General features: G+C 36.1%; 1 protein-coding gene across 2 annotated transcripts; it reads right to left on the bottom strand.

Moving 5' to 3' along the window:
* Positions 1-30632: 30632 nt before the first annotated feature.
* Positions 30633-50345, bottom strand: Manea (mannosidase endo-alpha). 2 transcript variants are annotated; one of them, XM_041667600.1, is made up of 5 exons: positions 50223-50345; positions 44996-45577; positions 41739-41848; positions 32663-32739; positions 30633-31938 (listed from the first exon to the last, which is right to left on the bottom strand). In XM_041667600.1, the coding sequence occupies exons 2-5, from the start codon at positions 45537-45539 to the stop codon at positions 31281-31283; spliced, it is 1389 nt and encodes a 462-aa protein (XP_041523534.1). In that variant the 5' UTR covers positions 45540-45577; positions 50223-50345; the 3' UTR covers positions 30633-31280. The 2 variants fall into 2 exon arrangements, with proteins under 2 accessions (XP_041523534.1, XP_041523535.1); XM_041667601.1 differs by lacking the exon at positions 50223-50345 and adding an exon at positions 48546-48627.
* Between the last annotated feature and the right edge of the window lie 21744 nt (positions 50346-72089).

The following is a 72089-nucleotide window of genomic DNA, read 5'->3' as shown; positions in this document are numbered from 1 at the left end:
GCTTTATCTAAGTAAAATCTGTATATGGAAAGATATCCCTATCTTTCCTGTAGTATAACAAACAGAATGAATTTGTTTTTCCAATTTTGCTTTATATTTCACTATCAGAAGAAAGAGAAAGAGTGTGCTTTGAAGTATAAAATGTAAGCAAAGACTAGGGAATACTGGCACACATACCTTGGCAATAACCAACAATCTTTTAATTGGATTTAAGACCCACTCAACAAGAATGAAACTGTTCTTGTACTGGAAAAACTAGCCTAATAACCAGAGCTAGTGATGTCATCGATCTCGGAGGAAAACCTACAAGTTCCACTTTACTAAACCAGCATACTCTCTAACCACATTCTAAATATTTGCACAAATCAGTGTAGTTCTGACCCCTCATCAAGGATATTTCATTTTACAAAGATGGAGACCATTACAGAAAATGCTTAGTTATAGAGCCTAATACCAGTGGATACATCCACAATATAACCCCTGCTACTAAGTCTTAAAGACCATTGCAGATAAAGGGGTGTAAAGATTATAATAAACCTGAGCTAAATGCAGAAAACACTAATATGTCAATATGCTAATATAGATAAGGGAAAGCACACTATGCCTCAGGTCTCAACCATATACAAAAAAATCAAATGAACAAACAATAACAAGCAACAGAAAAGCAAGAAAACAAAGAAATCAGTAAAGTAGGAGCTGAAACAACATCATACAGAACAAATCTAAATGTTGCTTCTTTTTGAAGAAATAAATATGACGAAAACTCCTAGTGAAACTACCAAAACAAAGAGAAGATCCAACTAATAAAGCTTGTGGTGAAAAGGGAAATTTACAACAAAATACAATGAAATCCAAACAAGTATTAGGAAATATATTGAAGACTTACATTCCATAAAACTGAAAAACCTAGGACCAATAAGATTCCCAAACACATATCAAGTTAGTTCATAATAATATGAACAGTTTGAAAGACCCATAACATGCAATGTCTGAAACAGTAATTAAAAATATCATCACACAAAAAAGTCAGGACCTAAAGATCTACTAAATAATTCTACCAAATTTTAATGAAGAGCTAACAACAATACATAGTCCACAAACTACAAAGAGAAGGAATACAACCAAACTCAGTCCACGAAACCAATAACTACCATAAAATCAAAAGTAGATAAGGCTCCAACAAGGATTAAGTTCCTTGATGAACATAGATCCAACATATATCCCAAATGCTCAAAAACAAAAAGGAAAGAAAAACCTTGCCAGCCTAATTTTAAAAACACATTAAGATTATATGTCACATCAACTTATTCAGAAACACAAATAAATAAAAGTGACACCACTATGATGCTAATTATAGCTATGTTGCTAATTATAGCTATGTTGCTAATTACCAACTTGATAGAATCTGAAATTTCCAACGATTTTGAATTTGGCATGTCAGTGGCAGATTTACTTAGTTTAGTTCATTGATATGGGAAGAAATATCTTGATGATGAATAAATGAAATTAGATCCTTATCACTCACTCTGCACACAATTCTAAAGAGATCAACGACCTCAATAGACTATCTGAAATATTGAACGTTCTAGAAAAGAAACTCTGGGAAGTACTTCAATATATGGCATAAACAAGAGCTTTCTGAAAAGTGCTCCTATAGCACAGAACTAACTGCCCCCAATAGAATAATAGAATCCTATTAGTCTATGAAATTAAAAATCTTGGAAAAGCAAAGGAAATCATCACCAAGGAAAAGAACTACTTATAAAATAGAAGACCATCTTTGTCAACTATACTTTAGAAGATTGATTAATATCTGAAATATAAAAGAACTACAAAAATTAAATATCAAACCCCACACATGTCTAATCACTGAATGGGATGATAATCCAAATAGATCCTTAGTAAAGAAACATAAGGAGCCAATGACTGAAAAAGTGTTCCACAACCTTGTTCATCAGAAAAAATACTGTCTCTCCCCAGTCAGAACGTTTACCTTTGAAAAACTAACAACAAATAACAACAAACAGGGTCTACAATGAGGGGAAAGAGATTTTACAAACTGCTGGTATAATGTAAACTAGTATGTTGTTTTAACTTCAGCTCATTGGTTACACCTTAATCTGCTGCTATTTTAGCCAGAAATTGCAACTCCGCAGCTACTGGCCCTCTTCTCTAGCAGCAGCATGGCTGCTCAGATGATATTCTGAAGAGACTTCTGCTCCTGCAGGCACCAGCACTGTCAATGCCACTAAAGATAGCTTTCCCTAAATCTCTATCATTCTAGTTATGTATAAGACTCGAGAATCAAAGGCTGGGGTGAAAGCCTGCAAGCTCAGAGAAACCAAGTAGCAGTTAGCTAACTCTGTGTCCTTTCTCAGCCCAGGGAAAACCTGTTTTCCCACTTTGCCAAAACAGAAAAACCTGTACCACTACAAACCCCACTCTACTACTTCCTGTGTCTCTCTCTCTTCCATATGCCATCCTGAGGGTTTATGATTATTGTCAACTAGTTGCTAACAGAGCCTCCTAACCCAAGTTTAATTTACTTAACTAATGCGAATGCAAACTCAAGGTCCACAGTGTAATCAAAATCCCCCAACATTAGTATACTTGCCATGAAATCACAAGCTCTACAATAAATTAAAAATATAATTATATATGTTTATACACAAATATATCACTTTGGTAACTACTATTCAACATTTCCCACTTTTTTTCTAAATAAAAAGAAAATGTTTTAATTCTAATAAAATAAAACTATAAACAATAAGAACAATTATCAGGTAAGAATTAAATTCACAATGTCCAGTTCATTTGTATTTGCCTAGTCAGAGACACTATTCTATTATTTGTCCTATCTTGGTGAGTCCAAATTTTGTACCTAATTCCTTTTGCATTCTAACTTGTATTACCAACACAAAATTAATATTTTTTAGACCTCAAAACATTTTATTTGATAAATAATTTAAGCTTTTGTGTCTCCCAACTTTATATATTTTACACCTCTTTTGCGAGTACCTTTAGGGTACCTGAGAAAATTAAAATAATAGTAAAGTCATGGAAAAACTAGCCATTATATTTGTTGTCCAGTCTCTGTGTAATGGGAAAACATGAGATTTATAGGTAAAGGCTGCTAGATTAGTCTGCGAGGCTAGACTATGTCAGCCAACAGCAACAACTTGAATTTGTTCTGGGTATAGAATTCTGAGGAAACTGCAACAGAAGCACTCTGAGAAGCTGGATCACCTGGGTCACCCATTTTCATTGAAGTCTGGTTTCCTTGCTCTGAAAACACAAAACCATTTGAAGGTAACATAAATATCTGAATTAACTCACATCTGTGTTGTACATACACCAGCCATAGATGATATTTTTTGTTTTATGTTTGAGCAGGTAAAATATATTTCACAGGTTTATTTCTTTATGCCTATAGCCAGAATTCTCAGAGGTCTCCCCAATCAAACCTTATCTCTATCAACCTTCAATAAATCCACAGACTTTTGTTTCTCTGGAAACAAAGGCATAACCTCTTCCCCCAAAGAAATACATTTTCTGACTTCCATTTTAAGCACTCCTAAATAATTTTTAGGCTGGCTTAATTCGGTAGTCCCTCTTACAATTCCATGTTTCTCAACAGCTGTCATTGAAATGTTCATCAGCAATAAAAAATTCTAACTCAATAAGACAACATATAAGTTCCAGATTTTCTACTTTCCAACTTTATGTGGCTTATGCTTCTTTATATTATTTTATCCCTCTTTAAATACTTCATTTTATTATTTATATACTATTTTCTATGACTATGCTCATTTTCTTTTTCTTTTTAAGCCTATGCCTATTTTTTTCAAACCTCACTGTAATCTGTTCAGAGGTTTTTTTTTTTTTTCATTGTAGATCTGTCTTTACTGAATATACGCAGCATTTTCTTACCATGTGAGACAAATCTTAAACTGCAATATCAGCTGCTACATGACTCAGCTAAAAACATGGTACTGGGAGCTAAGTCAAGCACCCATCTGAGACCATAGGTATAGAAAGTCACATCTGGTTCCTTGTTCAGAATATTTCTAAGCTTTCGCAAGGTCTGTGTTTGGATATTCAAGGCACCATATTGGATGCCACATATAACAGATTTTCTTGGACAGCCCCTAATCATGACATAGACTTATCGATGTCTCTTATTATTAACTTATGAAAGTTCTCCTGATTGCTTAAGCTTGACCCACTGTTTCTCATAACTGAAATTAACCCATCTAAATTAATTTTTATCTTGCCTCATGGTTTTTAACTGCTCTTCCATTTTGCAGAGAGTATTAAGGCACATGGAAGCAGAATGGTATTGACTGGGTGGAGAAGGAGATCAACCAGAACTGGGATAGAAAAGAGAGCTGGCAAAGTCAAGGAATAATGAATCATATAAGAAAAAATGATAATGAAGCAAGTCCATTGCTCTGCATGATAATCTTAAAATTTGATTATTCAAAAAAGTGATGTCTGGACAATGATCTCTCTTCAAAGACCAGAACTAGCTACCTGTGGAAATTTTAGAGTTTGCCATATCAAGGGCTTGTTTCAGGTGCCCTGTGCAGGACGCCTAAGAGGTTTCCCATTGCTGAAGATGTCAGCCATCATTCTAACAAACAGGTGCAAATCCTCTCCCATTGTTACCTAGTGCTGCTAATGAGAAAAACAATGTTGCTAAAAAGATGATCTCCATTTAAGGATATAATAAAATTGTAAGTGATTCATTTTATTTTGCAACCCATGGATCATTTTTACATGTCCTAGGGTTTGGAGTTAAGCACAGTGATGAAATTTTTACATATTAGTAAGCTATAACCCTTTTTTATGTTTCACCAAAGCAAATTTCAACCAATATGTATTCTTTCAGTGTCTCAGTACAGTAGATTATCAACTTGGGACACCTTGAAGCTACACTGGCATAATTATATATTTTTAATTTGTTTGCACTAACTATATAGATTTTTACCAGTGAATCTTAGCCTGTCTTTTATATAATAATAGCATATAGCCATATGCTTTACATGTTAATTTTGAATCTTTTACTCTCTTTGCTATAATTAAGGTTAGAACTTCATTATAAAAATCCCATTCCCTAAGTTTTACAGCATTACAGAAATTATTCCCTAAAGTCACAGTAAACTACTAGTCATTCAAGTTTCTATATTAAAATATTCATGTGCTTTTTTACACACATATGTGTGCTTTATCCAAACATGAACATGATTAAGAAATTCAGAAAGTTTTATATTATTTTTATTGCTTAGTATCATTTAGAAATTTATTCCAAGTCTACAATTTCTAACCATGTCCAGTTACTTTATCTTTGCTGCAAGTAGCTTAGGTCATTTATAGCCAAAACAATGCTGTCTATGACAGAGACATGTTGAATTATATCTCCCAACTTTTGCATTGTGTGATTTGTATGTATTTTCACTAATTTGATCTTCTCACAGTAGAAGAACTCACCAGAACTATGCTCAAGGTCTATGTTTGGTAAATCAATCAGAAACTTTAAAGACTTAAGGAGGTAGCTTCAAAATATTAAAAGTAATTTTCATTAAAAGTGTAAACCATATGTTCCCTTTTTTTCAACATTTATTTCTTTTTTTTCTTTTTTCTATGTAGGAGTGTGTCTGTGAATTCACATGCATTCAGTGTCTGCAGAGGCCAGATAAGGTATTAGATCCCTTGGAAGTGGAGATGAAGACAGCTGGGAGACAACACATGAGTGCTCAGAATTGAACGACAGATCTTCTGGAAGAGTAGCCAATGCTCTTAACCGCTGAGCCATCTTTCTAGCCCAGCATCCTTGTGCATTTCTTCCATTTTTTTTCTTAATGTTGATGGAAATAGTCCAAAAAATTCATGGTTATTTGAATTTGTTGTCAAGAGACATAACTCCTAACTGGCATTCTGATCATGAACAGTCTAGTCTATTTATTTCTTTTAAATTCAGTTCAAAATATGAGAGTTCAGTGAAATGACTTCCAGGATGTTATATTATCTTAAACTTCTGAAATTCTTGGAATTAAAATTTCAGTATCACAATGCCATTATCTAAATCCCGAATACATTCAGATTAGTACTCTCAAATAACCAATTACATCTTTAGAGTTAGACTTTTTTCATGTAAGAAATGAAAGGTTATTTGACCTTTATCAGTATTTCTTGTATAACCCAGAGGAATTATAAATGGCAAGATTTGTATATCGCCCTGAACAAAATGAAGAATAACACCTACAGTGATGATGTTGTGAAAAATAACTATAATGTGTGCATGTATGTATGCGTAATGTTTTGAGATCTTCTAGAAACTCAATACATGATGCATAATATGACGTTATGAGGGTGAAGGATGAAAGCAGCAGATAAAAATAAAATTCGAAAGCTGAAAAGTAAAAGTACAGGTGTTAATAATTTGATACGTTAAAGGAAAAAACTCTAATCAACAATAGGTAAAGCAGACAAACACTATTTATACAACAAGCCCTGCCATATTGTCTGTTAACAGCTATTCTTGGAGATGTGGATCAACATCAAACTGCATGGTCCTAGTGAAAGTCATAGGTGGCTTCCTGCACATATACTTTTTCTACTTTTGCAGCTGGCTGAAAGTTCTATCTCAAGCTAGACAATGAATAAGATTCTAAATTTCTGGATTAGCTAAAACTATAGTGTCTGCTCTAGGGTAAAACAGGACGAGGTCAATGATAGATGAAAAATCAATAATAAAAGCTTTTGCACTGATTGACGACTCACCAAACCTTCTCACCTGGCATTAAGGAATTCTTAGTTCTTTCCAGGATACCCTGATATCTGAAAGATGTATTTAAAATGAGAAACAGAGTAAGAATTAACTTATAGGAAATAGATTCCAGATGGAAAAAAGTCAAAATGGCTAGGATGAACTTTGTCAACTTTGTCAAAACTCTCTGGAGACAGAGAGAGAGAGAGAGAGAGAGAGAGAGAGAGAGAGAGAGAGAGAGAATAAAGTGAAAAAACAACATCCAATGTCCTGTGGACTCTGGGCATATGTACAGTACACACAACAGCAAAGTGACTAAGTTACCAAAAAGATTAAAAATATGAGGGGAAATGGAGCAATTGAGGAGTGTGAAGGGTGAAGGGTGGTAGATAATAAAGTATCATTGCAAGGGAAGGAGGCTTTGTGGCCATTCTTCTGGTAAATAATAAATAATCTGGGGCCCATTTCCAGCAATTAATGGCCTCACAAAAGAAAATTGTTCTATATTTTTTTGAGTTCTGGAAGCTATTTCATTTGTTTAATGTGGAGAAATCAATTGATGCATGTAATGGAAGTGGTAAATTTCAGATGTAAGGGAGATGCAGTGAAATCCTAACCAAAGACTTTGCCTTTTACTGGAAAGACCTTTCTGCTTTGACCTTTTTGGCTCTACAGCCTCATTTGGTTGCTCAAAATTCCAATTATAGGAACTCAAATATACTGAAATCTTTCATCTTTTCTTGTTTGGTGACTAATGCCATTAAAATTCTTTCTAATATTATCTTTTTGTTTTTCTTTTTTAATTTTTATTTTATGTGCATGGTTGGTTACCTTGTAGGCATGTATGTGTGTCTTGTTGTGTCATGCCAATAGAGGCCAGAAGAGGGAGTCAAATCCCACAGATAAAGTTACAGGCAGTCATGTCATGAGCTGATGTGTGCGCGCGTGTGTGTGTGTGTGTGTGTGTGTGTGTGTGTGTGTGTGTGTGAATCAAGGTGTCTGGAAGAGTAGCCAATACTGCACACTACTGGGCCATCTCCCCAGCCCCTTGCAAAAAATTTAAGCAAGTTTGTATCAAGAATATTCCAGAAGGCTTTGCAGACTGTTCCCCAAGGGATGGTTCACATCTATATTTAGGGACACCTTATTTATTCCTTGTCATTCACCAATTCTATGGTGAGGAGAAAAGCTGAGTGTTGGAAATGTGAAGTTAGTAGTGATCATACTATATGAGTGGTAATACCACAATTCTCAGTTGGCAACATTGAGTTCAGCCCATTCTGTCAGTGCTCTGGTACCCAAGCAGAAAGCAATTAACGAAGTTCATGAAAAGGAGCACATACACACAGCATGGAAGGCTCTCTTCCAGGTTTTACAAAACAGCCCTAAGCTTGAGCGCATGTATCATGGATGTGTAGAGCCATGAAAACAAGACACAGGTCCAACTTATTACTTTCCATCCTTCCTCCAACAGGAGCCTTGGCTAAGTTAAGACATGTAGTCACAAATCTGATGGTCAATATTCCTATTTATTTACATAATGCTACTTCCCAACTTCACTTAAGGTCTTATGGAGGTGCTAGAATACACCTCACTGGCTATGGTGTGGGGAGGCTCACAGAAGAGGGAAGTGACACATATTAAAATATTCTAAAGAACATTGTGGAAAGGGAACCACTTTGTGTTCTTCTTAAGTCTCCCTGACACCGCATTTTTATTCATACATAGGAGGGTGATGAATCTGCTGTAATCAATGGGCTTCTTGTTTCCCAGTTTTAAAGGGAGAAATATGATTTAACCATACAGTTAGCTATGATGATGTTTCTCCTTGCTCTAAAATTTTCTACTTTGCAGTGGTTGAGATGATTGTCACAGTTCAGTGAAGGATCCTTCATAAATTGCAAGAGCTCGTTTGAGAAAGCTGGCATTTGAGGATCCATGCTGTGTTTCCATGGAAACCACTTGCAGTTATAAGAACAAATCTTAGTGCCAGATTTTAATCTGAGATGCAGGAAGCACAGAACTTCACTTTCTAAATGAAGACTAGGAATGGGGTACTGGAGCACATGCTAAGAGGAAGGCAGAGAGTAGGTTTCTAAAGTTCTGTGTATTTTCATATAGGTGTGCACATCTGAGGCATAACATTCATGTTTGATTTTGTTATGTGCCCAGGTGTTTTGGAAAAGCCATTCATAATGACTTACTGACTTTCATTTCTTAGAGGGAATCCAACAAAGCCATTTACAAGCAGGACAATTTTGTTTTCAGTACAAATTGTGAGGTTATGATAGATTGTATTAGACTCAAAGATTCATTCTTTTGAAAGCATGACAACATTTCCAAAATAAAATGAAGTACTGGCTGTGTTTAAGATTCTGTGCAGGCCGGGCGGTGGTGGCACACGCCTTTAATCCCAGCACTCGGGAGGCAGAGGCAGGCGGATCTCTGTGAGTTCGAGACCAGCCTGGTCTACAGAGGTAGTTCCAGGACAGGCTCCAAAGCCATAGAGAAACCCTGTCTTGAAAAACCAAAAAAAAAAAAAAAAAAAAAAAAAAAAAAGATTATGTGCAAACCGCAGGAATTTGAGAAATATGTTAAAGACTCAGAGTAAATACATAGAATTATTGTATGTAACATATAATTAATATGCAATTATTTATAAAAAACAGTGGAAGACAAAGGGAAACTTTTTTGATCGTCTCAAAATCAAACATGGTAGGGTCAAATGAAGTAGAAGGCATTGCCAATTCGACAAAGCCAAGTGCTTTTAAAAAGGTATGAAAAATCTTTTCTATGTATTCCAATCTTGTAAATATTAAAACTAATCAAAGGATTACTGATGAGGTAACAAATTTTACAAAATTTTCTAACAAATTATTTTTTTCTTCTAGAAAGTCCTGGAATACAAAAGAATCAATTGATAATTTGAGACAGACAGAGAGTGGGGGATGAGGGAATCTAGGGCATAGACCATTGCGAAAGATCTAATAGATAGAGGATGAATTATTTTAAGCAAGTAGTGACATTTAGAAATAAACTATTTGAATAGGAAAAAGCACCAAAATTCTATTTTTACATTCTATAATCTTTGGTGCTATAGATAGAGCTGGAGGCCTCATGCATGATGGGCAAGTGCTCTATCATTGAACCATTACAATGTTCAGCTCACTTAATTGCAAAACAAGGTCCCTTTAATTATATGGAATGGCCTTGAACTCACTTAGAAGCCAAGGCAAGTTTTTAACTCATAATTTTTCTGCCTCAAATGCATGAGACATATCGGTTACAGTCAAAATTATTCTAAATAATAATGTGAGAAAGTTTTACATTTGAGCACAATTGGGAGGTAGAATTATAAAATTTTGAACATAAGAATGGAAGTGGGATATGAAATCAAGATGAATTCTAAGGATTTTGTCACAAGGAACAGAAAGTATACAAATCTACTCCTTTGTGGGGAGGTGGTGAAGAAATGTAGCTGGTTATTTTTCTCCTATTAACGGGTTCCCAAAATAACCACTCAGAGGCTTAATATTAATTACAAACTGTTTAGACTCTTAGCTCAGGCTTATTATTAGCTGGTTCTTACAATTTAAATTTAGCTCATTTCTCTTATTCTATATTTAATAGGAGGCTTCTATTTTTTTTACCCCACATCTTACTTTTATGGCAGTTGCTAATATCTCCCAGATTCTGCCTTCTTTTCCCTTGTATCTTTGCTTAGATTATCCAACTGGCTCGATTCTGCCCCATTATTGGTGAAATCAGCTTCTTTGATAACCAATGGTGATAGACTATATTAACAACATACAGATGGGAAAGCCACATCATCTTGCCTTTTCTATCTAATTAAAAAGAAAGTTTTTAACTTCAACATAGTAAAATTACATATAACAAAACAGTTATAAAATAAGAAATTCATTTGCAAACATTAGTCTACTTGTGTTTGACAAGAGTAAAGAAATATTCCATCATCGATTTTATCTTTGTGAGTCTAAGGTTTCATATCTAATTTATTTGTTTTTTAATCACTAAGGAAAGCTATAACTATCTATTCTTCAACTCCATCAAAGACCCCAGAGGATATAGTATTACCTAAGTCACCGGGAGGTCCATTGTAAGCGACTTCCAAGACTCTAAAATCACAGAGATATGTGGCTGCCTGGACAGTCTCCCCAAGTTCTTCTGTAATGTTGGAGCATCCATCTTCAGCCTATAGGTCCATAGTATCTAACAGATATTTCAGTGAAGCAGGAAATTTGAAGAATTGTCTCATCCTTTTTGGCAAAATTCATCACTTGCTTTTTTCTGTGTACTGAAGAATGTCTGGCAGATTCTTTCATGAAGTAGTAACCTAAAGGATGGTCTCACCTTGTTTTATAAAGTTCAGCAGTCATTTTCCTGTCAATCTTGCATGTCCAGTTTTTAACAGCATATTGTCAAGAAGCAAGAGTAGTTTCTTGCCCAAATGGCTAGATTTGCCACACTAAAAGCAAACTCAATAAGGAACTTCTTTGATACCCATCATCCTCTTGAAGAAATTGGTGCTGCCAGGAGCAGACAAGTCTCACTGTTGAGAAAAGTCTAAGTTCTTAAAACATTTTAAATGCCATATTCTGTAGGTCGTAGAAATATCTGAAGATTACCTATCCATCTGAAATGTGTCTTTCTTTGCATTTCTATAAAACCTAACTAACATGGCTATAAGTTTGACTATTATAAATAACTATTAATTTGTATTTCTTAACTATATATTACATTACATTTTTAAATGAGTTGCATAAACATAATACCTTAAACAAGAGTAGAAGCATAAAAGACTTAACCTTAAGTTTGTATCAATATACAAAAATCCTTTAAAAAGGAATAGAAAAATATACAGCATAATAAAAGTAAATTTGTATCACCATACCAAAATCCATGTAATGTGAAATATCTGAGATTAATAGTTGTCTTTTTATCCTATATTCCTATATTTTCCTAAATATAACAAACATTCATAACCTATCAAATACCCAAAGACCATCCATACCCCCCAAAACTCTTGGAAATATGGATATCATTTTCTTCATTCTGCTTCCTGCTGTTTGTGGGCTAAGTATCTTTAGGGTCCCTGAAAAAATTTTGATATAATGACCACATCCTGTGAGGGCCAATGGTAACCTTTATTGATAGATATCACCTGTCGAGTTTCAGAAATTGTCCCTTGATCAATGCTTGGTCCATAGTAACCTGGAATGAATCCCTATGACACTTGAAGAAGAACACTTAAAAGAAATCCCACATGAGCTCAGAATTGAGTATAATAAAAGGTTATTTATTTAGGGGTAGACTCACAGATTGCAATCCTCTGCTAGAATGTAGAACAGCAACCAAATCCCACAGCAGGAAAAGAGAGACTGGATATGCTCATAGCATACAGAGGGAAATCCCACTCACTTTCTCTTTTCTATTTAAATAAAAAGGAATGTTTTAATTTAGCATAGTAAAATTACATATAACAAAACAGTTATCAAGCAAGAATTACACTTATAACATTTATATCTACTTTATCTTTTATCATAACAAAGGAAAACTATAATAATAACTATCTATTCTTCAACTCCATCAAAGACTCCAGAAGGATATAATACTACCTAAGTAAACAGGAAGTGCATTGTAAGCTGTCTTCAACTTCTTCAGGATTACTGGAACTTGGTCCAGTTCTTGGCTATGTACCTCCTCATCTGCTTTCATCAGTTACTGGATATAGGCTCTCTGATGACAATTAGGGCAATTACCAATCTGATTGCAGGAGATGGTAAGTTCAGGCACCCTCTCCACTATTGCTAGAAGTCTTAGCTGGGATCATCCTGTAGATTCCTGGGGGTTTCCTTGGTACCCTGAGATGCCCCCCTCGTCAAGACAGCTTTTTCATTACTCTCCCACTTTGTACTGCTGCCAACCCATCCAACCTTCATTGATTTATGATTGAAATGTTACTCATGCTTTAAACAAATGAGATTTATCCCACAGAAAAATAGGAATGGTGGTGGGAATGAATCTGAGTGACATTAATTCCAGAAACAAAGCCTTTGAGGAGACATGGAAGAGAATCAAATCACAAGCACTTTGTTAGTCTTAAGTATATAGAATGCTAATTTATAGAAATAGACAGAAGAAGCATAGTTAAGAAAATTAAAGCTACAAGTTTGGAATACTTATTAATGGAACATTATAATGATTCTCTTCTAGTGAACTCTGTTCTCTCAATGAGTTCAAGAAAACAAAATTCTGAGGATTCAGAAACACATGAGTTTTATATTACTGGATAACCATAATATCACCAATTTTATTCATTAAAATAATACATTTTATATCCCAATTTTATAAGACATTAGTCCATGTTGTGCTTACATTACCCTCTAGAATTCTGAAATCAAGATGCCATACAAACTGTGTTCTCAAGACTTAACTCAGCAAGTATTAATTTCTAAACCTATAGGGCTATAACAAGACTCAGGTCTTTGGGTAGTGATACACTAAGGGCAGTAGCCTCCTGTTGTCTGTTAATTCCAAATTAGTAGGAGTTCTTTGTTACTGAAGTATCCCCAATAAAACTGTCCATCGCATTAAGAACAGCAAAGGAGTGGTTCTGTACATCTATAACCTCTGCATTAAGTAGAATGAGGAAGGAATATATAATCTAGAGTTCAAGTTCAGTCTGGGCCATAGAAGGCAATTCTGTTTCCAAATAAACAAGCAAACAACTCAAAGGCTAAATATTTTAGGAAAACAAATGCTATGAATTTAATTTTTATAATCACAAAGGTGATAAGCATCCACATTCCCAGCATTATATTAGAAACAAGTCACGGGTCCCATGACCCCTGGAAACACAGAAAGGTAAGTGATAATAGAGCTGTAATTCACAGGATTGGAGAGATAGGCCATCAATACAGGGAAGAACGTGACATCTAGGATAGGGAGGTATGCAGTACCACGCCTATAATCTCATCATTATGTAAAGGCAGGTAGGAGAATCTAGAGTATGAGAACAGCTTGGATTACTTAGCAAAAGTCTTTTACAAGACAAATCAAAACAAAATGAAAGGGGGGATGGGTTGTTCAATATCCTTAAAGATAGTTGAGGAAAGCAGTAGGAATTCAGGTATCATTTAAGGGGACAGAGACAAACAGGATGATAGGAGCTCTTCCCATCAGCACCTGGCTTTTATTACATCATCACCCACAGCAGATAATATCAACATTCAGGCAAAGTATATATGGAGATCCTGAGTAAGCTAGCTCTGCAGCTTTAAATGGGTTACCATAGAGCTTTTAATTCAATGAATATCAAATAATCCCATTTTTATTTCCCCTTAACAGATAAAAGAATAAAAATAATCTTAAAGATAATTCCCCAGCTCTGCAAGGAGAGTTTGAAGGCATAGTTGGCAGGCAGTCAACACATACTAGCTATGCCTTCATCTTCATCCATGGTTAGTAACCAATCCACGTGTAACCAAAGTCAAATGAGCTCTTATTTTATTGATGTTTTCTAATTTGTGAGAACAGGGTAATGCATTTCAGCTCAAGTCAATTTTCAAAATTCACAGCTCAGGACAGACTAAAATGACAGTGTGTATAAGAATTGAGCAGAAAATTTGAAAGATATGACATGCTTCTTGTATTTTACTTGTTCCCCCGGTAATATAAATTTGGTCTGGAGAAAGATTGCAATGGACTCTTTTTGGAAAAAGAGGAAGGGACTTAAAAGAAAGAAATACAGGGAAAGGGAAGAATGGGAAAGTAAATTCCATGAATGAGGGGGAAAATAAAGAAAACGTATAAAAAATATTAGAATTTATAATTAAAAAATAAAAACCTGAAATAAAATGCATATAAACAAAGATACATACTAAATTCTTAGCAAATTGCCACTCAAAAATGATCAGCTCCCATGCAGCTAGTTGTATCTGTAAGTTCCTTCAATTTATGGTTGGAAAGATTCTAGCCTTGAACATCAATTACCTGTCAGGGTACACAATGTTTCCAAATGGTAAATGCGGACTTTAGAATTGTTAGAAAACAGGGTGCAATAAAGAAGAAATGTTTCAGTTGATATATGATTGGATTTGTGGTTATACAAGTAAAAGTTGGTAAAATAAAATTTTGCAGGGCATCATTAGAGATGATCAATGCTTTCTGTGTTATGTTAATAATGTATGATGTTAGAATGCGGAACACAAAGGAGAATCTGCCAATTAATGAAAGATGCCTTAATTAAAGAAAAAAGGTCTCCAGGCATTTCTTTAATGATAAAAGGATGACTGAGCAGCCTATGGAATTATAACCACATTGTAGAAATCAGATATTTGAATAAAATAAATGGCTTACTCTATAGGCAGAGTATTTACTGCAGTAAAAAATATTTAGCATATTGAAAAAATCTACATCAACTGGTATGAGGTGCTATTGGTGATTGAAAGCAATTAAACATGCTCGAAAATTCTCTCAATGTTGTCAGCCTTTACAAAAGTACCCCAACATTTGCTGTATGTCCTTATAAAAATTAACATAGCATTTGTAAAAAAAAAGCCCCTTATTATGCAAAGTCAAACTACTGAAGAAACATCACTTAAAATGTTTCTCCATTATTTTTCCTTGTTTAAGCTGAAATTATGAAAATATCCAAGTTCTGACTCCATATTTCAAAAACTACAAAAGAAATACTGCTTCCCATAAGTATTTGTACATTCTTTTACTGCTCCACTCAGGAGTAACAAGCCCACTGAATCCAGTTAGAATTTTCCATATATATATTTAGATCTGACTTCTTGGGACTGGATAACAAGTCAGGTGGTTTGTCCATGGAGAAAACTAATTCTTCCTTTCAGCAGCTGTGGACAAAATCCTATTTAATATTGACTATGTCTCTTACGTATGTATCCTAATCTCCATCCACAGGGTCTATGATGAAATCCATGACACAATATTATTGTGTCTATAATAACTCAATAATTTCATATTACCTACATTATTGCCTAATTCCAAGTGATCTCTAACTCAGAATCAATGTCAAGATCCTTTAGTGACTGTGGTAGTACACATATACCAATCTTCTTCCTCTTTAACCTTTACACAACAATAGTATCTGATTCTGCATGACTCACCAACATGTTCCTGTCACAACACTAGGAAGATCTTATGTGTAGCCTCATTGTATCTGTCCCACTGCTCACTGCTTTATTTCTGTTACAAAGATAAAATCTGTGAGATATAAGCCAAGGGAAGAAATGAAATAAGAATTTTAACACATACGTTTAATATATATCCAACAGTCCACTAGGTGTCTGTTATACATATTGTTTCACTATAAAGGCTTTTCTGTTTGTTTTACAGCCACTGAAACTATACATAGTTACCATACAAAGTACCATGGCCAGGAAATATTCAAGCAAACTATATTCTTCCACCACAGGATTAGTTTATAAAGAACTGCATTTCTATAGGTTCCCTCTTCTGATGCCCTTCCAGACAAGCAGAGTAAACCATGTTCTAAAGCTCAGTACTTTGCGGTGAGATGGGCATTATTTATGGACATAGCTACCTCAACTCTAAACAATAAGATCATTCATTTTGGCCCATACTTCTTGGGTTAGGGGAGGGTTAAAATGTGTGTGTGTGTGTGTGTGTGTGTGTGTGTGTGTGTGTGTGTGAAGGCACAAAGGTATGGCAGTGCTCTTGTGCAAGTCAGAAGACAACTTGCGGAAGTTAGTTCTCTCCTCTCTACAAAATGGGTCCCAGTAATCAAACTCAGGTCATTTGGCTGGTAAGCAAGTGGTTTTACCCACTGCACCATCTTCTGATCTTATACATTTATAAAAAGATATGTACTCAACAAAAATTTGAATGGACGACACTTTGAAAACCTGTCTCCAACCAGTGACTATGTCCTCCACCTGGTATTCTCAGTGCATGAGGCAAAAGAAATTATAGATTAAATAAAGTTGAACTGAAGAAGGAATCATAAGATACTTTACCTATATAAAAATATGTCACACAAAAGATTATCAATATTTTTCTGTTATCTATTTAAATTTTTAGCTAATTTTAAGTGTATTAAAATTCTGTATTCTGTATGCATTCCATGATGTAATAGTTCTAGTTAGCTATTACACTGTCTAGACATCTTATTTTTATATCTGTTTAGTAAAATATTAAAAATAAAACAATCCTATTTCATAAATTTTCTTAATGAGCCTTTTACATAAAGTCAATACCAAGAAAGTAAGGTTCTGTAAATGAAATAAACAGACAAATGAAAAGCACAAATGTCATTGAACACTGAAAAAATAAGTCAATTATGTTGATTTAAGATAAAGTAATATAAATTCTGGAAGCAGTCCATTATTTAAGCCACTTTCATGAGTCATACATTCTGAGTTCCTTACATAGCTCCTGTGTTCTCTGACACACTCTTTTGGTAACTTTAATAAAACTATTGAAATATCACATGCCAGAAACCTTTTTAAAAAGACTATTACAGTTATTTTGTGTGTATGGGTATTTTTCCTCCATACATTCTGTGTGCCATGTATGTGTCTGGTGCTCAGGGAGCCCAAAAGAGGGGATCAGATTTCCTCAAATTGAAGCTATACAGATATTCGTTGCCATGTAGGTATTGGTAATGAAGTTGGGGCCCTTCGGAAGCAGAGCCAGTGCTCTTAATTGCTGAGTCACCCCTCCAGTCAACCAGAAACTTTTAAAGTCAATATATATGTTTTAGTCAACTTTTTGTTGAATATTAGCTTCATTTCTCCATAATTAGGATCTTTTGTAATCAATACAATAATCAATATCAATCCTTTTTTGTTGATGGCAGATTCCATAAACACCACACAGAATATTTGTAATTGACAAAAGGATGGAAGTGGGTTGGGTCAGCCATTACCTTCAGTGCTTAGGAACCACACCAATTTTAAGAACTTACTTAATGTAAAAACGTGTATTTTTTTCTTATCTGTCTTGAGCCCTTTCCCATTTGCTGAAATCTGAACATCTTTGTTCCTCCATCCTCTCGCTCCGCTGGCAATCTTGCTGCCAATTTAACTGAGAACCATGAAGTATCAGGAGTGGGCACACTTCAAGCCCACTCCTATACCATGCTAGGCAAGATAATTAATTTTTAACAAGGAGTTAAGTTGAAGAGAGTTTTGAGTATGTCACTGAAAACTTTAAGCAAAAGTGAGTAAATCAGGAAGGTGAGCTCTGTAAAGGCATCGTAGGCATTAAAGATTGACAATAAGTCTATCCTTCTGACTTTAAAGGAGTGGGCTACCAATACTGCTGCAGTTTTAGGGGAAAGGGTTCTATGAGCACCAGCATAGGCTTGGAAGATGACTGCACCAGTCACTGTGAACCAAAAACTACCTGAGAAAAGCAATTCAGAAAATAGAAAACTATTAATTTTGTTCATTGTTTTTGAGCAACTGGTTCCACTAATTGTAAAAAAAGGGTATCACGACAGAATTATGCGATATAGCAAAGCTTATTATCATATTACAGCCAGGAAGCAGAAAGGGGCTACAGACAAAATACGTCTTTTCAGGACATTCCCTCAGTGACTTACTTCCTCCATCCAGGCTTGACCTACTAATTTCTAACACTTAATAATTACATTAAGTCATAAATGCATATATGGATGAATTTGTTGTTTAAATAAGACCTCTTCTCGCTCGCATGATCTAATCCCTTCCCTCAAACCCCACCTATCGCTCATGAATCTTGCTGCATAGGGAACTCACGCCTTCCATGTATGTAATCTTTGGGGTATATAATCTTTGGGGGAGAATTCATATGGAAATTATGCACTTCTCAGAAGTCCTTAGTACTTGCTGACATCAAGAAGTATTGACATGTAAGATCTCCGCAGAAGATTCAGTTAAGCCACACCTGGTTACCTGAAAACCCCAGAAAGATAAACATACATTGCTAAAAGCTGTTTAAACTGTAATAATTTGTTACTCATATGTAAAACAAGAAAAAAAAAAGGCACTCAAAGCTCTCCTTAGGCTTTCTCTCCCACAGTGTATTCATGTGCACTGGCAGCCTTCCTTCTCTGTGAATGAACAGTCTATTTTCACCAAGAAGCAAGATTTCCCCCTGGGTTCTAAATCCTATTTCCTCTTTTCTGCTTGAAAGCATTCTGTCCTTTCTCGCTCCATCATTAATTACTCGTTCTCTGGTGAGCAGTTATTACCTGCAAACAAGATTTGTTTTCTCCTGACTTTATATAGCCTAGCCAAGTTTCCTTTTCTTTCTCTGTTCTTCTTTTCTTTTTCTTTTTTAAAGAATTCCTGCTGTAATACTCCTTCCCCAAACAAATAAAACCAAAGCAAATGAAAACTTTAGGCTGGTTACATTAAAAAATAAATAGAAAATTCAAAATGTTGAATGTCTCAGAATCCATGTAAAAGATGTGCACAGAAATATCCAGATCATGAGAGAGAGAGCAGGGGAGAGAGAGAGAGAGAGAGAGAGAGAGAGAGAGAGAGAGAGAGAGTTGAGAAATAGACTAACTTTAAGCCATAAAGGGTCTCCTGACTTAGCGCATGGTGTAATAAGGTTCCTGCATATTGAGTATAATTAGCAAAGAGACAATGAAAGAAAGAAGCTGGTATCTGAATAAAATTTTAGTGATTAATATTGGCTTATTAGTCTTAATAATCTATTGTGATAAATCTTCACTTTCCCCAGATATTTGTTCAATTTCCTAAAACCTTTTGTGGTCACTGGATTTGCATTAGTTAGTGTTTCTGTTTCTGGGAATAAAACATCATTGACCAAGAAAACTTGGGAAGGAAATGGCGTGTTATATATATTACAGCTTGTAGTCCATCATCCAAGGGAGTCAGGACAGGGTTTAAGACAGGAATCTGAAGACCATGGATGAGAAGGGTGCTGTTTACTGCTTTGCACCCCGATTTAATAAGCCTGCTTTCTTATACTGTCCAGTACTATCATTACCCTTGATGGGCTGTGCCCACCCACATCAATCATCAATTAAGAAAATTCCCTGAGGGGTTGCCTACTGGGCAGTCTAGAAGGGGTATTTTCTCAATTAACATTTTCTCTTCCCAAGTGGTTGTACCTTGGGCCATGTTTACATGAAACTAAGAAGCACAATTGATGCCTTGTCAACTTGACACACAAACACATTACTATTCAACTACAACCTTACCTTTCTCAGTTGTTTCCACTGTGACATGTTTATATTTATATCACAATAAAAGAGATTTTAATTTTCAGAAGTCATAGATTAATAAAAATTTAAACATATGTAAAATTCAGTCTTTTTAATATATTCAAATTCTCTTTAAAGTTTATAATTGTCTCTAAATCAGTCAAATTCTCTCTAAAAAAAAAAAATTACCAAAAATTTTAAAGACTTTTTTAAAGCTCAAAGTCTTTCAACTGTGGGCATCTATTGTCCTGGGGATGTTTGCAGAGAGCCCCACACCCCAACTGTATTGAGAACTATTTGTTGGCAGAGCCCACCCCACACCCAACTATCTTGAGAGCTATCTGTTAGCGGAACTGCCCCACATTCCAACTATCTAGAGAACTGTTTGTGGTTGGAATAACAAAAGGAACAATTCCTCTTGCATAGAGAACACTAGGTTTGTCTACTAGTGACCAAGTGTCGACTCGTGACCATTGCTGCCCTGGCAAGATCCCATGCCCCTGCCCCTTGCCCCCATCCCAAGCCAAATTCCTCATCCAAGGGCTATATAAGCTGCTGCCATTACGCTAATAAATGGAGGCTTTGACAAGAAAAAAAATAAAAAAATAAAAATAAATTAATTAGATACTTTCTTATTCTAAGAGGGAATAACTAGGGCACCGTCAAAATCAAATGACAGAAATAACAAAGTTCAATGGTGTAAATAACTTAGTGTCCAGCATCTGGTATTCACTCATGAAAGGACTTGAACATCTTAGTTCTCAGACTTTGCCATTTATAGCATAAAAAACATGGCTTATTCCACAGACTCAGGCCATCTCCACTCCACAGTGGCATCTGTACTTGGTGGTCATTTTATGGTACTGGCATCTCCAAAATGCTGAAATCTCTACTGCAACTGAGTGGCAACTTCACCAATGGCCTCTCCTGGGCTCTCTCTGAAAGTCTAATCCTGCCACATGGTGCCAGGCTTCAATATCTTTCCATCACCCCTTCAATGTGGGGCTTGCACTGCAACCGAAGTTTCCCCTTCACCAGTGAACTCTCCTGGTCTCTCATGCTGCCAAGCCTCATCTGGCTTCCATCAGCCCTTCATGCCTTCAAAATGAGTACCATCTGGAAAACTCTTACACATTACCAAGTTGGTGTGCTAGTATGATGTACAGTCTTAGCTGCTTGTGAAAGAAAGTTGGGTGTTGATTCTCAATAAACTCTTGCCAAAAATTCGATGCTACTCTCATCTAACTCACAAGTGATTATTCAGTCCCAGCTGTCAAGAAATTCAGATTACTCAAAATATTAAATGGTCCTAACAGAACCTTTATGGAACTCTCAAAACTTTTTCCTGAAGTTATGTTCAAGCCATGTCTCCATCTTTGTTGCTCCTGTTATTATCTTCCAAGTTCCCACAAAAGCTCATTAATCTCTGACCACACAACGGCTTTTCTAGCCAATAGTTCCAAATTCCTCCCACAATCACCCCCCCAACATAACAAGGCACCTTTATTTTCATTTAACCAATAAACTGAACATAATGTGTTCATTTCTAAGGGTTTTAAGTTTAAACACATTATTTTCTCTGGAAGGTATCTATTGGTGGTGTTTACCAAATGTTTCCTAACACTTTTATACACACACACACACACACACACACACACATCTCTTTTAACTTTTGAGGATTCACATTTCCCAATTCAGTGAGATGGTTAGATTTGTTCAACCTGTGTCTTTGGGCTTGGTGCACAGCTCTCTGGCAAATTGACCCACTCCCTTTGCTGTGAAATGGAATCATGGTTCTGCCTTTAAATCAAGCGTCACTTGAAGCATTTCACAGACACATTCATCTGACATAGAGAACAGAACTCCGATGGAGACAAAAGAATGATGAGAAGAGGTAAAGCTTTGATCACATATTTTGAACAGTGAAATTCTTCCTTGAATGTGTGTATCTTTGGGAATTTCTATTCAACTGTAAACTTTTCCTTTGTTGAAACTAATAGTAGTTGGATTTGTGTCCTGGAACTCAGACAGTGGTGATATAACTAAGTGTCTGTGAGGACACATGACAAGCAAAGGAACCTAACAGAGTTAAAGAAATACTCTGAGTGCCAGACACTATCTTAATTCTACATACATGGTGGAATAGACTGTAATAATTGCTTCCAGTGTCCTACTTGAGAGGAAGCAGTTAAGATCCAGGTCAAGACAACCCCGGAGAATTCCAGCCTTGTCAACTTTACCCATTAAGCACTTTCCAGAGAAGCTCATTTTCTGATTTATCATTTGTGAACTACTTGCCATTGTGTTCTAAGATCTCATTACACTAGTATGCAAATTTTTACCACAGACTGAGATTTCTTACAAATAGATGTAATAGAGACCTGAAGCCTTCTCACTCTGGTCTAATTAAGATAAAGAATGTTACGAAAATTAAAGAATAAAACAGAAGTATGATATAGGTTAGACTAGAAGGAAATATCTAATTTACCAGCATTCTACTGCCTGAAGGCTTCTAAATCCTGAATGAAGCTGTCACTATCACATGTGCACAAACATGAACCAATAGTTGGGGGAATCAAGCATTTCTTCTGGTATTTCTGAAATATAAAGTCAGAATTGGGATATTGACTATTTCAGCTGAAACATGAAAAACATACTGAAGAAACATTTGAGTGAGGCATTGTTAGTAGGTTGGTTTTGACTTATATAGAAAATTTTACAAATTATGTATTAATTTATATAAAGATAAGCAGCAAATGTTGAAGTATAAGTCCTCCTACAAATGCTGAAAAATCTGAGAGAATTTTAGGACATTTTTGCTTGCTTCCAGAAACTAATTGTATCTCATACCAGTTGATATAGAATTTTTCCTTTTCTCACTTTTACTGAAAATAGATTCTTTTCTCATACAATGTTTTCTGATTAAATTTTTTTCTCACTCTATTCCCTCAGCTCCTCTTCTACTCCCCTTGCCTCTACATTAGCTCCATTTCTCTCTCTCATTTCAGAAGAATAGGCTTCTAAAAGGAATAACCAAATATGACAAAATAAAACATAATAAAGATGGAGCAAAGACTATCCTATTGAAGTTGGACACTGCAACCCAACAGGAAGAAAAAGTCACAATAACAGGTACAAGAGTCAGAAGAAACCCACTCCTTCTCACCCTCAAGTGTCCCATAAAAAGACTAAGATCATAGCTATAATATACAGCAGAAAACCTGATACAGATGCATGCTTCTGTGCATTCAAATGCACCTCCCTTAGCTGATTCATAGGGCCTTGATTCCCTTGGGCCCTCCATCTCCTCTAAAAATCTCACCTCCTCTCCTTCTTCTAGACTGCCTGACCTCTGAGGGGAGGGAGTAGATGGAAGTCACCAATTTAAAATCTCTCTTCAGGTAATAAAATTTTCAGCAAAAATAAAAAGATATAAGTAAGTTTAGCAATAACTGACATATTGAGAAGTCTTCCATCTCAGTAGCCTTTGTGATCACCTACCATATTTCCACAATATTTAGTATTCTTATTGTACCTTGGAATTTTAAAGGTGATATAAATATCTTTGGTTAGCCTTTTTTTACTTTGCAAACATCCATGATTCATCCTTTTATTGTCTTATTGACTTGATAATTGTTTGTAAAGGTCTTATACAGCCCTTACAATACCCTTAACGGTTTTGAACTTTTTATGTAGCTGAAGATAACCTGAACTCATGATCATTTTCCCAACCTTCCGACTAACTGCTGGGATTGTATTACATGTTCCCTCGTACTTGTTTAGGCTTATTTCTTGTTGCTATGCAGTTTTCCACTGCATTTCAGAAGTCATTCATCTTCTCATCCATTGAAGAACATATGCTTTGTTCTCCCTTTAAAATGATAATAGCATCATCTGTTGAAGAATGTTGGGAGATTTTTGGTCTTCTGTTGCTAGCATATTTAGTAATCACAACAATGGTAATTGAGAGCTAGAGTAAATTTTGAGGGGATTAAACATGTGAATCTCACTTGGTACAATATTATTGAATTTATTACTAACTTATTAAAATTACTTTATAAATACATGTGGGGGAGAACACATTGGTTTGTGTGTGTGTTTGAGTGTGAGTACATGTTCATGTGATTTCATATGGAGGTCAGTCAGAGGACAACCTCATCTGTCATTCTTCTCATGCCATCTACGTAGCTTGGAACTTTTCAAGTAAGTACCTATTAATGTGGGATTCCCCTCTGTATGCTGTAAATATGTTTTATTCCCATTGGTTAATAAAGAAGCTACTTTGGCCTATCGGCAAGGCAGAATAAAACAAGACAAGAATTCCAAGCAGGGATAGAGGAGAAAGAAAGTAGGTGGAGTCAGTGGGATGCCATGCAGCTGCTGGAGGAGAAAGACATGAACCACCAGCTAGAACCTTGCTAGTAGGCCATGACCACATGGTGATGTACAATTTAAGAGATGTGTTAATTTAAAATATAAGAGTGAGCTAGGAATATGCCTAAGTGATTACCAAGTAGTGTTGTAATTAAAATACTTTCAGTGTGATTATTTTGGTTCTGAGCCTTTATTGTGGCTTCCCTGTAAATGGCGAGTTCCAGCTAACAGGTCCCTTCAGCAATTAAACTGTTTGAAGTACAAAGGTTAAGCAGTACATCTAACTTCATGTTCCTAAAGGTCTAAGCACTACATCCAACTTCATTTTCCTTTGTGGAACTAGTATATATCTGCCCTGCTTGCTGTTCATCTTATTTATGTGTATTCTTTTTTTTTAAAGATATATTTATTTATTATGTATACAACTTTCTGCCTCCATGTATACCCACATGCCAGAGGAGGGCGCCCGATCTCATTACAGATGGTTTGGAGCCACCATGTGGTTGCTGGGAATTGAACTCAGAACCTCTGGAAGAGCAGACAGTGCTCTTAACCACTGAGCCATCTCTCCAGCCCCTTATACAATCAGATCTAATTAGGTATAAGTAATCAAATGAAGTCTGCATTTATTAGAACATAATACTTTATGATCAAGATCTATAATCATAATGAAAGCAGAGCACTAATGTCTGACACTAAATCCCATTCACTACGGAACTCTCTGGCATAAAGACTTCCTCAATTAATAAATACTCAAAATCCCAAAACAAATGTTTGAGTTAGCACATTATCAACGAGCATGCCACCACTTCCCATCATCATCTATTATCTACATCATCTGTCTTTAATGAAGTATGCATTATTGTGAAAAATATATTCTCAAGTTTTCTTTGAAACAAATACTATATTACAGTGTCATCATGAAGATCCTCAAAGGCCCAGGTAGATGGATTGATTGGTAAAGCGCTTGTTCAGTTCCCCAGAACCACGTAAAAAGCCAGGTGTGGTTGTATCTGCAACTGTACGTGCTGGTAAGGGGGATATGGGGAAGATCCCTAGTGTTTGCTATCCACCTAGTCGTGAGGAATTAGTGAGCTGTGGGTTTAGTGAGCAGTCTTCTCTCTGACCAGTACGGTATGGGGAACAACTTGACATTGACCTCTGGCCAAAACATGAACACCTGCAATTACATGTGCCTTCACCTGTACATGAGCAGACACACACACACACACACACACACACACACACCCACACACACACCACTGACACAAACGCAGATACACAAATACAAATACACACAAAGACATGCACATTAGAAATTCTCTATTAACAAGGAACCTACATAATTCTTGATAATTTCTCTTAAAGGTGAAAACTGTTGAAAGCATGAATCATATTTTTTCAACTGGCAATTCAAGTTTGAAAGAAATTTTGTGACCATCAATTAGAAGTGAGTTTTACCACAGTAGAGCTGACTTTTTATATCAGATTCAAAATACGTCTCCGTATTATTTTTATGTTTCTGAGACCAGAGTGCCATGTGCCATGCATTCTAATAAATCTTTGGCACATTTCTGAAACAAAGGGTATTGAAAAAAATCAGTAGACTAAGACTAAGGAAGATAGGTAAATTTGTGGGCAAGAAGTGACTGGGGATAAAAGATTTAAAGAAGGTTGCAAAAGTGGGGCTAAAATGAAATGTATGTCTTGTTTATCTCCTTGCAAGACGTCAAGTCAAAAATAGGTGCATATTAGATTGCATTCTGTATATAAACACCATGTAACAAAAGTATGCCACATGACTCTCAGTGGAATAAAACCTTAAAACTAGCTCCCCAAACGCAAAAGTATGAGGAATATTAGAGAACACTGATGAGATATATACACCTAGCTAATTTGTTTTCATTTCTGAAAGTACATCAGGTTAGCATTGGGGTAGGCTATAACAAATGCAGAACCCTTCTTGAATTATGGACTTGTCTGCTATTGTTATGGCTAAATTGTCACTTTTGTGAACTAGCGAGTACTATGTATTGACACGGGATTTAAAATAGAAAATTGCACAGTAACTGTAAGTATGCATTAGTGTCACACATACCTAGATGGTAGCCAACAGCTTTCTAACTGAATTTAAGACCCACTCAACAAGAAGACAATGTCAGATACTGGAAATCTAGCCTAGTGCTAGTGAAGTCATTGTTATTGAAGAATCTAAAACTAGAATGATCTTTGCTTAGTTTTCACTTAATCTACTTTCAAAGCAACATATACTACACACATATGATGCATTACAAAATATATAAAATACACTGAAATATAAGCAATATCATCTCATGGCAATCCTTGCTTTGAATCATGAAGTATTTGTTTCAAAGCATTTTATAAAGACCATTTAACTTTAGAGTTGAATTAATTGCCAGTTTTATGTAAACTGTGCTACTCAAAATTTATATTTTAAAATAAAATCAAGGATATGTACTTGTAAAATGCCATTATATTTTGATAAATTTTAGACTCATGATTTGCTTTTGGTTATTTTTATATCATAATTTACATAGTAATTGTATGACAACAAACCCCTCAGTTCTGCTGACAGATTAGAATAGCAATAATGCTTAGTTCACTGATGTGACTAGAGCTGAGTCTCTATGAAGTAGTAAATGATAATAGAGCCTGCATTCTTAAGAATTAAAAAAAATAGACTAAGCTCAAAAATAATAAATGAACATTAAGTAGTTATACAGCAAAGTGGTTTTAAATTTAATTTGGAGTGCATTTTTCTTTCAAAGAAATGTTCCAAACAATAAAGACCTTTGCTTCGACCTAAGTAATCTTTTTTTTCTAAAATGGTAAATATTTATTTAAATATATTTTGGCTGTATTTAAGTAAAATGTTGCTTTTCCACATAATGATTCTCAAGCGCTTGACTGTTAATCAAAATTCCACAACATCTTTATTTATTAAACATAGTAAGGTAGTCCTATCTAGCACATGAGTCAAGAGAAACAAAAAATACACAAATTGGAAATTAAACTGCCATTGTGGGCACATGAAATGATCTTATGTACAGAGGCTACTCCTTTCCTCCTAATTCTACCCAGAAGTGCTTGAGTACATAAATCTAGCACAGCGGTGGGCCATGATAATAACATACAAACCAGCACTGTTTCTACATGGCAATAATAAAATATCTGAAAGAGAAACTAAGAAAGCAAGCTGGCTTACTACAGCTATGATATTTTGACAGTTGTAAAGGTCTGTTGCTGCAGCTCTATAAGCTTGGGACGTCACCATTATTAAACTAAGTAACTGTCACCAGTTTACAAGGCCCATAACTATGGGTGTGGTCATTCAATTGAGGCTTGTTACTTCACTATTTTAGATTAGTTTTCATCGGAGGTAATGTATAAATTGTACCGAAGCAAAAGTTACAAAAGAATTTCAAATTTTTTAATATTTTTTTTTATATTTTGTAATAAATTTTTTAAATTTTTTTTAAGACTTAAAAAGTCACATCTCCAGAATTAAACAAAAACTGGCATTTATGTGAATACAAAAAGTTAAATATACTTGTAAGTGCTCCATCTCATACTGACTAAATACTACCTCTCCTATACTAATAAGAAATCAAATAAAAGTTATCACAAGTTAACAATAAACAGATTTTCAATTAAGAACATCATTTTTGTTTGTTTTTATTAAACAAAATTAACATATTACAAAATAAATCATTTTCCAAATTACACACATAAATAAAAGAAGATAAACAAGTTAATACACAATTCAGATAAGCATTACTATGGGGAGCCTTTTATAATTATTTCTTAAAAGCAAAAAAAGACCTGGTTATTCTCTACAATCTAAACAATTAGATGGGTTAATCCCACAAAATAAATACCTTACAAAATAATTGATTATAATCCAAGCATTGCACATATTATACCTTTTTTAAGTTTGCTGAATACAAACAGATTTTTAAAAATAGAAACTGGATTAATGGATTAAATTTATTTGTGATCATTGCAATCCCAGCTGTGTTTCCAGTCAGACAGCAGAGGAACCTAAGGGGTGGGGGTTGGGTGCTCTGAAGGTGTTTCTCTAACAATCATTAGCAACAATTGCTAATATAGCCATCCCTTGGTACTAGTGTGGAACTGGCTCCAGGACCCAGAGCTAAAAATGGCTGAAAATTCTCTGGTCCTTTGAAAAAGTCAAACAGTATATTTGAACATAGCCTAGAATGATCCTCAGGTACACTTGAAATCATCTCAGCTTACTTATAATAGCTAGAAAAATGTAAATTGTGGTTATACTGTACGGCTTCCAGGATAGAAACAGTACCCTGAACATACTCAGAGAATTTCTGCTCCAAGTTGGTTGAATATTTGGTTGTGGAAACCAGAAGGGGGTAACTCTGGTGTTAGAGTGAGCTGCCAGAAGCTACAGTTGAACTGACAGTTGTGTTTCCTAATTTTCATAGACTTTCCCTTAATCACAGAACTGTTTCATAAAATTCATTTTTCGTCACGGGAGACTCAAATATAAAATGCAACATAAGGAATGAAGAAAGCAATATATACTATAAAATACTATGCATTGATAATTCATTTTTAACATAGGAGCAATTAAAAATCTACAGGTTATATTTCTGCTTATTCCAATGAAGATGCTTGATAATATTAAATATTATATTATTACTCTTAGAATTTATCCTGGAAAATGCCAGATTATTATTCTCATAACTTTCTGTGGCCTAATAATTCTATGATCATTGGAAAGTTTAAATTTTAGAAGGTTAGTATTTCTCTTCAAAAAGATTTTATTCCAAAAGCATTGCTTGAAAAATAAGTTAAACTTCTCTCTGTGTGTCTGCAAATATTCATAAGTAACTGTGAGAGTAAATGTGACATGGGGTGGGTGTCCATGTCAGAGAACCACCCTGTATGTTGATCCTTGCCTTCCACCGTTTTTGAGTCAGGATCTTGTTTGCTGCTGTGTACAGCAGGCTAGCTGGCTCACACACTCTCAGGCTCTTTCCTGTCTACACTGCTCAGCTCTGCAGGAGCAGTGGAGTAGAACATGGATGCTAGTGAGCTCATCTCTATGTGAGTTCTGGGTGTTCACATCTAGGCCCTCATGCTTGCACTTACTCATCAGTCTCCCTTACCCTAAAAGATGTTTCCTCTCTGCTGTGTTTTATGGCCAATTCCAGAACTAGTCTCTTTCGGAATGTCTTTATGCTTTGGAGATTGGCATGTGTTATTTGTTAACATGACTCAACTGATTCTCTCAGTAGAGTTAATAAATAACATTTGTGTAAAATTAGCTAGACTAGCTGATATTTCTATTATAATTATAAATATTGAATTCAGTAGATTTTTAAAAAACCTTTTCATTTTTACAATAATTTCTTTTTAGCATAAAAGTTATCAATTTTTAACCACATGACAGCTATGGATCACTGTTATTTTCTTTTTAACTTAATAGACACTGTAAAAGACTTTTTCATATAAGCATATACTTCAAAAATATGGTGCTACCTTAAAATCATTTGTATCTATCTCTAATTTTGCAGTTATAAGTAAATTTTCTGTATTATTTTTAGTAAAATGAATAAAATTCTAACATTATACTTTCATAGTCAATTCAGTAGTCTCTGGTGAACATTTAATTTTAACATATGAATAAGAAAATGAGACTAGAAAGATTGACAAGATGCCCTAAAAATAGAGTATCTGAATTCCAGAAACCTTATGATGACTGAGAAACAATTTTTTTTTTTTTTATAACATAGAAGCAGTTGCTACCATTTCCTAAGCTACATCCTAATGCTTCTAGTCTTTATTCAGCAGAGCAAACAGGGACATTAAACATGCAAAAGCACTCGGCACTGCAGGCCCCGAGTCTTCAAGTGATGACACCATGAATGCTCTGCACAAAGCCTGTCTTGCCCCGCGACTGAAGAATGAATAAGAAAATGTGTGCATTTACACACTGGAGTACTACACAGCAGAAAATAATGACATCTTGAATTTTGCAGGCAAATGGGTGGATCTAGAATCATAACATTGAGTGAGGTAATCCAGATCCAGAAATATAACTCATGAGTGGCTTTAGACATAAAGCAAAGAAAAACCAGCCTACAATTCACAACTCCAGAGAACCTAAACAAAGAGGACCCCAAGAGAGACATACATGGATCTAATCTACATGGAAAGTAGAACAAGAAAAGATCTCATGAGTAAATTGGGAGCGTGGGGATCATGAGAGAGGATAGGAGAGGGGAGGAAGAAAGTGAAGAAAAATATATAGCTCAATAAAAACAATTTAAAAAAGAATATGGCTAACAGTCAGATTAGAAAATAAAATAAAATAGCCTGTAATTTAAACAAGTTTTTGCTCACAAGAAATTTGACAAGTGCATTTGATCACTAGGGGAAGCCAGCCAAAAACTGAATACGAACAAAACTGAGAGCCAGCAAAGAGTTCAGAAATGATGCATATCCATCTACTGTCCTTTTGTTCTCTATTTCTGTGGTCAGATGTACCTAACACGTACATGCTCCTGTCTTTGGATTCAGAATACAAGTACAGCTTACCTGCATGTTAGCTAGTTTATAAATGCAAGCACTTTCTCTACTGTGAAACAGAAACCTAAATGGCCATCCCATTCAAACTTCAGAAAAATACGCCATAAAGAATGCTACCGCATGACATCTCTCATGAGATGTTTTCTTTGTATGGTTCTGTATAGAACAAGTGATATCTTCTTTTAAAAATAAAAATGAAGTAACTGGCAGAGGGAACAGTAGCCAAATGCACATTGAGTTTGACAGTTTTCTCTTCATAATCAAAACATAGGATGTTTACTGAAGTTAGGCAATTTGATAAATAAACTATAATATACATTACGAAGCAGGCAGCTGTTGATCTAATGCGTATGCCATTCTTTCCTTACTGTATTTTTCTGACCATTTTCGGGTTAGTTCTAGATAATAACTTGGCTTATGAGGTCGGTAATCCAGGTATACTGTGTTAGTGGTTCTCTTGGGGACAGCATTTTCAATCTGAGTTCCTTCATGCCACTCATTGAAAGAGGTGATGGAGATTAAACTGGGGTGGGTCTGGAGTGCAGTGCTTAGACCGACTTCATAATACTTCCCATTGATGCGGTTCCTAGTGTTCTGAGAGTTCCATGGACGAATGTTTGTATCAATGTATCCTGGGCCTACACTTGGGATAAACATCAAGTTGTTCTCATCACAAAATGACTTCAGGTTTGCCCAGTTCTGATGTGATGAGCCATACGTGAAACCATTGGTGGCAAAATATGTGTAAATTCCATCAAAACCACTTTGAAGAATATCATATTTATGCTTTTCTTCTACGAGAAGTGCAATAAACAATCCATCATAAGGAGTACCGCGGACACTCTGAGATCCTGAAGGTGTTAACAGATTGGCCCACATTTTAGGTTTTGTTATATAGGAATCATAGACATAAAACATAGGCAGAGATTGCCCCGTACTTGTCTTGTACCTATAAAAGGCTGGATGGTTTCCGTATCTACAATAAAGAAACATTGAAAAGTGAGAATATGTCACAATAAAATTATACACTGAACTGACAATGATTTGAGAGCTTGAGCACACTGTTCCCAATCTTCAGTGAGTCAGTTATGGAAGCATAATAATGCTAATGCAATCATACTTTTAATTTCATACATTATGAGACACTGGTATACTTCAAACAGGAGGTTAATTATCTCATGCCAAAGTTAACAAATGGTGATTAAAGCTATAAAAGTCTATTATGAACTACACAAATGGAAAAACCTATTTATCTTATCAATGACAGATGTCCATTTGTTGCTGAGAGGATTCTTTGTAAAATGAAATACCTCAGAAAATCTTAACAGTAAAGTACTTTATAAGAATGAAAATAATCATAAAATTCTTTTTTTTGTTATTCTAGATACAAATGAAGATATGCAAACACTGCTATAAAATTAGTTCATATTTCATTTGAACCTTCCTTTAAAAGACAAAATGTATATTCATAAGATTTTAAAAACAGAAATGTAAAATGAGCACAAAAGGAAATCATACATATCTTTTAAGGTATATAAAAATAGCTAAAGTAGCAACTTTTATTCATGCAAAAAGTAAACTGTAAGAACCTGAGAATGTTTGTCAGTTTACTTGTGGTAAAATTACCAGAAATGACAGATCATAAGCCAATTCCCATTACCAGATCAAAGAGCGTAACTATGAACATTGAAGAAACTCACGTGTCTATAATATACTTGACATTTTTATGCATGTTTTGATCATCTCGATTGCTATACGGCTCTATATGAAAGGTGACCTAAAAAAACAGGGAAAAAAATCAATTAAAGAAAGCATTATCTATGAAAGTATATTTTGCATTGTTAACAAGCTGTCAATTCAACAACATTAAAGTGAAAATTTAGTGAGTTTAGTGGTTACTAAATAAATCTTGGTAGATAATACTGAGAGTTTTCACAGCTAACCTAAGTGAAGCATCTCATACGCCAGCCTCTGTTACTGTATAAGGTGGCCGCTGACTCGAGTTTTGAAATAAAGAAGTTGGTATGGGTCTAGTCAGTTGCTAATAGGCCCCAGTTTGTTGGATACAATGTGTGGTACCTACCTATACCTACCTATACATATTAGTTGTACATAATCAAGTTGAACAAATTATGTCTAATAAACAGGTTGGCTTTGTACACTATCTCTAACTAGTAAGATAAACAGCATAAGGAATAATGAACTTTAAAAAGATAATCATAAAAAGTATTCTTAAATTCACTGAGTTATCCATATCAAGTCTATTTTATTGGTAATCTAATAAAATTGTTTGAATCTTATATTTTAAATGGGACTGCCTGTTTGACAAGACTTTTACAGTACTGCAAGCTTAATTCTTTTGTTAATTATCCAATTAAAGCACAATGTATTTTCATTAGTAAATTTTCACAGAAGTATTTTTAAAGTCAGGTCATTTAGCAAATCAATCATTCTCTACTTATAAGAGCACAATGATGTAAGGTTTTGGCAATAACAAACTCAGGTCAAGACATCCTTACAATCTGCTTTCAAAGCTGCAGACCATAAATGATCAGCTTCTTCCATCAAGTGTAGATATATATATTGCAAATTCAAAGTTATATATTTAGAACTTCTCAACTAATTAATTTTATATTTTTTAATTAATAACGGATTTTTTCACTATTTCTAACTCTTCTTTTCAGAAAAATATTACACTAACAGTAAAATGAATTTTAAATGACAGAATTAGATACATGAAATTAAATTTGTGTGCATGGTTTTTAGAGAATGTGAATCACGTAAGAATTCCATTTCACACTTGTGATACTGGCTTTACCCAAACTCTCTGAACCCTGTAGCCAAACCACTTCTCCCTTAATTCCCCCATCCCTTGACTTCACTGGGAACCTTTATATCATACACAGGTGAGGCATTCCACCTATATAGCTGCTAATGTCAAATATGTAGTCATTTTCTCTTTCCAGAACTTAACTTGTATTTGGTTTTGTTCTTCAGTAGGCTGCAAATTTGCTATTCAGAAGATAAAATCTGTTTCTTTCTGTTTTGATATGGTTGGCATTGTAGCTCCCATCCTCTTGCCTCTACCGTTTTGTTCTTTAGTAGACTGCAAATTTGCTATATAGGAGACAAAACCTGTTTTTTTTTTTTCAGTTTTGATATGGTTGGCTTTGTAGCCCCCATCCTCTTGCCTCTACCTTCCACCTAACATTACAGGTGTGTACAAACATATCCAGCTCTCTTTCCTAATACTGCTCATACGTAGAACAGAATCTGCTGCAGAGTACACTGCATGAGTATCTGCAAGCTTGAATTAATGATTTCAATGTATACTAAACAATTGTCAAATTAAACTCTAGGTGGTCTAATTACATACCATTTAGGTAAGATTTGCCAAGTTCTCACTGTGAATGTATACTCCTCATTTGAGAAACATAACTGATTAAAAGCCATTATTATTAGACAAATGATTTACGCAAAGGTTAAAGAACTTGTTACTTCATAATAAAATGTTAAATTTATTGAAATATAAAGTATTCAACAACTGGGGTGGGGTTTTTTTTGCCCTTATACTCCTCGGGGAAAGAAATGATTACTCCAACTAATTTTATGTTGTTAGGTCTTTGGTTTCCTTGGGATCTGATGTGATGATGTTGTATAACAAACACTCACAATTTTTAACTTTCAATTTTATTTGATGCACATAAACTTTATTTATTACTGTGATGGATTTGTTCTAGACTGTGGATCAAGTTTAAATAAGTTCCACAGTTTTAGTCATTTGGATTCTAGGGAAGGGTGGAGTTTCTTCTTATACTAAAGCCAACACAAGTACAAACATGAAGCACGTGGCATGCATCATATTTTCTGACAATTCATTAGCCCAAACAGGCCAGGCAGAGAACCTATCATCTACTGGACAGGAAATATTCACTTCCTAAGAAGGACAAGGGAACAGGCCTGTGCTCAACAGTGGCAGTGTCTACCAATCAGCTCCTCCACATCTATAGCAGCTGTTTCAACGGTTGTTTTCTCAGGATGTTACATAGACATGACATAGTAAGCTGAAAGCATCCAGCTGTGATCCTTATAACTGTGGCTTCAATGCCCTCTGGAATTACAGTTACAAGGCTTCAAGGGTCTGCTCCAAAGAATAATACAAGCATACACAAAAAAATTACCTTGAAAAAACTAGTCACCATTTAGATTTAGATTTTACTGATTTATATTTGGGAAAACTGTCAACATGGGAAAACTTATGCAAAAGAAGTCACTAATTCCTCAAACATGTTTTATTAACTGTGTTTCTTCAATTATAATTAAAAACATGACTTTTAGTTTAAAATAATCAAAACTGCAGATACAAAATATTTAGTGACTAAAGCTATTATGTAATCAAACTAATAGACTATAACAAAAGCTTAACTGTAAGGCAAAGCCATTACCTAGAACCTCTATTTCTAAACAAGTAATAACAAAAGTGAAACTAAACACTTTTTAAATTCCAAACAGAGAGAACTGTAAAATCAACCCAACCAAAAATAAATAAATAAACAGAAATGTATTTGTAGAAGTTAATGTCACATTAATATAGTATAATTATTAAACAATTTTCAAAATAAATCTGGTAATTTGAAGAGCTACTGAGGGCAAACAATCTTTATTCAGCTTTGGGGAAACATGAATATTTGCAAGAAAAAAATGGAGAACAGTATTTTATCAAATTTTATATTTTCTGGTCATTAAATATTAAATCTAAAGAATGGAGAGAACAAGTATGTTGCTAATGTTAGAGAAACAATGATCGGCCAAGGTCTTCATTCATTTCCTCTTCCATATGAGAGCTTTCAGTAGAATTAAAAGCAGTCTATTTTCATGTATAATGATATTCTAACTACTTTATCTTTAAAAACCTCAGTAAACGAAAATGTCCAGTTCCATTACTGTCCACAACAGCACTGGGGCACAGACTGGACAGATCAGGGGCCTTGGATTTCTTTTGAGAAAAAAATAAACCAATGACTTAATCAACCTCAGTTGCAGTTCCAGACTTGAAGATGTGACTACTGCAGATTCCAAACGCCGATGAGCATTCACTGAATGACACTGTGGAGCATGTCATGTCATAGCTCCTGTCAATTTATTTGAGAGATACTATCAAGACTTTCTTTAGGGCTACGGAAATATTTAAGTTAGCTTTATGTATTTTTTAAAAAAAGACAGACTGTAATACAAACTACAAAAGAAAATCCTTCCTCCCCCTAATTTAGATCCATAAAAGAAAAGAGAAAAGATAAATGTCCAGAAGCAAAGACAGAAAGAAATTTTTTTTAAAGTCAGACTAACAGACTGCATAACACAGGTGGTGGGAAATCTCTGCCTCTGCCCTAAGATGTCACATAGTATGTTGGAGCAAGAGGGAGAAGGTACAAGCAATTAAATATATTGCTAGGAAGCATAGAAAACAGTACATACCCATGTCTCCAAACTCCAACCCCAAGAGAGACCCAGAGAACCTCAGAACCCCTCATGGGAGTTCATCTGATCTAAAACTCTGTGGAATAAACAAAGTCATATTAAGACCATTGACACAGGCAGGCTGAGCCTCAGCAGGATGAAAACTGTTAGCTGCAAAGTGACACAGGAACAGGGTGGTACAGGCAACACTGAACTCTAGGCAAGGTTAGTGAGATCACCAATTACATTTGGGAAAAGGGAACTGGCCTAGGCAACAACACCCCACCCATGTCAAGGGTCAGAAATCATCTAAGGAAGGGTGAACTTCGCTTCTGAAACCAGGCAGAAATTCAACCCCACAGGCAAACTTACGGGTCACTACTGAGACTCTGCATAGTCAGATCTGAACTGCACAGAAAGGTAAACACCTCTCTCAGTAGCAACGATCATTTAATAAGACTTCTCAGGCAGAAGAGAGCTTTTCCTGATGTTCTAATCATGAAAGAAATTTAAACTGGTATTTTTATTTAATTTTAATTTTTTTTAAAATCTTCATTCTCGCTAAGTATTTGTTTTTATTTCTTATATTGCTCTATTAGATTTAACACTATTTCCACTGTGTCCTCTCAAGTATTCTGTCTTTCAGCCCATATACTTTCTCTCTCATTTCTACTTCGTGTCATCTTGTTCTCTTTCCCAGCCCCTCTTCTACAGACTCCTAAATGCAATTTTCGAATGTCAACAATCTTTAGGGTCTGATTTCCCTAACACTTTCCCAATTCTTCTCTTCTATTTACTATTTTATATGAGTTCCTGGTGACACTCAATTTACTGTCTTTCCATACCTACAGTTAGTAGGTGATATACCAGCAAATATTCTCTTCTTTATTTCTTAGTGATCATTAGACTTAGGGGAGATAGCTGTTTTTAACTATTACTTAGTTTCCATAGAAGGTCTTCCCATCAGTGGCGTTCTCCTCAAATACTCTATTGGAGTTGAGCTGGATATTATACTTGATGCCCCCCTGAGGAAGTGAGCTATAAGTCTAATATATGAGACAGAAGGCAAAGACATATTAACTCTGCCTCAAATAAATAGTGGTATATTATTTGTGCTTTAATAAACAAAGCTGGTCTGAAGATCGGTGCAAAGCAGCTACACTACTCAGCCATACAGCCCAGGCAGTGATTGCACACACCTTTAATCTCATACTAGTTAGCCAGTGAGGCAGGGTGGTGGTGGTGCACACTTTTAATCCCAGCCCTAGAGAGGGATATAAAACAGGAGGAGACAGGTTTCAGTCTCAGTCTCAATCTGAGGATTCATGGAGGCAGGATCACCCATTTTTGGTCTGAGGTAGATGTAAGAGCCTGTGGCTGGCTGCTCTGGTTTTCTGATCTTCAGGTTGAACCCTAATATCTGTCTCTGGGTTTATATTATTCGTGCTACACAAACTAGTCCCAGAAGAAAAATGCCAAAAAGAATTTCTAATTTCAACACAAGAAATAAAGGACATATAATAAAAATCCACAATGACCTAATCTTAGCTATGCAAATATTAACAAAGAAATAATGATCACGAAAGTAAAGAAAATAGGACTCCTCCCAAAATTACCAATTCAACAGTAATAAGATTTCCAAAACAAGGTATCCAGAATGAAATACCAGAGAAAGAATTCAAGAGGATAATACAAAAGAAGACTGAGCAAATTCTAAAAGGACATAAATTCCCTATGGTAAGATAGCTTGCTTAGCTTTAATACAAGGTGGCAGGGGCTTGGTCCTGACTCAACTTGATATACAGGACTTTGTTGACACCTTAAGGAAGGCCTTAGCTCCTCTAAGTTGTGGATAGGGATAGGACGGGGAAAAGCAGGAAGGTAGGAGGAAAGGAGAGAGGGGGAACTGAGGCTAGTATATAAAATAAAAAAAATAAAAAAGAATATTAGCACCTAGATAAAAAAGGTGATCAATGCATGATATGAAATAAATTTAATATGGATAAATAAATACTTAAAAAATCAAATGAAAATCTGGGAAAAGCTAACTGAAAAATTCAGTGTTAAACTGTTACTGAATATAACACTTGCATAAGTCACGGAACCTGGAAACGTTGACCTTGTAGTTCCTTCACACTGAATATTCATGGGACTAGAAGGTACTCTACACACTACCAGAGAAGAAAGCTAAAAACCAACCCAGATACAAATTTGCGATCTACAATGGTGACCACCTGCAATAGTGACATAAGCATTGTAGGAGTAACCAACTACTCTCATTTGAGGTCCACTCCAAGAGTTGGTAGCCATGCATGGCCCTGCTGGGTAGCCCAGAGCCTGAGACTGGATAGGCCATAGGTCTAGAGGAAAATCACGGACTACTGCTATGCTCTATGGAGTATAGTAACAAAATGATTTCTAACAAGATTTTGCTACATCTACAGATCAGTGTCTCAGCCATCATCAAAGAAGTTTTCTTTGGTAGTAGATGGAAATATACAGAAACCCATAACTTGATAATGTACAAAGAGTAAAAAATTTTAGAACACTTAGTACTACTATTTGGGATATTTATCAAACACCTCCGTTCAGAGCTCATAAAAGGAGATGAAAGACTGTAAGAACCAGAAAGGATGAATGACTCCAAGGAAACATTTCTAGACATAATAGGGTGTACATATGGATTCACAGAACATAGGGAAATCACTCACTGTTCCTGCACAGGTTTAAGTAGACTGGGTCACAGTGCTGAGTGGTTTAAGTGGATGTGAATTATGTAAGTTCCTATACCTATGCAAGAAGTTATCTGCACTGACATCCACTTGCAAAGGAAAAAAGTATATCTCACTGGGTATATTGACCATGCTTCAGGTTGGCCCCATGCCCTGTAGTAGATGGCTAATACAAAACAAACTCAAAGCTTTTATAGACTTTTCATCTCATACTGTTCTATGTGGGCAATATTTGTCTTATTGGTCATCTGTGTGCATATTATGGTTTCTGTTTGTATTTTTATGTATGTATGCAAGTTTCTTGGTTTTGTTTATTAGTTTTTCTTTGGTGTTTATTTTTTAAAAGAGAAAGGACACGAACTTGGGAAGGTGAGTAGAATCTGGGAGTAGGGAGGAAAAAGCATGGTCAGAATATATTGTGTGAAAAAAAATTTTCATACCAAAAATATAATAAAAGAAGATTTAAAAAATATCTTTTAAAGATATCGTATAACCCAAAAAGCCTAAAACATTTTATATTTGGTCCATTTTAGAAACTATTTGTCCAACTATTATGTAGATTTTTAACGTAAAAATAAAACACAAGAAATAACTAAACAAAACAAAAAAACAAATTAGTAGAAACCCTTACCAATGAAAGGATCAAAGAAAACACAGAAGACCAAGGCTTGAAGAGTAAATAATTAAGAACATTAATGCATCAATAAAGATAAAACAAAAAGAAAGTATAAGCAAAGCAAGTGAGATACATAAGATATAATTGAGATACATAGGATATAATTAAGTGAGACACATAGGATATAATTAAGTGAGACACATAGGATATAATTAAAAAATCAATTTACAAATCAAGGACATAGACAAAAGTGAAAAATACTAAAAGTTGTTCTCCATAAAACAAAATGTCAAATTTCCTAAATCTAGGAAGAGATACAGGCATTTCACAATTCAAAATAGACAAGACTAGGAAAGAATATGTCACTTAATATTAACCAATATATAGATCAAAGAAGGAGTATGGAAATGACATACATAAGACTGTAGGGCATACTTCCAAACATATGTTCCAATATTTTGTGTAATTCTGAAGTAATGGATACATTTCTAGGAACATATGTCCTCCTAAAATTAAAACAAGAAGATCATTAACATATCTACACACATAATAAGATTAAAGGAATACCTAAATATCTTCCAATTAATCGTTCTTGAAATGCCCAATAACAGACTTATTCAAACCATGCAAATCAACAAAGGTAAGAAATTACATAACTAGGTTCAAGGATAGAAATAAATAGATATAGAAAAAGCACAAAATTTTTTCATAACACAGGAAAATAAGAAAAAGAATTCCTTAAACCCTAAGAAGAAAAGGTACCCACTTTGACATAATATGGCATATTTATATTCAACAACACACTAAATGGAAAAGATTCAAAGCATCACCACAGAAGGGTGTCAACCCTTTTTTTACATGCTGAAGTCAATAGAGAACTTTAACTCTTAGTTATAGAAATAAGATAAAAGACAGATATAAGAGATACAAAAGATTTATACTATTTGAAGAGAAACTAGAGCTGGGCAGTAGTGTAACAAGCCTTTAATCCCAGCACTCAGGAGGCAGAGGCAGGGAGATCTCAACCAAACTCCAATGGAAGGCCAAACATCCAAGAATATTGGACAGCATAAACTGGACTTGATGGGAGGATGAGAGAGAGAGAGAGAGAGAAATATATATATGTACTGCAGAAACAAGTATCTCTATGGGTAGAACGATGGGTATAACAGTAAATCACTAGGAGTTTAGCTTAATACCATGTCCATTTAGCAGAATAATAGTAGTAAGTTCTCCTCTAGGACCTAGAACCTATATATATAGAGAGAGAAAGCGAAACAGAGACAGGGAGGGCAGGTAAGAGGGGGTGAATCTGACAGGAGATATTGTGACTATGAACAAAAAGCACCTGTACAAATTTCTCAAAGACTTAGTTTAAAATTTCAAAAATAAAAAAAAAAAAAATATTTGGACAGGAATTTATTTTCTAACCACTTTTTAAAGATGTAAAGTTATATAGTTAAACACAGTCACTTTTGACATTTAAAGCATATCCAGACATAAACTTCACTAATTTCTAATAGTCTGTTTACAAAGGAATCCATAAAACCTTTCTCTTCCTAATAAATACAGATAAATGGGTGCATGTATTTAATCATAGCACTTGAGAGGCAGAGACAGGAGGATTACTGTGAGTTCATCAATCTGGTCTACATAACAAACTCCAAGCCACTCAGAGCTACATAATGAGTCCCTGTTTAAAAAAAGATACAAAATGTAGTAGATGAATATAACACATGGTTACAAAAAAAAAAAAAAGCAAGGGGTATCTTATAATTGGATAAGCATTAGAATTTCAATTATTAAAACAAGCATTTTTTAGAATACTTCTGTTTCATAAAACAAACTTTTATGAAGTAATATTTTAAAACATTTCTACATGTATAAAATTTTAATTAAAATGAGTAATTAACATAGTATTACTATCCAGAGGTAACAATGATAAAAATAGTTTGAAAACAAATTAAATACCTTCAGATTATATTTATGAGCTTTATCCATAATCGTTGGTACCAAGTGATCAGTAGCTTCTCCATTATCATCACTCGAATCAGGTGGGTACCAAGAAAGGGCCAGGACTCCTAAAAGTAAAGCATAACGAAGAATGAAAAGCAAGGAGAGTGATCGCCATATGAGTTCCAAGTACATTCAAAGGATATTACAGCAATTTGATTACTTTATCCAATATTTATGAACTATTTTAAGCAACCGATATCTTTTCAAATTAACATACTACACATTTTAGAATAATTAAGTCTCTTAGCAAGAAGGCACGTAGTCCTTCTAAATGGTCTCCTACAGACCACAACCCTCTCCTCCAGTTATTTACATTCACATACTATTTGCAGTATTTACTATGTTTGATGGACAGTACCATCATATTATTGTTAACTAATGACCACAGTTTTTACTAATGTCAAGCAGTCCTGTAGAGTCTAACAAAACTGTAAGTTCATAAGCTAAACATTATGGTACCAGACAGACTGAATTACTATAAACATTAGGTCTCCACCTATGTAGCCCTCCTCCCTGTTTACACCCAGCAGTAACTGATTTTTCACCCTCTATAATTCTGCCTTTGCCAGAATGTCATAGAGCTGAAATCATAAAGTATGTAGTGCTCTACAACTGGACCCATTTGCTTGGCGATTTGTATTGTAGGTCTTTCATGATGTCTCATGACTCAGTCATAGTTTTCTACTGCTGCATATCCATTGTGTGGATGTTTAATGTTCATATTAAAGGACATGCTAGTTGCTTTTAAATTTTGGCAACTATGAATAAAACTTCTATAAGCACCCATATGCTAGGGTTTTAATTTTTAAACACATAAATATAATTTAACTTAAGATTTAATACAGGCAAACTGATTGGAATTGTTCCCCACAGTACTCACTTATTTCTGTACTAAGAAATTACACTTTAGGTATTAGAAACACCAGACTACAGAGAAATCATTAACTACAGTTAACATATTTAAGACAAACACTTCAAAACTCCAAATATAAATAGAGAAATGCAGGACAGTAGAGACAGACAGCATGGGTATCTCAACTAATCAATATTTTTTTTCTACAAAAGGAAAGAAATAATCTTATATAAAGGAAAGCTTGTAGAATTAAGAAATCAAAGCAGCCAAAATTCTACCATGGAGAGGGGCAGGGCTAATCCAGTGTCACCATTAGCTGAGGAACTATTGACAATCTGAAGGTTGTTATTTGAGCAAAAATCAGTTTTCTGCAGGGATGTGGTCACTAAGAGGTGATCCATGTTTCAGGAGATGGCCTTATCATGCACATATCAGCTGCGCTAACTGGACTCAGTAGGTTTATAAAAAAAGCACATAAGTTTGAAAACGAAAAGTGATGGTGGCTGGGGGCTAGGGGAAGAACTGGAGGGGAGAGAATGGGGACTAGATTTATTAATACATATTAAATGCATGGATGAAATTCTTAAACAGTAAAGAGTAAGAAGCTGCAGGAGACCTAGATTTCAACACTTAATTTTCTCATAGTTCTAATACGTTAGATAAGAATTCTAGCTGGAGGAACAAAGTGGCCCTTTCATTAAAGCTAATGGGGGAAAAGGCTATCTTTGTCTGCTATCCATGGACAGCAAAAAAGCAAAACATTGAACAGAACAAAGAACTAATAGTGGATAGAGATCCAGGAATGTTACGGCTATTGAACAGGGGAGTTGCACCTAGATAATGATGTTGGTGAGAACCAAAGTTGGAAGAAAACTGATCAACATACAGCCCAGGAAACAAACTTCCTTCTCAGAAAAAGCAATGAAAATAAACACACATAAGGGAAGCAACCCATATCAAAAAGCCAAAACGCACACAAAAATTATGAAAAATGAATTCTTCCATATTCAAACCATGATTCTAATAATTTCTAACAGCTATTGATCTAATAGCATAGAATCATCAAGCAAAGGGCAAGAAGAAATGCCATGACAACAAAGACCTACTCAATAATAAAAAGGTACTAGCCAAGTGACTAAGCTAGTAATGACCATGATCCCGGAAGTCAGTCTCCTCTAGGAGTGAAGCAGCTCTAGGAAGCAGCAGCCTGCAGCCTGCCTTCCTGTGCTCACGTGTCTCTGCTGCACTTTCTGCAGATACTTAGGTGAGTTAGCATCAGCATTCTCAACAGCAAAGACAAAGCAGTCACTCAGGAAGCTATCTTCTTCTTGAGCTCAAAAGCATGTTTCAGAGAATAATCAATAAAATACAAGCAAACACAATAAAGAAATCTAAGGAAATAAAGCATCAGGCTTTATTAATGGAACTCCAAAGACAACAGACCTGGCTATGTAGAACCCTCAGATGTTGGCTCTAGAGACTCTACATTTCTCAGACGCCAGATAATATACTGTCATTGGTAAGGGTTTATGATTAAAGATATGTACTCTGAAATTATACAGAGAAAAGAAAAAGATGAGGGGTATGGGTGACATAAGAATAACTGATCACTTTTCACCAGTTAAGTTAAATGTTTACACTGCAATGCTATAGTGATATTAAAAATAAGTAAGAATGACTACATGTACTAGGCCAAAAGAGACTGCAAGATTGAAAACCTCACATTAGTGTCAGATAAGGCACATAAAAGATGAAGAAAAGACCATAAACAGGACAAGTGGAAATGCAAAATGGAACATTTAAAACCTCGTTACATTAAATAAAAATGAAACTGACACAGAAATTAAAAAGGAGTAGTTAGAGTAATAAAGCCACACTGTTATGCTACAGAAAGGAAGAATAGTTGAAATGCCCAACACAACTACAGAAGCAAACACCCTCAATCATATAATGAGATATTATCGCTAATAACAATGACTAAAACTGTTATCTTTAACAACAGGTGAATTACAAAATTCTGTGCAATGCAAATCATAACAAGCAAACAGATTAGCTAAATACATTTTGCTGTCATTAGGAAAGAAACAATCATAACTTCACAGTGACAGAAATCAGATACAGTTGCCTGAGTGGGGTCAGGATTAGCAGTAAAGAGGGCAACAGTGATCCCAATTTTAGCTAGGCAGGGTCAACTCATGACCCTTTTCCTTAAGCTTTCCCAAGGGGGAAAAAAAAAAGTACAGCTTAATTCAGGGATATGAATTAAGATCGTAATTAATAAAAGTATAAAAACTGATAAGTAATTTATTTGTCCACACACATTATTTATATATGTAAATAAAATAAACTAATTACCAACCAATCGAGGCTGAGCTCATTTGTCTCATGTGAGTTTCTATGACAGAAGGGTCCCGAGAGCTGTAACTTCCTAACTCAGGATAAAAGTTGGAGCCAATGTCATCTGGTGGAGTATGTCTCCCTTGTGGATAGTTCTTAGCTATTCTAGGGTCCCAGTGCTCCAGGACGGGATGATTCCAGTGTATGTATTTGCCATCAAATTGTGGATTTCCATACCAACTGTAATAAAATACGTGTAAAAAATAATTCAGAGGAGGCAGTTCTTCCAGGGTCGCCTCCGAGGCTTTGGGTGGCCTCACAGGCACGTCAGCAGCTTTTGAGTTCTTCGTATTTCTTTCCATGTTGATTCTATCACTCTTTTGGAAGTCAGCTTTGTTTCCCAAGGGGGCGTTTGGTAGATGAAGTTCTGGAAGAAGGTCAAGCCCAAAAGGAGTTCCAAAGGATGCTGTATTTGGCCTCAGCAACTTTAAGCCCATCATCAGAGAGAAAATAAATAGAATAAAAAGTGACAAAATGATGCAAGTCTTTCTTCGAAATTTTGCCATGATGACATTCTTTAAATTCCAAAATTGTGAATGGTTTGCTGCAATTCATTTTTAAAAAGATGATTAGTAAATAATATTAATGTTTTCTACAGTATTTAAAATGAAAACTAAAATCCATTGACTACATTAAAAAGTAAACTATAATAAACCACCAAATACTATTAAAAAACATGCATGCACACACACATGCCCACAAACACTCATACATACACAAGAGATACTGATTTAGAAATAGCCCTATATATACACCAGTAACATTTAGTCAGGTGAACTCAGGAATCTGTTTAATAAAATAAAATATATTTTTATCATGTGAATAAATTCTGTGTATACAGAATATAAAAAGTCAATAATTCATATATAAGGACTAAATTTTAAAATGGTAGTTAATGAGAGGAAACACTTAATTGTCCATATTTATGAGCCATTTCAGTAAAAACACAAAAACAGTGATAAAGTTTTAAAAAGGGTCTTAGAATTGTTGACTTAGGCTGGTGAAATGCACTAGTCAAGGTATATAACAGAAACACAACTGAGTTTGGAATTTGAAAATTATATTAATCATGGGACCCTCGATAACTCACTGAGACTCTTTATCAAGTTTTATCATTTTGTTTTTTGATATAATTTCTTTTATGGACAAGATAATGTTGGCAAAAAAAATAAAAACGACAAGTGTTTAATTACTGATTATTACTTAAGATTTGAAGTAAATGAGGAAAGAAACATAAAAAGGACATTAAAGATTGTATGTGTGTGTGTGTGTGTGTGTGTGTGTGTGTGTGTGTGATTTCTCGTTCCTTTATTAGATCCTTCAATGCATAACCAAAATTTGCATTTATGGACACTGCCTTTGTATCTCTGCCCCCATACTTCTTGCCTATAAATTTAATTCCTTAAGCTGTACCATTATTTCTTATATTACAGATTTTATTCATTTCAAATGACTATTATATCATCACAAAACCAATTCCATCTTTAGCGATCAACCACGAAGGGTATCCCAATCTTCTTAACAAGTCGCTTCAATCACTGTATTGAAACGTCTGAGCTCTGTCCCTGCTAGGCCATCTTTCATAGTGCTGGAAGGTGCTATGAAGGTGGCTGGGGTAGGAAAGCCATAAGTGGTCTTACCTGGTGCTACAATACTGATCTGCCAAATATGCCTACTGGTACCTACTGTGTGTAACCAGCTGTTCTCTGGATTACATTTAAAGCATGCTCTACAGGGATAAGTTCATGCCTGCTATCTGTAACATGGTCAAAATCCATGGCTAGGTAAGTCAAGGGTTTCCAGGAGAGGTTTTGATGGTCAGACTTCTAAATGTTTATATATTCATAGATTTGGGACGCTCTTGGCTGTACAGAGAGACTTCTTACTGTCATTGATTGTAGTTAATGAAGAGATTCATTATTGAACAAATTGCTGAGAACAGAAAAGAAGTGCTTAGTTGGAACTATCTTCTTGTCCCTACAACATCGGAACATGGAACGCTGCTGGAGAAGAACAAAGCGAATGTAAGAAAGGAAAACTTTGAAACGCTGTCCTCTGGACATGGCCTGGATGCTGCAGCTAAGAACTCAATAGCAGCCGTGCTTAACTGAATAAGAACTAGAGAATTACAAATTCCAGCATGGAGCACTTCACCCAAGGCCCAGAATCTAGCTGAGGAATATTGGGAGTTGATGACACTTGGAGGAAGACAGTCTCATTTTCTTCGGGGCGTGGCCACCTCCACATTGCTCATACCACAGGAGATGACCCCACACCCATGTGTTCTTGTGCAGCACTAAGTAAAATAATTAATTAGTTATGAGGTCATAAAGTTGGGAGATGGGACTCTGGGATTCTGGAAATTTGTAATGTGGAGAGTAGGTAAGGTTAAGATACACTGTAAGCATACATAAAATTTTCAAACTATAGGTAAAAATTATTATTTAAAAAATTTTAGCTCTGTAGTAACAATAAGTGCAAATTTCTATCTTTGCTTCCCTAGCCCGATGTTTCTACATTTTTCTCCACTGCAGTTCTCTGACTCATAGGATTTTTGTCCGCGTGAAGACTTATTTCCCATCTGATAATATATCACTAAGCAATTATGAACCATGAACAATTTACTTATGACGATAAGGATGAAAAGATGGGTGGCATGACAACATCCCAGAAGTAGCACATGGCAGCTGTATGTGGTGACACACACCTTTAGTCCCAGAACCTGTAACACAGAGGCTGGTAGAACTCCATGAGTTTCCAGGCCACCCTGGAACTTCCATGCTAGCCAGAGCTACCTAGTAAGGTTCTGTCTCAAAATAAATAAACAAATAGGCTGTTTCAACATAAATGAAAATAATAATAATTAATAATAAAAACTAACCCAGCATATGGAACTGAGCATGTCGTTCAGGCGTTAGAACATATGCCTAGCAATGAACAATTCCTTGGGTTCTAGGTTTGACCCTTAACCCTGCAGAATACAAACAATAAAGCATAGTCTTTATTATCTCTAAAATAATATTCAAGGTGCAAGACAAAGCAGAAATCTGCCTCCTCTTCCTGATTCTTCTCCTAAAGACTCCTGAGTAGAAAGCTCTATTGAGGCAGCAGCGTTTTCCTTTAATGCTGGCGTTTCTAACACTGTACACTGTGTAAACTATATGTGTACAAGTTTTCTATCCCATAGAAATGGAGGTTATTTGTACTCTAGTAGATCCCAACAAATATCATCACTGATCACTCTTAAGCTTACTTTTTGGCCCTCCTGTTTCTGACACTGTCATGTGTTTGGGCAGTATGTCTATAATATAGTAATAGTCTATAATAAGCAATACTATAAAAGAAAATTCATGAAAATTCAATAGTTTTAAAGTCCATCTAAACAAATTACTGTCTTAATATCTGTGCCAACACAACGCCTCTGGACTCTAAAACAAACACTAAAACACTAACAGTGCTTGAACACTTCCAAAACACTGCTCTCGCAAGAGACAGGCAAAGGAATTACTCACCTGGTTTTAACTAAAGAATGGTTTCAGAAGTTCCTTGTGAGAAAAACAAAAAAGCCTCTACAAGTCAACTGCAGGTGTAGAGGTTCTCAAAAGCAGGAAGCTCAAGGTACTGGCCAGTGACAACTTGTCCTCATCAAAGGGAAGTTTACATGTCCCAGAGTCCCACAACTGGTTCTCCTGAAACCATGTTGTTTTTATGTTTGGTGCTTTTAATATTTTAAAATGATATTTAATGTGAAAGTCTAGTGATTTCCAATAAAAATGTATTATATACTTAACAGCTAAGAGATCTAAATGATTATTTTAAAAGTATCTGCTCATATTAGAAACTCAGAAACACCAGTTTCCCTTTTAAAATAATCAAATTATAAAGATTCCTCCTACTTATTCTTCTGTGTTCATACTACGTTCTTCTAATTTTATGCTAGAAGTACCTAGAGACAGACCAAACTAGTGCTAAGAACACACAACGCATCTGAAACTTTTGGAGTCTTGCTCCGGGTCAGATTTACTGCAAACTTTATTCAGAAATCCAGTCAGGCTTCCCTTTTGATCCTTACAACCATCTATGAAGCAGAACTTCATGTTACCGGCGATGGAACTAAGCAAATGAGGTTTTTGCAAGCTTTTGAGCCAACTGGCAAACAGCCAAGTAACCTGCCACCAAGCACCCAGCAAGGGCAAAACATAGGGCTGCAACGTGGGCTCCTGCCTCCGGCCTAGGTGGCCTCAAATATAGAAGACTTTACTGCAATGATTTTTGCACCTTGGAAGCCGACAGACGAAATAATCAACGGTTTCCTTCCAAACTGCGGTACACACTTAATTAGAAGGCAGCTCGTGATCACATACTAGTTACTTACTATGGAGTAAGAGTCTCAGCTTTCTGTATTACACAGACTACAAGCCGTAAAATTGAGGTTTTCATGGCTTACAAACCGCTCTTAGAGTGCAAGAAAGTACTGCATAAAAGCGATTTAGAAATCTGAATTAGTTTTACCAAAACTTACATTAAATTTGCATTTTTTCTTTAAAAATGCCGCCTACAGAGTACCGTCCTGTCTCATTTATTTGTCTTTCTAAGCTCGTACAAACAGATCCACACGAGTGCTGATGTTAGTTAGTTTTTAGGATTTCTCCATCTTCCCCTCTATTATCCATAAGTCCTTGACACAAGAAAACCAAAGTTTTAACCGCTAGTACCCTCAACTTGTTCCTCCGCAAATGGAAAAGAAACCGGCCACCCTCCTCCAGCGAAGGGAAGTCCTCAGTACCGAGCCTAGCGTGTTAAAGGGGAACAAAGACCTCGGAGGGCGGACTTGTCCAGGCCGCCTTCGGGGCTCCAAGCTGGGACAAGGGCGCCACGATCGCCCGGGCCCTCCAGACGCACTCGAAAGTTCGGGGCTCTAGGAGGAGGGGTGGGGGACCGCCTCAGGGAAAACTTGCAGCTTGTGGGGTGTCGGGCAGCAGGCCCAGGTCGGGCTCCCACGCGCTGCCGGCATTGACCTAGCGGGAAGCCGGCGTCCGGGCCGAGCGGGATTAGATTCCAAGGCGCCTGGGACGCAGGGTCAAAGGGCGCAGCGGGAAGGAGGCCTACGATTGGCTGGCGGGCAAACGCGCAGGCGCTAGCAGTGGAGTCCGCGTGGGCCGTGGTTTAGGTGTCCCGCAGCTACTCACCTGGGGCTGGGGCCTGCCACAAGCGGGGACTCGCCGACCGGACCGAGGGAAGGAGTCCTGAGTTCTGCCAGGGAAGACTGCAGCGGCCACCGCCACCGCCTCCGCCTCGTCCCGCCTCCCAGAGGGCAGCGCGGGGCGCGGCTCGGGGGCGGGGCTCCGCGGGGCGGGGCTCTGCGGGGCGGGGCTCTGCTGGGCGGGACTAGAGCCTCCAAGCATGTTCTGGTATCAAGCAAGGGGTCAGAGTGGAGGCAGCAGGAGAAGCCATGGAAGGCTAGATTCCCATTAAGATCTCTGACATTTTAGCCTTTAAGACTAAGCAGTGACACTGGTCAAGTCGTCATGTTGCTTGTTATTTATATTTCATTAAATGTTTACAAAATTTTAAAGCTAAAAATGTGTTTTAGTTTATAAATGAGAGCAAACCAGAAGTAGACAGACAAAGATAGGTGGAAATTACAGGTCTACCAGGAATCGCACATGTCCAAGGACAATAAAAATAGAGAATAAATCAGGTGCAAGAAAAGAAAAGAACTTTTGTAGCAGAGGCTACAGCTGGGATTTGCATCTTACATCAGCCTCAGACACCAAGAGGATTTTGTGTTTTGTTTTGGTTTGGTTTCATGGTAACCAGGAAACCTTGACTCAAAGACTGAAACTTGCAGGTGTGAGTATGTAAACAGTATTGTTAAGTCTCCTTTTAAAAAGCTGTTGGTTTTTAAAGATACATGAAATAATTTAAAGAATAATAATTAAAAATATGCCCCAGTGCTTATTCCAAAAGCTTAAAACCAAAATTCTTGTTTTCCTATCACTATTAGGCAGCATTTTGCTTTTTATTTTCTTTTTCTTCTGAAAATAGGTTTTCTAAAAAAATCCATGGTTTTGCATGTTGTATAAGTGAATTGCTCTGAGTTTCTATGCTAACATGTTTTGATACATGTTTATGTTTTGAAATTCCTACACATACGAATCATATTGCATCAACTAACTTACATCTTCCATGTAAACACTCTCTTTTAGGAGCTCACAAGATAGTTCAGCAGTTAAGAGCACTGACTGCTCTTCCAGAAGACCCAGGTCCAATTCCCAGTGTCCATGTGGCAGCTCGTGACTGTAGCTCCAGTTCCAGAGGATCTTACACCCTCGCACAAACATACATCCAGGCAAAACACCAATGTACACAGAATAAAAAGAAATCAGTAATTAAAAAACTTTTAATTTTTGCCTGAAATGTTATCTAATTTAAGTCCCTTTAATTTGTGCATTTTTTCCTCCATCAAGGAAATATGTACCTCTTTAGATCCCTATGGCTATGAGACCTTCTGGAAAGATGCCTGTTCTCAGCTTACGTTCATTTTATTTTGGAATGTTGGCTTTTAAAAATTAACTTATATGTAAATAACTAAATTTACTTCATGAGTTACAAATACCTTCACTTCATTGTATGCACTTTTATGGTATCTTGATAATCAAAATCCATAAAGCTTAGTATACTGGTTGTTGTGTGGAAGAATATTGTAGTCACATAATCTTTCATTTACATCAGACACAAAAATTTATGGCCAAACTTTAATAGTGGTGTATTAATGTTAAGTCAAGATAAAAATGTTGTTAGTAAGTCTATTCAATGGGCTACTGAAGGCCATCTTATTGTATCGTTTTCAAAATGATCATGAACAGTTTTCTTTTGCTTCTAGAACTTCAGCTATGTTTAAGTTTAGTTATGAGATATATTAGATACAAATAACTGAACATGAAAAATATAGACAATACCTAATCAACGCTAATCTTTTTGTATCTATAAATTTTTGCAACCTCATTTTCCTTATTGATGTTATTTGAATTATGTTAGCTAAGATTGGATCTTTATTCATTTTTATAAGTATAAAATACTTGGAATAAACCAGCCAAGAACCATTAAAAAATTCTGTTTGGATATTTATTGTGCTTTAATGAAATTTGAGAATTGAATTTATAGATTTTTTTTATGGTTTAGAGAAAAGTCTTTGGTGAACATTTTATATATATAGATTTATGTATGGGTCCAATATGTTCTGTAATGCTTTTTAATTCATGCTATTAAAGTTTTTGCAGGGTTTTATTACAAAGATTTCTCATAATTATTGCAAAATTGGGCACAATTTTCTTTACATTACATATTGTGTGGTTTGATGCTGTGGTAATGGTAAAATGCATGAGACCCCCGAGATAAATTTCAAGCACTGCAAAATAAAATTCCAGCAGATTATTAACATTATTAGCATGAGGGGACAATCATTTTCTATTTACCACGCTCATGTCCAAAATATATGCTCACCTTGTGTGCATACTTTCCCTTCTGTTATATATCCAGTGTCTGGAGACAACTGTTTTATTTATAAAGGCGATTTTTTTTTCACTTTTTAATTCATCTTGTCATCTTCAATATACATTAACTTGATCTTCAGTGCAATATCTTATAGTCCTAATGACAGCATCGATATACTACTCCAAGCTTATTTAAATACCATTAAATTTTTTACCATGAATTTTAGGTGTGATATGGGTTTTTCTTTACATAGTTAGTTGATCCTGATCATTCAGCTTACTAAGTATCCTATTTCCAATTGTTTAGCATGAATACTTGCTTAGTTGATCAAATTAATTTTAGTATTTATTGAGATAGTCATAGTTTTCTATTCTGATACATTTATTTTATTAATATATTTCTCTGATGTTGAGTGAAAACCATATTTACTTAGTATATATTTACTTTGTAAATATTTATTTGTTTTTTTTTTTTTTTTTTTTTTTTTTTTTTTTGGTTTTTCGAGACAGGGTTTCTCTGTATGCCCACTCTAAAACAGTCATTTATTACTGCCAGGGAAAACCAATTAAAAAGGATTTGCGTTGCATCACCTAGTGTTTGCAAGAATGTGGAGTAGTATTTTAAAAGTGAGTTGAAACTGGAGGTAGTGTCGTGTCCTGCAACTCTGACCACTCAGTTCCTCCCCTTCTTTCCTTCCTTCCAGTTTTCTTTTATCGTCACATATTTTGTTAATTAAAACTACAGTAGAGAAAGAATGTACGCTACATTTAATAGGTTAGTTACATCAAGACAAGAGAACTCTACAGGCATTGATTTAAGTGTAATGTATCAATGTGGTCAGTCATTGAGAAAGCCATTAAAATGCTATAGAGAGGGATACAGTCCATACGCTTTTCTCATTGATTCCTTTCATGTGTTAGCCTAACATAATAACCTGCTGGCCTAACACAGTAACTCACAAGCAGCCTTTGATTTCTACTCTCACTTAATTACGATAATAGTTCCAACACTATAAGGTGCCTGTGGTTTCACTTATCCCATTAATGAAGCACCAGCAACCGTTATTTTCCTATGGACATTAGAAATAAATAGCCTTTTTATTTTCTACTCCTACCCAAGTTCTTGCCTTTCAGGCATTGTTTGTCCTCCCTCTTTCAATGAGTCTTATCTATCATCTGAATATTGCATGTCCCTCACCCCCCCTGCTTTTTCCAAGTTCTGGCCACAAAGTGGGCTGGTGGGAATGCAATCTTGTGCAACCATTTTGGAAATCAGTGTTTCGGTTTCTCGGGAAATTCGGGATCAACCTACCCTTGGACCCAGTAATAAAACTCTTGGGAATATACCCAAGAGATGCCCTATCATATGACAAAAGCATTATGTCAACTATGTTCGTAGCAGTATTATTTGTAATAGCCAGAACCTGGAAACAACCCAGATGCCCTTCAATGGAAGAATGGATAAAGAAAGTGTGGAATATATACACATTAGAGTACTACGCTGTGGTAAAAAAAAAAAAATGACTTCTCGAATTTTGCATGCAAATGGATAAAAATAGAAAACACTATCCTGAGTGAGGTAACCCAGACCCAAAAAGATGAACATGGGATGTACTCACTCGTAATTGGTTTCTCGCCATAAATAAGGGTCACGGAATCTACAATTGGTGAACCTAAAGAAGCTAAATAAGAAGGTGAACCCAAGGAAAAACATATCGTTAATCCTCTTGGCTATGGGAAGTAGACAAAATTGCCGGGGAGAAAATTGGGATATTGGGGGTGGGGTGGGATGGGGGTAAGGGGAGATGGGAAGAGAAAAGAGAGAAGGGGAGGATGGGGGGAACTTGGGGAAACAGAATGATTGGGATAAAGGAAGGTTGGATAGGGGAGCACAGAAGCACAATTTTTAGTTAAGGGAGCCACCTTAGGGTTGGCAAGAGACTTGAACCTAGAGTGGCTCCCAGGAGCCCAAGGCAATGTCCCCAGTTAGTTCCTTGGGCAGCTGAGGATAGGGAACCTGAAATGACCCTATCCGATAGCAATACGGACGAATATCTTGCATATCACCATAGAACCTTCATCTGGTGATGGATGGAGATAGAGACAGAGACCCACACTGGAACACTAGACTGAGTTCCCAAGGTCCCAATGAGGAGCAGAAGGAGGCAGAAGATGAGCAATGAAGTCAGGACCACGAGGGGTGCACCCACCCCCTGAGACAATGGACTGATCTATTGGGAGCTCACCAAGGCCAGCTGGACTGTGACTGAAAAAGCATGGGATAAAACCGGACTCTCTGAACATGGCGAACAATGAGGGCTGATGAGAAGCCAAAGATAATGGCATGGGGTTTTGATCCGACTTCATGTTCTGGCTTTGTGGGAGCCTAACCAGTTTGGATGTTCACCTGCCTAGACATGGACGAAGGGGGGAGGATCTTGGACTTTCCACAGGGCAGGGAACCCTGACTGCTCTTTGGACTGGAGAGGGAGGGGAAGAGGAGTGGAGGATGGGGAGAAGGGTGGGAGGAGGGGGAGGGAAATGGGAGGCTGGAAGGAGGGGGAAACTTTTTTTTCCTTTTCTCAATAAAAAAAAAAAAGGAAATACCAAAAAAAAAAAAAGAGTACACTTAGGCTCTTTCTCTTCTGTGGCTGAGTTTTCAATACAGTAGATCTGCTCTTACTAACCTCACACTCTCTGCATATTATGCCTTCTTCACAATTCTATTTTGTTGTTGTTGAGAAAATCTTGATGACTACCTATGTTGAACCTGTCCACCAGTACTTCTTTAGTTTTCCCAGAGTAGAAATCACTTCTTCCCAATAAGTGGCAACAAAAACAAAAAAGCAAAAAGGTAAATCACCAAGGAAAAACCTTTTTGTTTTTCAATCACAGTATGCTTCTTGAATTTCTTGTAAAATCTTCTTTTTTCCATGTGTGTCCTATTATATACTGTTTGATTCCTTTATTCACAGTTCCATTTACTGTTTTGCCACTAATTATACTTTTGTTGTTTGTGTCATATTTTATTTCATAAATGTTTGATTAGAGAGGCCTATGATAGAATTTGGCATATATTTCTCTAAGAATTCCAGAGTAGAGTTCTTCACTTTCTACTGGATGGCAGTGGGACTCTTTCTGCTATTTTAGCCCTTTGTTGTTTGTACAAGGCCATCTGGAGGATAACCAACTTTCAGGCCACAAGGAATGAAATTTAACTCCAGGAATATGTACTCACCGATGTTGATAGAATCAAAGAAGATGCTGACCTTTCAAAGTCGTGACTGAAACCTGTAAGTGAGGTACATTTACAAAGTTTATAGTGCCCACAATTAGGCAACCTTTTCACCAAAGAATTTGGCTTTTCTAAGAATACACTCACACTTGAAGATTAAATTCATTATAGGTAACTCAGAACTCTAAAGGCCAAGCCTCTCTAGTAAATATTTTATGACTGCATGTTCCTAGGCATAGGTATTTCTGAGGAATGCAGGTTCCAGTGCCAATTTTTCTCCACATTGATAGAATGCCAGAAATCTCCTGCCTGGAAAATAGGTGCTGATAGATGTGACTATGCTAATGGCTAGGCAGTCGCAATTTCTCCCGTGGGAGGATGTTCCACTCAGCAATGGTGACTACTGGGCAGGTGCATAGCTACAAATGGAAGCTGATGCAGCACGGAGATTCAACATGTCCTGAGAGGGTAAGTTACTGAAAACGTGGACCCAGAACCTCTCAGCATTTGAAGGAATGAAGTTTCATGTACCATTTCCCTGCATCAGTGCCCTGACACATTCAACCAAGTTGCAGATATTACACCATTTAAAATGTAGATTTTTGCCTGCTTAAGGCCATATGATTGGTGCTTCTTCCTCCCCAAAAGATCATGGATTATGGAGTCAATGGCCTTACTCTATCTTCAATTATGAAATAGAATACATATATAAAGTCAGAAAATCAAAACAAGCCTCATCAGGTCTCAAAGATAGATGAATTCCCTTGTGCTCTGTTTCTATAGCAAAGACCAGAGGCAGTTCGTCTCAACACAAAGATGCTTCAACATGATTTTTCTGGTCTGCTGATTCTAATAGGTGGTTTATAATTCCTTATATTAAAATAGAAAAAAGACAAATATAGATTTATTTGCTGATATTTCTTTAAGAATGTTGTCCAAATATACCTTTAAAAAATCTATAATGTCAAGTTCCATAAGTACGTGTATAGAAACATACTCCAACAACCATGTCATAGTAAGTCCTTATTGTAAGGTGATCAATGACTCCAAAATATAACCAGATCATAATCTCTTGCATCTGTAAATGTTTGTTTTTCAAAGGAGACGTTTCCCACATGATCGTTAACCTTCAGATTCTCTGTCAGGAGGTCTTGATAGAGGGACATTTTGATGTGAATGAGGATTTTGCTTACAGGACGGCTGTCCGTGCCTGGTGACCACAGAGGCCAGAGAAAGCATTAGAACTGGAGTTACAGATGATTGTTAGCAGTCATGTGTGTCCTGGAGCAATCACTGAGCCAGGCCTCTCTAGTTACAACAGTGGATAATTTCAAGACTAAAGAAGGTCATTGCCATAGTAAAACATCATAATTCTTGCTTTCTGGAGTGGGAACAGGGCAAAGAATGTGAAAAATGCAGTCTGTCTTTGCTGTAGGAGGAGCATAAGCAGCAGAGACCATACAGCTAGCTTCCCTGGGTGCTGAGGCTTCTCTCTTAGAGAGGCCAGTCTGCTCAATCTCAACTTTCTGCCCATGTGTCCATCTGTTTGTCATTTATTCATTCCCTCACATTCTTAGTCACGCCAAGTTGCTGGGAATGATGTATGTAGCTGGTAAATGGTGCCCAAGGAAGGAGAAAGATCTTGGGCAATAGCTATTTGGAACTCTTGTTGGTCGGATAAGGGAATGCGCTTTGGAGAAGCATGTTTATATAGGCAAAGGAAGGAATACAGAAAACGAGAGAAATATAGGAAAAGGGATAAAGAAAGGCAGAACATTGAGAAGGAAAAGACAACAAATAAAGGGATAGAGGGAGCACAGTTGGAAGTGCTAGGTGTAAAATGTGATCCAATCAGAATCTGGAGATATATTGGTGCTTTCGGAGAAATTTGGGGAGACCTCAGAAGAAAACTGGAGGGACTGCAGCTTTCTAGGACTCTGTTCAGGAGGCATGCACTCGATTTTCAGAGAAGGTAGTGTGAATTTGGCTTCTGGAAAACCAAGTAAGTAATAGGAGAAAAAATTAGAGATGCCTTGATTGCTTTCAGTTTCACAGCTTTCATGTTCCATTTGTCAGTAACCAAACAGTAAGCGGATGGCAGATATGTGGTGGTGGAGTTCTGTTTTGGGTGGCTTTTTGGGCTCCAGGCCAGGTCCTCAAGCAGTCCCGCTTCAGAAGCTTTTAAGTAAGTGGAACCTCCAGAACCCAGGCCTGCAAACATGGAGATGCTGGTGATATAGGCAGATAGGTGGCCCAAACTGGTGCCTGTGCTGTCTCAGTAACACGGTGATTGCGATGCAGAAGTAACTGCCTTCCAATGGCCAGATTTGCTTCTATTTCTCCATCTGGGAGCCCAGTTCACTCAATCCCAGCTTTTCTGTATGTGTCTTCCATCTGTCTGTCTACCACATTGCCTTTCTGCCCTACTGAGGGCTGTTCCTGAAGCCATGCAAGAAGTAGTAAATGCTGATGTGGCTGTGGGAAATGTGGAACATTTCTTCACTGTTGGTAGAAGTGGAAACGGGTACAGCCACTATCGAAATCAGTGTGGAAGTTCCTTAAAAAGCTAGAAATAGATCTACCATAGGATCCAGCCAAAGAATTCTTCAGAACTCAGCAAAAAAAAAATTGCTCATTCATGTTCATTGCTGCTTATTTCACAAGAGCTGGAAAAATTGAAACAATCTCAAAGTCCATAAGCTGATGAATGAATAATAGAAATGTGGTATGTTTACATAATGTAATTTTTCAGCTCTGCAGAAAAAAATGAATTGCAAAGTTTCAGGTAAATGGAAAAAACTAAAAACAATCATCCTGAGTGAGGAAACTCAGACCTACAAAGAAAAATTCAATTTTCTATCATTTGTGGAGTTAACTTTGACTATATGTGTGAATGTAATTGTACATGTTGTGTGTGTTCATTTAAAATAACAATAGAGGTCAGGAAACGTATAATGGGCCAATGAAGCGATTGAGAGTTTACAAGGAAGTAAGGAAGAACACCGTATTGGAAAGATTGCTAAAGACTTTTGCAAAATGTCATCTGAAAAACTACTACTGAAGAGACTTCTAAATATATATACATACAAACATACAAAAACATTTTAATGGAGCTGCCCTATAATGAAGCAGAAATGACACTACAATGTAAAAAATAAAACTATAGCATGGTTGCCTCTTGTTCAACTTTTGACCAGTGAGGTTCCACTGAGTCACAAGCATTATTAGCTTTTTAAAGCCTTTGCTTTTGGTTACTCCTCAGAACTTGACAAGTAAGATCCTATTTCTGGAGATATCACACACTTCATTGATAAGCCATTGGGGAGGGCAAGGGGACCAAGCTAGTCCTAACCCTGAAGCTTTATCTCTACTGGCTTTCATAGTGATAGAAGCATCCACACCATGGAGGATAAAGCTACCCATTACATTTACCTTGCCTGAGTTATCCTCCTGAACCCTGTGAACTACAACAATGATTACAAGTCCACTGCTACAATTGTGGCACAAATTTGTGAAAGTAGCCAATCACTACCTGGTAAAATCTCAGTTCTGCTCCACAAAACAGAGCCCATACCTAGCCCCATGGGCAGACCAGGAACTTGTGGCTATATAGGTCATAGATTCTAGGAGATAACCTTCTACTATGTTAAGGAGACTTAGTAGTAAACCAACTCTTACTCCTGGTGATTTATTATGATACCAAATATCAGTGCATCTTTCAATCCTCATTAGAGAAGCTTCTTTTCTGAATAAATGGGATGTAGTTAGCACAGAGCCCCACAACTGCTCAAGAGAATAATGACTGGAGAGTGATCACCACTAAATGGGAAGTCTGTAATACACCTCCCTACTGAAAGGCTTGAAGGATCATGGCTAAAGAACTAATAGATTTTATGAGCCAGCATGGGCAGATTATAAGGAAGCTGCATTTTCCAGACACAAGAGGGGAAGTTGCACAAAGGAACTTGGTGTTTGTAACAGCATGCACAAGACCCATGTAAGCTCAAACCAGAAGATATTGCAGCATAGAAGAAGGAAGTAGTCATGAAATATCACCCATAGTTGAGGAGCTATTGGTAACCGATATTTGCCAGGATAGGGAGAGGGAATTTTCATTAAGAGCATGTCCTCCTGATAAGTAGACATGAGATGAACTCTAGTAAATGTGTACACATAACAGTATTTTGTCAGCCTAGCAGTGGTGGCGCACATCTTTAATCCCAGCACACGGGAGGAGAGGCAGGCAAATTTTTGTGAGTTTGAGGCTAACCTGGTCTACAAGAGTGTAGGGTTAAGCCAGCCCCTTTAGGGGGTGGGGTTTGCCTCAGGAGAATGCGTACAGATAAATGGGCGTGCGGGAGGCGGCTCCGCCTTTCCTTCCTACCTCCTGTGCTACGCGCGGGAACTTCGGTTCTGTAAGTTTATCATTAAAGTGGTAAATATTCTTTAATATCTGCATTGCATTTATTTACGCCGATACACAAGAGCTGGTTCCAGTACATGCTCCAAAGCTACAGAGAAACCCTGTCTCAAACTCTCCCCCTCCCAAAGTACTTTGTCAGCTCACATTTGACAGCATGGGTTGAAACTAAGCTTAAAGCTGAGTGAGTAGGGAACAGGGATGAACCTGAGAAGAGTCATGACAGGGAAGTGAGTATGGTCAAATATATATGAACATCTCAGATAAATATTAACATATTTTAAGTGGGGACACAAAATTAGGAGTGAAATGAGGAGAAAATATGCATTGACTAGAAGGGTGCTGAGCATGATGAAAATGTAATATATGAAACTGTCAAAGAATTAAGAAATTTTATGGGTTAATCTTTTATTTTTTTAAAAATGATATAGATATGAATTCTGAACTCTAGAAGCTAGAGAAGAGGGAACTGAATAGGACCTGAGCTTCTAAACAGAGTGATACTGGAGGAATTCCAGCTCATCCCAGAAAAACAGACCAAGTTTCTGACCTTCAGTACTGCAAGAGAATAATTAAAGTTAATGATATTGAATCTTATTAATCTGTAGTTTCAAATACAAGAGAACATAGAGTATAATAAATATATCTTGAATTAATGGAAAAACAGGCAGTAATGACTCACTAAATATTCTATTCACTGTAAGATGCTGAGGCTCACCTAAAAGTATGTGAGAAGAAAGACTATTATTGTACTGTATGTTCTTTCTATTAAAAAATTTAAAAGGTGATTATGAATTTATTCATTCATTTTATTATATGTGCATGAGTGTTTTGCCTACAAGTAAGTATGTGAGCCACGTGTCCTTAGAGGTCAGAGGAGAACATCAGATTCCCCTGAAATTGGAATTATGGACTAGTAACTATGTGGGTGTTGGGAACTGAACCTGGGTCTTCTGTAAGAGCTGCAAGTGTTGGCAATAAAAAAAAGAAAAAAAAAGAAAATTTCCCAGATCCTTTAAAACTGCTTCGGCTGAGAAAAATATATCTCAATGTGTCAATAGTGAGTACATTTATTTAACTTGGGATTTCATTGATATTTATTCTGGCTGTTTCATTTGTTTTCCATTTGTAGATACTGTTCCCCACAGCAACAGAGGCACAGCTCAATTCCATCTCCTAAAGGCGTCTGGAGAGTTCTCTTTTCTCTTAGGATCTCCATTCAAGCAAAACTAAGATTTAAAGCTTCGTCACAGAAAAGAATTTCAGGAGGAATCAGTATGAAGGAAAGTTGCAATTATAAAGATATTGTTTAATAGGACCCTTAAGCAAAGAGTCTAATAGAGAGAGTACAACCTAAGGAATAAATAATACATACCCACCCGTAAATATGGGTTCTCAAGTAAGTGTCTTTACAAATAGTATACAAAGGCTTTTGTGGCTTTCAAGTTATATCTCCAATGAATGTGAAGAGCTCTTCTATTTAATATAGCACAAAGAATGGCAGTTGCGACAAGGTCATATGGAAGAACTCCCTTCTATACATGAGCTTGTATGGTGGATTTATGGAAGGTATTGTTTATATTTGGGAGTGCGAAGAAAAGTGCTAGAAATTCAAGTGTATGCATCATTTTGTCCCTGAGTAAGCATAAGATTTCCTTCGGAAAAACATATATTGTCTTCATGGACACTTTGGGATTTATTAGTGCTATTAAAGCTTTTGCCTTTCTCGGGAGAAAAAGCAGGATATAAGTTGAGAGAAGAGTCATTTTCCCCTCAGCATGCTTTTCAGCCCATACCACCAAAATTCCCTATCTTTCTATCCTACCAGAAGGTGGAAAACTTCATGATAATTGGTTTCTTTTAATTATGCAAGTTTTTTAAGTTGGAGGCACCTACTACTGAAATTTTTTAGATTAGGATAAATTTATGTATTCTAGGAGCTTGTCATTCTCTCAAAATTATATAGATTAACTCTGTGTTACTATTGATTATCCACGGAACAATGTTTTGGTCATTTAATTATATTTGCATATGTATACATATTAAAAAGCTTATTATACTGGAAGAAATGTTTTTCATTTATATGTATATTTTATGGCATGTAGAATAATTTTTTGCACATAGTAAGTCTTTAGAAATTTTTGTTTACTTGAACACATTTATTAGAAATTTATTCTTTATTGTCTAAGTAAGGACCAAATTACAATTTGTGAATGTTTGTTTCCCCTAGTTAGTTTTTACTGTCAGGCTGGCATAGCCTAGAGTCACCAGATAAGGGAGTCTCAACTGAGATATTGCCCAGAACAAAATTATCTGTAGGAGTACATGTGGGGTATTTGTCTCGACTGTTAATTGTAAAGAAGGGCCCAGACCACGAGGGGTTGCACAATTCCCTGGGCAGGTGGTCGTGGACTGCATAAGAAAGCTAGTGAAACATGGATATGTAAATGGATCAGCCATCAGTGTTTTAGTTGCTTCCTGCTTTAAGTTCATGTTAGAGTTCCTGCCCCGACCTTCCATGATGACCTGGAACCTAGCAATGTAAGCCAAATTAATCCTTTCCTCCACTAAATTATTTACCAGGTCAGAGTCTGTTATCATAGCAATAAAGATGAAGCTTAAACAGAAACACGTTCCAGATGTAGGGTGTTATGATTACCTGAATATGTGTTTTTTTTCTGACTTTTATACTTTTGTAGGACGATTGCGGAATGTTTGAGAACTTTGAGCTAGGAAATTTATTGTTACTCAGAGTTAAATGGTCATTCTGTAGAAACTTAGATGATAATAATTCTGAGGTAAATAGATTCAATAAAAGCTTGAACTGTGGAGTTTTAGAAAGAAGCGAAGACACTTTGGACATTTGGGATAGTGACCATCTTGTGTTATTTAAGGTTAATAATCTGTGCTTATCAGCTGAGGCTAAAGAATAAACTGTGATTAAAAAGACTACTGGACACTGGTTCTAAATTTCCACTGATTCTGAGGGACCACAAAATATATGGTATTCCAATTAAAGTAGACGATTATGGATTTCAGGTGATTGATAATGTTTTGGCTAATGTCTCACTTACAATGAGACCATTGGATCCCTGAACTCATTTTATGGGCTTTTCTCCAGTCCTAGGCATATAGTTGGAATAGATTGGTTCTATAACCAGTCCTGCAAGGGCTATTATTCCTAAAACAGACATATAGAAGTCATTCGAGTTGTCTTTGCCAGGGAAAATAGAGAACCAAAACCGTTATCTTATATATAAAGGAAGTGGGTTTGCTTGTTTTTTCCACAGGGTGTTATAATGCCCACTATATTGACAACATTATGATGATTGGCCCAAAAGAGAAGGAGACAATAGCTTCCTTGAACATCTCCCATGAAAACATCATTGAATGAAAACTATGCTTCACTGGGACAGTAGTAAAAGATTTTCTCAAAATGACTGAATAGAGTTAATCATGGAGAGGAGAGGGTGGGTTGTATTTAAATCTTACCCAAATTTGGCAAACAGTACCTATGAGCTGTCAGGAGGTATTGGTTTTGATGACATGAAGGAATCATAGACAGTAGCTGGAGCTTAGTGGCCTATAGCAAGATCTGAGTCTTTGTGAAAAGGTTAGGAAAGGACAATGGTAAAGATGGAGCCTTTGACTCAATGGAGACCCAGGATATTGGAAATGTAGAGACTAAACAGTAGCAAATACGTAACAGTACAACCTTATTACTTCATGTGGTGAACCTAGTTTTAAAATTATGCATGGGAGGACAAGAAAGGGCTCTTGGTGAAGACAACAAATGGAACAAAATATAATATCTATGTAAAAAAACCACAACAGTGAAATTCATCATGCTGTATGCTTACATTTGTGTGTGTATTTGTATGTGTTGTGTGGGTTGGGGGTTTAGGTACATGTACTATGTACTACTTGTGTGCAGGATCCAGAGGTCAACTTTGGAGGTCATTTCTCAAGTGCTGTCTACCTTTGTTTTCAAAGCAGGTCTCCCACTGGCTTTGAACTGGATGAGTAGGTTAGACTGCCTGACCCATTAGGCTAAGGGAGACTCGTGTCTCTGTCTTCATGATAATAGCATTGCAAGTGCTCATCATCCCATCAGGTCTTTTTCATGCTCTAAACCTTGAACTCTACTGCTCACACTTTCACATCAGGCATCTTAACCAACTAAACTCCTTTCCCAGACTCTTTAGATGCTAACTTAAAGATTTATTGAAAATGTAGTCACTAATAACGGAACTTTAAAGATATAATAGAAGTATAAGCAACAAGTTATTTATCAAAGAATTTTCAAGCATATTACTTTTTAAATCCTCCTAAACATCTTAAACACTAAGTAAGCAGAAAAATAATATTTTTATAGCTTTAGAAAGAGAAACATCCAGAAGATTGAGGAAATCTTTGCTTTAGGTACAATAGCTTAAATATATGCACAAACTAAACATATACTTAGACATTGTGGATGACATAAAAATGCCTAATATTTCTGCAAGTATGAAGAATTTAGAAAGAGATGCCAGGGATACATGGAACACAGGGATACAGCCACAATGGAGTATTCTCATAGGCTTATTGTTATGTAATGTTACAAGGTCTCTAAGAAAAACTGTTACTTAAGTATGAAAAGAATAAGGCAAATTTACTCAAATATGCAATGTTTGGAATTATCTTAGGTTATAATTATGGTATGATTTTCCCTAAACAAGAATTCGAATGGTATGCCCATGCCCGGTCAACGTTTTATGTTATTTTTGTAATAAAATGCCTTTGATTTCATGATATGAGATAATAGGTTTTACTTTCCACTCTTCAGACCCCACCAATTCAACAGGTAACAAAAACGATACTTTCCAGATCTTTAATTTATATTCTGGCGGACAAGCAAACTGAGAGCTTTTTTTTTTTTTTTGAGAGAGAGAGAAAGAGAGAGTATGGTTGGAAACAACAACACAGCTGCTCTGGACCTTGTCCTCTTCATTAGAGAGGGCATTATGAACAGAAATTCACAAGGAATGATAGGGGCAGAGTACCGCCTAACCAGCCAGACCAGCAAAATCAACCTAGCAACTAAAGGAAGACAGATGTTGAAGCCAGTTTCTCCTCTCATCTTAAGAAGCTAAGCACGTCTTGAGATCTATCTTCCCCTTTCCACCCCTGCCTCTAACCCGCTTTATTTTGTGCTCTATTATTGCACTATTTTCTACAGATTGCCGGTAATGCCCTTTGTGAGCTGACAGAATACCAAAGATATATATATATCTTCACCACACAACCCAGACATTAAGACTTCACTTTTCTGCCTACCACTGTTGTGTTCATCTCATCTTGAACTCAATCAGAAACAGACCTGGCTGATACCAAGTGTAGAGACCTGCTCTTCTATGGCACAGAAGAGGGTTGTGAAGGAATGAAAATCAGAGGCCAGGTAATAATCACTACAATGACTAATAAAACAGTAAAGATGTAAAATTAACTATTTCTTCTTTGAAAATATCAAACGTTTTGAGAAGAATAAGCAATGTGCAAGATTTATGTGAAAAGGCATATTCTTTGAATTGCTTAAATGGCAGCTTAGACCTTTTTGTCTTTCCCCAGAACCAGCTTTGCTTTAATTTTATTTCTTATATTCAGTTAATTATCTCTGTATACAAAGAGAAATCATTGCTATCATTGATGAAAACTCTTAAAGGATAATACCATGTGACTTAAGCGTCATTCAGGATTAATCTTGAAAAAACTACATTGTTTATAGATACCAATTCCTTCTGTTTGACCAACATACATATTATGTTTATAGTCAAAATCTTTATGATTATATTTTATGTACTGATAAAACAATTAGAAAGGATAGATAACACTAATTTGTAAGAAAATAATAAGAGGGTGGATACGACTACTTCACACGGTAAAGTTGTTGGTCATCAAGCTTGACAGCCTGAGCCAGATAGAAAAAGACAAGTTCTCCTGAGTAAACTGGGAGCACGGTGACCACAGGAGAGGGTAGAAAGAGAGGGAAGAAGAAGGGAGGGGAACAGAGAAAAATGTGTAACTCAATAAAATCAATAAAAAATAATCAAAGAAAGAAACCAAATGGTAGAAGGAAAGAATTAACTCCCAAGCCATCCTCTTTTCTTCACACATTCACTATTGATGCATACAGACACAACATACAGAAAAAATCATGTCATAAAAGGGAAAAATGATGGGAAATTTTAAAGAGGCATCTTTTCATGGAGTTACCATCATTAAAATAGTCTTTTTTTTGAGGGTGGACATGGTGACACATGCCTTCAATCCTAGCACTTTGAAGGAGAAGCAGGCAAAGCTCTGTAATTTCCAAGTCAGGATGGTCTACATAGCAAATTCTAGGACATCCGGAGTAACTTAGAGATACCATGTCTCAAATAAATAAATTATTTAATTAATTAAGTGTTTGGTGTTGGAGGGCTGAGCAGTCAGGTAGATTAATGTCACAGAATAGGGAACACAGAAATTGATTTCCAAGCTCCCGTGGTCAGGTGAATAATGTGGCATTTCAGTTCCCTGGAGAAAATATAGATTACAAGCTAAACCATAGTAGTTCAATTGCATACTGAATTTGGGAAAAGAAAATGCAGTTAACATCTAATTTAAGTTTAAAACGTACTTTAAGCAGATGATTAAATTATATACTCTCAGTGCAAACCAAAAGATAAAGAGAAAACTGCTCATAAATATAGAATTAAAATGCAGCAAGTATCTCTGTAATCAGTGTGAGGCTGGATGAAACTCTTCTCAGTGTGAGGTGTTGCTCAGGGACAGAGCACTTCTTCAGCACTCTCAAGGCCCTGTGTGACCCTCTGTGCAATAGACAAACAATTCAATGATTTTTAAACTTTTACCAAATCAATAAACAATGTATTCGAATTTTTAAATGTGTCAAAATCCTTAAAGACATTGAATTAAACACAAATGGCTCACATGCATTTAAGATGATAAATTTGTAATCAACTTCATGTGTATATATCTAATGGAATCACTCAGGATTCTGAGTGGATGAAGGTCCCATGTTGGAATGTTGTTCGGATGTCACAGGTTCAAAATCCGAATGATTTCTGAACCATGTATGCTGTCATTTTCTCTTGCACTCAATTCTGCAAATGATGTAACCACTGCCAGTCGTTGATATAGTCTGTGAAATACAGTTAAAACCTTACTTGAAAAGACCAAAATGCTGATGTTATAGCACAGAGAGTGTAGATTGAGTAAATCATGAGCTTTGTTCAAGGAGTTCTAGACACTTTGGCATTATTCATCAAAATTTAAAACCAATGCCTTTCACTTAGAACTTTTAAAGAATAGATTTATAGGTATTTATTGAACCCATTTGTAAACTTAAAGATATTATTGATTGTATTGTTCATGGTTGCAAAAGTACAATTATGACTCACAAAAATGGTTATGAATTGAAGGGTAAATTTATAAAGCTTTAAGAAGCTTGTATGTTAACCTTAAACATGAATTACTGTATTATTTCTGCCTGTAAATACATACACATAAAATTTAAAGATATATAGTAATGTGATAAGACATCTACAATTGATATTTAAGTAAATAGCAGTCTAACAGAAAGTAGATGAAATATTTTAGGTGCTTGTAGGAAACTTTGTTCACATATGTATAAAACTGACTGCCAAGGAAAACACAGACATATTTTTCTTTCAGATTACAGAAAGTTTTTAATTTTTTATATTTTCACGTAGTTGTTAACAATGAACTTTTACTCATATTGCAATCATAGATATCTAATAAATTATTTTGAAATATAATTATAAAAAATAAATTTAATTTGCTTTAAAAGTTTTACAAATATGAAAAGTACTAAAATGTCATACTGTTACACTTGTACAAACTCTATAAACCAAAATAAAAAATTGGGAAGAAAAGGCATACTGATACAACAAAAAACTGAGAATGGTGGCAATTCTAGCTACATAGGAAGGTAGGGAGGATAGATCACAAGTTCAAGGCCAGCCTGGATAACTTACCAAGACACTGTTTTAAATTTATTTATTTTATTTATGTGTATGTATATGTGTGTGCTGTGTAAGACAATGCAACACGTGTATGTTCAAGAATGTGGTTATGAACCTCCTGATATAGGTGACAGGAACCAACGGGTCCTACAGAAAAGAAGGAAGGGCTCTTAACAGCTGATCCATACTTTTGCCCCAAGACTGTTTTAAAATATAAAGAAGAAGGGCTCTCAAGATGACCTAGCTGCTAAGAGCACTTGTTTTTTTATACACAGAACGTAAGTTTGACTTCCAGAACCCATACGGTGGCTTATATTCAACTGTAACTACAGTCTCAAGAGATGTGATGCCCTCTTTTGATTTCCCCAAAACTCATGCACATAATGTAAACCCATCCATGCAGGCAAACACCAAAACACATAATGTTAAAGAAAAACCAGAAAATACATCTCTAAACAAAAACAGTTAAAACTTTATACAATGAACAATGTAGCTTGGTGGTAGAATACTAGTCTAGAGTTCACATTGCAATGTGTTCACTCCTCAGTACGAATCCATTCTAATATAGATACGAAAAATAGGTTAAAATTTGTTTTCAATGGGGAGTCAACAAAGTCTCACACATTGCTTTGAGGCAGAACCAAGACCCTCCCCACTAAATCTCACTGAGCAAGGTGTCCCTCCAAAGAGAATGGGCTCCAAAAAGCCAGTCCTGGCAGTAGGGTAAACCCTGGTTTCACTGCCAATGGCCACACAACTGCCACCCACATTTAGATTGGTCCTATGTTGGGATGGAGGAGGTGGGGGAAGGTAGAGGTGACAGGAGGAGGGGAGGAAGTGGGAGCAGGGATTGGTATGTAAAATGAGAAAAGATAGTTATCTTTTTTTAAAAAAAATATAAATTTGTTTTCCAGAATCATAAAGGCAGCAAAATATATAAAGGTCTTGAGAAATATAAACAAATATGCCAGATTGTATGTGACCATAGGATAGAAATATTCGGTACCATGTCTGGAGTAAGAGTGAAGAATAAAACTAACTGTGAAAGATAACTTATCTGATTTTAAACTTAATTAAAAAGAGAGAAAATTGTACCACAGTTAATGAACTGCAAAATATCTTAGTCTTTCATCTAAAAAAAGAACACAGAAAATACAGCTGAATCCAGATGATGGATTACAGTTGTTGAGTCAGTTCTCCTCGTAGATTAAAATAAATACATAATCTCCAATAAATTGCTCCTGGTACCCCTTTAAGCTGTATTACTTGAAAGAGATTCTAAATGGAGAAAAATACGAGCCATTTAAAGTAGGTGCAGGACCACCTGCAGCTCGGTTTGCTGAAGTAGATGATTAGAGACTCTTGAGTCAAGTGTCTGATGTACAGCATCATGTTTCTGTCATCATCCATGATTAGATAGGGGTTCTTCAAGGTAATCTAGGAAGATATGACACTCCCATGGAAAGGTGCCACAATGAAAACTTTATCTGCATGCTTGATCTATTATTTTTGTGCTAAATCAGTATAATAACCCATCACTGCTATGGAAGTATTGCTGTATTTTCAGACTAGTACATCCCTCAAAAATCATTATAGAAGCTTCCTGTTGTAGTAGATGGTAGTTAAAACAGAGACCTACAGATAGTCAGAGGAAAGAAGGAGAGAAATTTTGGGGTGCTTATCCCTAAATGAGATTCTTCATAACATCTTTTCCCTCAAGGCTCAGCAATATGAGCTGAGGAAGAGGTGGAAAGATTTTAATATCCAGTGATGATGGATGACTCTCAGAAAACACTTTCAGGACACAAATACATACATATGAATTCATAGAAGTTCATTTGCAAGTAATATTTGCCGGGAGAGAAAAATTTGGATTTCTCCAGTGAAGTGACATGGATTATTTCAACCACAATTCAGGTCAGGGCTCATAGTTGATCAACACAAATCAGAATCCATAGTGTGAATGAAAGAGAAAGGGCAGGGAGAGATCTTAAAAGAAATAAAACTTGAAGTTGAAGTCGGAGATGATTTGGGTGGAGTTGGGGGAGGGGAAAATATGATCAAAATATACTGCATAACGTTCTTAAAGAATAAATAAAAACATTTAGGCCAGGTGCTAGTTGTGAACTCCTTTTATCCTAGCACTTGTGAGGCAGAGGCAGGTGGATCTCTGTGAGTTCGAGGCCACCCTGATCTACAAGAGCTAGTTCCAGGACAGCTAGGACTGTTACACTACACAGAGAATCCCTGCCTTGAAAAACTAAAGCTAAAAAATAAAAAAAAAAATTAAGGAAGTGGTAACCAGTTTGATTTAATTATTCTGTCATTCATTATAACCCATACTATCCTTTAATATACCATAATTTAATCCTACTATAAGTTCTATAATTTTTTTCTTTGAATATTTATTTTTATTTTACATACAGGAATCCTTTACTACCATGTATGTATGTGTATCATGTGCATGCTTGGTCTCTAAGGAGTTCAGAAGAGGACACTTCATTCTCTGGATCTGAAGTTACAGATAGTTGGGAGCCCCCTTGTGGGTGCTCAGAACTGAACCCAGGTTTTCTGCAAGAGCAGAAAGCACGTTTAACCCAGGATTCATATCTCCAGTCCCTTCAAATTTTACTAAAAGGGAAATGTCTTCAATAGCTTTGGTTTATCTTTTTAACTTGGACATTGCTAAATGAGTCTCCCACTGAACACGAACTCTTTTTCATTAACTGAATTGCAATCCACCTCAGCCACTTGTCTACCTAAGGAAAACATTAGCAAGTTCTCACACACTAATTTATATTCACAGAACACATAAGATTGCATTTATCTACGTTTTTGCATGTATCTTCAGAGTGAAGTTGAAAGGGTCCCAGATGAAACGATCAAGTACTTAGTATCTTAAGAATCCTGAAAGCTGTGTCAGTTAGAATTCAGCATATCAATGAGAGGCCAGTAGCTGGGAATAAAGCTAAAGTTGGAAGACTGAGTCTGAAAATAAGGTTAATTAAGAGGCCAGGATAGAGATGTACACTGATAAAGAATGTACTTAGCATGTCCAAGGCCCTGAATTACATTCCCAGCATTGGAAAATAGAAAAGGGGGAAGAAGAGCAGAGGAGTGGAGTGAAGGGGAGGGGAAGGGAAGGGAAGAGGAAGACACGTAAAAGAGTGACAAAGACACTTTGGCTGTCTTATGGAAAAGCCAGAGCCAACAAATGGGCATTATTTTATTCTAGATAAAAATAATGACTTACTTTGGAATTTTCTAGTGAAATGTATCAGAAGAAAAACAACTTTAAATTGTGTTTTTAATGCAAATCCAGCTCAATTATTGACAGATTGTTTGTAGAAATGACTATAATGAGAAATCACAAATTTCTTAGGGCATTCCATAAATAAAATAACTACACTTGTTAATTTTATGTCCCGGCTGCCATGAACTGAAATAATCACACAGAAACTATATTATTTAAATCACTGCTTGAACATTAGCTCTAGTTTCTTATTGACTAATTCCTACATTTTAATTTAACCCATCTCCATTAATCTGTGAATCACCAAGAGGTTGTGGCCTACCAGCAAAGTATCAGCATGTTTGTCTCTGGCAGGACTCCATGACTTCTTCCTAATTTTGCCTTTCTCCTCCCATGCTATAGACCAAGACAGTTCTTTATTCATTAAAAAACAAAAACAGCAACACACAGACAGAAGGACCTCCCACGCCAGATAAGAGATGGAAAATAGGGGTTTAAATTACAGTGGCAGAAACATGACCATGAGCTAGGGTTAACCATAAAGATGGAATAAAACTTATTCCCAGGATTTAGAAGATATGCCTTTGTGCACATAAAATAAACAACTGTGAGGAAATATAACATT

The sequence above is a fragment of the Microtus oregoni genome, unplaced genomic scaffold (assembly GCF_018167655.1).
Source record: "Microtus oregoni isolate MIOR12 unplaced genomic scaffold, Mior012 000017F_ref0000208, whole genome shotgun sequence".
In the NCBI taxonomy this organism is placed as follows: domain Eukaryota; kingdom Metazoa; phylum Chordata; class Mammalia; order Rodentia; family Cricetidae; genus Microtus; species Microtus oregoni.
Note: the sequence above shows the minus strand (reverse complement) of the source record. Positions and strands in the feature narration are given on the sequence as shown.

What these genes read in the sequence shown, in the direction of transcription:
- Manea (XM_041667600.1), bottom strand. Translation starts at nt 45,539, where the DNA reads ATGGCAAAATTTCGAAGAAAGACTTGCATCATTTTGTCACTTTTTATT. An exon ending in AATGAGCTCAGCCTCGATTG is followed by an intron (nt 41,849 to 44,995) that starts GTTGGTAATTAG and finishes CTTTACTTTTAG; the next exon opens with GAGTCCTGGCCCTTTCTTGG. An exon ending in CTCATAAATATAATCTGAAG is followed by an intron (nt 32,740 to 41,738) that starts GTATTTAATTTG and finishes CTGTTTTTTTAG; the next exon opens with GTCACCTTTCATATAGAGCC.